General features: G+C 44.4%; 3 protein-coding genes across 3 annotated transcripts; all 3 read left to right on the top strand.

Moving 5' to 3' along the window:
• The first annotated feature begins 27415 nt into the window (after window positions 1–27415).
• Window positions 27416–28204, top strand: LOC116906533 (proline-rich protein 23A3-like). The gene has a single exon (XM_032909228.1). It carries the CDS (start codon window positions 27416–27418, stop codon window positions 28202–28204), a length of 789 nt encoding a protein of 262 aa, XP_032765119.1.
• Window positions 28205–41187: 12983 nt separating this feature from the next.
• Window positions 41188–41976, top strand: LOC116906568 (proline-rich protein 23A3-like). The gene has a single exon (XM_032909289.1). The coding sequence runs from the start codon at window positions 41188–41190 to the stop codon at window positions 41974–41976; it is 789 nt and encodes a 262-aa protein (XP_032765180.1).
• Window positions 41977–49382: 7406 nt separating this feature from the next.
• On the top strand, window positions 49383–50278 carry LOC116906576 (proline-rich protein 23A3-like). The gene has a single exon (XM_032909310.1). It carries the CDS (start codon window positions 49383–49385, stop codon window positions 50169–50171), a length of 789 nt encoding a protein of 262 aa, XP_032765201.1. The 3' UTR covers window positions 50172–50278.
• The last annotated feature ends 21811 nt before the right edge of the window (window positions 50279–72089 follow it).

Below are 72089 nucleotides of genomic sequence, written 5' to 3' on the forward strand. Positions count from 1 at the left end.
CTTGAAGAATGTAGAGGTCAGAGAAATTGAGCCAAGGACTCAGGCGGTGCAGCCAGATCCCACACTTAAGCAACAGAGACTTCCAAGGCCAGACAAGGGAGAACTCTAGGCCACAGCCACAGAGGGGCAGCTCTGGGTAAAATTGAGCTTAAAATAATACTCAGGCTACAGGCCTTAGCAGCCCACTGCATGCCTCCTCCACTCAGGAGTTGGTGATGTCCCCCTTCATGGACCAGAAGCTGAGCTTCCCTGAGTGCTGTGTCCACAGAGCCCCTTTCAGGCATGGAGAAGAAAAAAATGGAGGTCCACAGAAGAGGAAAGGTTCAGCTCTCTTCAGAGGAAAACCTGTGATCACATTCAGAGTCTCTGCCTACAGCACTGCACTTCAGACACCTCAGCTGAATCCTTCTCACCTGTCCATTGGGGCCCAGAAGGTGCCTGCCTCAAAAGACCCTGAAGCGGAATCCCCAGGCCACACACCAAGCACAGCATGTTCCCCTTCTGCCTCATCTTCTTCCTCCCCCTCTTTTTCCTCTCCCCTCCTCTCCATGAAGAATCTCTTCTTCACACCCACCCCCTGTGATTCCCCAGTACTCCAGCAAACATCTTCTCAGTTTCTTCTATGTGTTAGCACTGAGCTTCACCACATGGGATCGAGGCCCAGCAGCAAGCGTGTCTCTTCTGAGGGTCATCAGGTCATCAGAGCCCAGTACAGCAGAAAGGAGAACTGTGCTCTGCTCATAGCATGACATTCAGAGACCTGGCCAGAGGCTTGTACAGTCAACAACCTATTATTCCAAATCCCACTTACTTACAACCAGCTGTCATACCCAGAGAGGTTCCAACGGACTGGCTGAGATCATCACAGCATTGGTATCAGCAATAGGAAGAGGATATGGGCATATTAGCATATTGCAAACAATCTTGGAGAACTTATTAGCTTGGATTTCCATTTCAGGCCCTGGGTTTCCCAAGGCTATGGAGCCTTGGGCAGGACTCTTCATTCCATGAGTGTCGTTTTCTCTTGCAAAAATAAAGTAATAGTTCTGTCCTGGAGTAGACGTGAGGATGACAGGTGACCTCTATTCGTGAAGTGTCACCTGTGGTTTGATGCACATGAATGGGCTCAGCCATTGTCCCATCTAAAGAAGCCAAGTACAGCAACGCAGTGAAAAACCAAGCATCGATGAGCATGGCTTAGCTCTAGAGCAGCCTTAGAATGGCAAGAAGACAGGAAACCACACAGGAGCTTGTTTTTAAAGACAAAGGAAAAATATGATTAAGCAGCCTGAGAATGCTGTTATACAAGAATGAAAATATTTTCCTTACTAGGGCACTTGTACGTCAACAGCTGATAGGGAGGGGGAGCAGCCACTTCAAGGCCACCAGGCACCTCCAATAGCGTGGGATGGTGTGTGGATCCCTGGGGTGGACGGGTGAACTGGGATAGAGCAGGCCCAGAAGCCAGCTGGACAAGGTCCGAGAGAGGCAGCCTGTGAGGCGGGACTGAGCGACTGGCACTCAGTCCACCCATGGATTCTTCTTCTCTTTCCTCTTCCAGTGAACTGGACCATTTCAAACCTGGCAGGAGGCTGATCTAGTCAGGCCCAGAAAGGGAAGGGACTGCTCCTTAAGATTAACCAGTTAATATGGTACAGCCCTGAAAGACTTGTGGGTGACCCCATGCCAGACCACAACGCCACCCCACAGGGCTCTGCTCATCTCTCAGCCCTAGGGGCAGTATAGAGATAAGCCAGACTGCCTCCAGCCCACAAGCAAGGCCTCTCCGCAGCTGCCTCACTCACTCACTACCTGGTCTATCAGGGGCAGGCACGCACCCACGCACGCACGCCAGACCCAGCGTTTTCCTTCAGCTGACCACCGGCGCCCCATCTCTGCTCACACAGCCATGACAAGTTCTCTTGTCTCTTTGCACCCTCCCTTCCCACTGCTGCGGAGCTGCTCTGACTCCCTGCTCTCCGGTCTTGGGTCCTGGCAAGCACTCTTCTGACCTCGCACATTCCAGCTTTCTGTCCCTACAGAAGAGAAGCACCACCACAGTGCTGCAGCCCCCATCCACCCACAGGGTGCTCTCCCTGCCGTGACTCCTTCTGCACCACCGAACACCTGCCCCATTACCTACATACTCCGTAGCTTTTCCGTGCACTCCAGCTGTTTCTACAGTGCCATTCCCTCCCGGCTGTCCCACTGTGTACCTGCCGGTGGGCTTCAGCATTACTAAGGCTCCATTCTTTTTGTAGGAGTCATCGGGAACTCCTGGAGCAGGCGAGGCAGCAGAGGCCAGGCCCCCGAGCACCTGTTGATCAGCCCTCAGATCCACTACGCCTGCACCTCTAGGTCAGAACCCTCCAGTAGAATGCATGCCAAACAGAGGGAGGTCTCCATGTAGCTGAAGAGACCCAGTCCCATTCTCCTAAGAGGAGGGCTCTACTAATTTGCTGACCTCCAAACCCTGACTATACAGGGTTGTTCCGAGTTCACCTCTGGGACTCCTCTAAATAGACTCTTACAGGAAGAAAGCTAAACTCTGAGAGGAGTGTGCCGGGGCCTGCCTGAGCCTTCAAGAGCCCTGGTTCAAACCCTGGATGTTCTGATCCTTTTCACAATGCCATGCCATCCTTCTCCGTACAACGCCCTCAGAGGAGACTATAAAAAACCCTCAGCCCTTCACAGCAACCACCAACTTCAGATCTCGAAGACTCAAAGGAGCAGTAACGAAGGGCCGTCCGTGAGCCCCTCTCGCCAAGCGCTGTCCACGAGCATGTGCTCAGGAGAGATCTCCACGCCCTTCCATGTGCTGGCTCTGGGTTGTAAAGCAGGAGGACGGGATCAACGCTGGTGGGAGCAGCAGGTACACTTCCCTCCCTGTGTGTAGGTAGCCCCTGGGGAATGCTGCCAGGGCACAGGGACTGGGTCTCTGAGAAATGTGTCATCTGTGTGAGAGCCAGGGCTGGAGACCAGTGGTTTCTGTCCCCAATGCAGTCACAGGCAAGCAAAAGCTGAGAGACCTAGGAACGCTTTGCAATGTCCACTCAGAGAGATTTTCCTGAGCAACAGGCACCACCATATACTTGTAGAAACTTCTCAGGCCTGAGCTTTACACACCAGAAGTGAGCCTTGCACCACCAAAGTGGGACTCTTTGGTCTGAAGCAGCAACTGAGGAGCTGATTGGAGAGCCTGCCCCTTCCCCACAGGAATCCACACCCCAGTTCTCAGGCCACATGGGTCAGGCACTGAAGATCAAGACACAAATGATACATGGGCCCTACTTTAGTCATGTAGCCGAAGATAGCCCGAGACCATGTGCTAAGGGATGTCTGTGGCTAGAGACACAGGCCACTCCCTCCTCCTCCCCCTGAGAGCCTCTACCAATCAGACCATAGTGTGGGCTGTGTGACTCCAGCAGTCCCAGCTAACCAGACCAAGGCAGTCACTGGTTTAAGAGTGGCTAACAAAACAATTAAGAATCTGGCTTTTCAGAATTAGAATTTCTGAAGGGAATGAGTTACAGTGGCCAGACCATGAGACAGGGTTGGGGCCGGGGAGGCCTGACCACCACAACCAGAGAGCCTGAGTTTAAAGACACCCTTACAGATTGGATCTGAAATGTCCCCCAACGGGCTCATGTTCTCAGCCTCCGGGTTGTGACATTTGTTGATTGTTCTGTGTCCTCCAGGAAGGGGGGCCTCTTTGGCAGAAGTAGGTTAGTAGGGGAAAAGACTTTGAAGATGTGAGGCCAAGTCTGGGTTCTGGCCTGCTTTCTCTGCTTCCTAGTCAGTGCCATGTGAACCCTTGTCACCACAGACTCCCCCATAGAAGCATCCCTGTGAGCTGCGCCAGGCCTTCCCTGAGTAGTAGACTGAAGCTCTCTGGAGCTGTGAGTCAGCACAGTCCCTGAACTTGTTTCTGTAGGGTACTTTAATGCAGCAAAAGGAAAAGTAACTGACAAAGGTCAGATGATGTTGATCCGGCAATTGGGGCTCGGAGAGGATGGACCAGGTAGGATGTCCAGACAGCTGGTAAAGCCACACCATAGCAAGTGCAAGCCAGTGGGACATAACGAATCTTCACCATGCAGGAACAGGGCTCGAGCAGGACCCAATCCATAGACTTCGGCAGCTGCAGGCTCCGTGCAGGATGACCATACAGCTTGGCCTGTGCTTCTTTGGAGCTCACATCCTTAAGGAAGACACGAACGCTAGTCTGATAACGACAGCTCAGGCTCTGTGCTATGAACAAAGGAATCCCAGGAAGTTATGAAAGCTCACAGTAGGTATGCAGGAGTTCTAATCAGACTTGTCATCGCTGTGACAGGATCTTGACACAAATGACAGACAGGAGGACAGATCTATCTTGGCTACGCATCAGAGATTTTTGTCTATGGTCAGCTGGCTCTATTGCTAAAGCAGGTATCCTTAAGGTAGACAGAAAGAAGGGAGAAGAGGCTGGGAGCAAAGTATAGTTTTCTAGGGCATGTCCCCAACTGCTGGTGATTCACTTCTGAGGCACTGCCTCCCGATAATGCCATGCTATAACCAACTGAGGTTGTTGGTGCCACCAACTGAGGACCCAATCTTCAACATACAAGCCTTTTGGAAGGATGCTTCTTTCCAAACCACAAAAAAATAGGCCATCCTGCTTTTCACAGGGACCTCGAGTTTTTAATACCCAAGTTTAGCACATCAATTATCTTCCTTAATCCTACTCATGAGGGTGGGGAGTAGATGCTTTTTCCAATGCTTATTACTGTATTTAAGTGTTGGCTTCATTTGTTCAGTGGGATTCTTACTGCTTCTCTGAATGGCAGTAAGGACTGAGATCCTAAGAGAAGCCCCCACTTCTATATACAGGGAAATATATTGCTCCCAACACACAAATGAAAATCAAAACACAGCCTACCAGAATCTTTGGGAGGCAACAATGGGCATCCTAAGAAAGGATTTTATGGGTTTAAAAAGTCAGGGAGAGAATTCAAACAAATAACTTAATGATGCACCTCAAAATACTAGAAAAACAAAATGAACTCAAAATTATTATAAAGAAATAAGTAAAACAAAAACTTGAGGCTAGAAGATGGCTCAGTCCTTAAAGTGTTTACCACACAAACATGGAGACTTGAGTTTGGATTCCTAAAATCTATGGAAATGCAAGCACTGTAGCATATATTTTAATCTGAACACCGGGAAATTAGAGTCAAGAATATCCCTGGAGTTCACTGACCAGCCAACCTAGCAAAATCCACCAGCTCTAGGTTCAAGGAGAGACCCTGTCTAAAAAAGTATGGTGGAGAGCAAGTAGGAAGACACCAAAATTAACACTTTGTCTCTGGATGCATACACATCCAAGCATGTCCATTTGTATGCACAAACACATATATACAAAGAAAAATTAAAACAAATTAAAAATCAAAGCAGAAACTAATAAAAATAGAAACAAAAAGAATAATACAAAAGACTGAAGAAACAAGACCAAAAGACATAGTCTAATCATCAAAAGAAAAACAGAAAGCCTGAGTCAAAATCAGAGACAACAAGGAGTCATTACAATAGATATGACAAGAATCCAGAATAACATCGAAGGATATTTTGGAAATATATATTCTAATATATTAGAAAATCTATATGAAATGGACAAACTTCTATGCATATGATCTACCCAAACTGAGTAAAGTTGTTATTAAAAGCCAGAAAAGATCTCTAAGAGCAATAATATGTAAGTAGTAACAAGCAAACAGCAGGAATGGGGAGGTTTGCAGTGAATTCTACCAGAGTATTAAACAACTGCTACCAATGTCTCTGAAACTAAACTAAAATACAAAGGGAAGGAGCACTTCCAAACTCAACTCATAACCCTGATAGCAAAGGCAGGTAAGGACACAATAAAAACTACAGATGAACTTCCTTAAAGAATATAGAAGCAAAGTGCTCCATATATCACTTTTAGACCAAGGGATGGAAAAATGGCGAGCCAGAAACAGTGGATGAATAGAGAGCCATGGTGTTTTCTATACATAACAGGCAGCTGAACCTAGGAACTAATAGCATCTGTGACTGCACAGGATCAAGCCAGAAATAATTCCGGAACGCAAGGTGGGGATGGCCCGGAATTCACACACCTAGGTGAGGAGGCAGTGGGCTGCCAAGAGGAAGAGTCAGTTTTCCATGGGGATGTGGCCCCCAAGAGTCTATCTAACGCCCAGTAGTTGGTTCCACACCCTTGCACACACTGGACACTATGTGGGCTCTGTGGACATAAGAAAAAGAGACAGCACACAACACCGGAACAGAATAGTGGGGTAGGGGGATAAGTGTATTATTGGAGAGGTGAGACTTGGGGGTGGATATGATCAGAACACATTAAATGCACGTATGAAAGTCTCAGTCAAAAAGAGATCATACTAAGCAGTGACATCAGCTTCCTTACAGGAAAAAGGAAAATGAGTCAACACATGTATAATTTTGAGTTTGTTTTGTTTTTCTAGTATTTTGAAGTGCATCATTAAGTTATTTATTTGAGATGTCTCCCTGAGTTTTTAAACCCATAAAATCCTTTCTTAGGATTGCTGCATCCCAAAGATTCTGGAAGCTGTGTTTTGATTTTCATTTGTGTGTTGGAAGCAATATATTTTCTTGTATATAGAAATAGGGGCTTCTCTTAGGATCTCAATCCTTACTGCCATTCAGAGAAGCAGTAAAAATCCCACTGAACAAATGAAGCCAACACTTAAATACAATAATAAGCATTGGAAAAAGCATCTACTCCCCACCCTCATGAGCAGTGATTAAGGGAGATAATTGATGTGCTAAACTTGGGTATTATAACTCAAGGTCCCTGCGAAAAGCAGGATAGCCTAGTTTTTGTGGTTTGGATACAAGTATCCAAAGTGCTCCATAAAACACTTGTAGAATGGACGTGTATCCTAGAACACAAAGAGAACCAAGGACAAAAATTACATGACCATCTCAAAAGATAGAGAAAAGACCTTTAACAAAACTCAACATCCATTCATAATGAAAATCCCTGGGAATTGTGGAATTAAAAAGATCAGACTTTGGGCTGGAGAGATGGCTCAGCGGTTAAGAGCACCCGACTGCTCTTCCAGAGGTCCTGAGTTCAATTCCCAGCAACCACATGGTGGCTCACAACCATCTATAAAGAGATCCAATGCCCTCTTCTGGTGTATCTGAAGACAGCTACAGTGTACTTATATATATAATAAAATGAATAAATCTTAAAAAAAAAGTGTTTACTCTTTAAAAAAAAAGATCAGACTTCAATATAATAAAGGCTATATATAATATATCAAACATAAATGCTGTAGTATTTCCTTTAAAATGAGTAATGAAGCAAGTGTGTCTATTATCATTATTTTTATTCAATATAGTATTTGAAATCTTTGCTATAGTAATAACATAAGAAAAAATAAAACAGATACTGACAGGAAAAGGAAGAAGTCAAATCATCCATATTGACTGATAATATGACTATAGTTCTAAAATCCTAAAGACATCACAAGAAAACTCATTTGTGATAAATACTTTCAGTATAGTATCAGTATGTGAAAATCAATACATTAAAGAAATGCTAGCTTTTCTATATGGCCATGATGGAGTTGCTGAGAAAGAAATAAAAATATATAATGCAATTTACAAAGTCTTTTGTTTTCTCCATCTTTATTAAATTGGGTATTTCTTATTTACATTTCAATTGTTATTACCTTTCCCAGTTTCCAGGCAAACATCCCCCTAGCCCTTCCCCCTCCCCTTAGATATGGGTGTTCCCTCCCCATCCTCCTCCCGTTACCACCCTCCCCCCAACAATCATGTTCACTGGGGGTTCAGTCTTGACAGGACCAAGGGCTTCCCCTTCCACCGGTGCCCTTACTAGGATATTCATTGCTACCTACACAGTTGGAGCCCAGGGTCAGTCCATGTATAGTCTTTGGGTAGTAGCTTAGTCCCTGGAAGCTCTGGTTGCTTGGCATTGTTGTTCATATGAGATCTCAAGCCCCTTCAAGCTCTTTCAGTCCTTTCTCTGATTCCTTCAATGGGAGTCCCGTTCTCAGTTCAGTGGTTTGCTGCTGGCATTTGCCTATGTATTTGCCATATTCTGGCTGTGTCTCTCAGGAGAGATCTACATCTGGTTCCTGTCAGCCTGCACTTCTTTGCTTCATCCATCTTATCTAGTTTGGTGGCTGTATATGTATGAGCCACATGTGGGGCAGGCTCTGAATGGGCGTTCCTTCAGTCTCTGTTCTAAACTTTGCCTCCCTATTCCCTCCCAAGGGTATTCCTGTTCCCCATTTAAAGAAGGAGTGAAGCATTTGCGTTTTGGTCATCCTTCTTGAGTTTCCCGTGTTCTGTGCATCTGGGGTAATTCGAGCATTTGGGCTAATATCCACTTATCAATGAGTGCATACCATGTGTGTTTTTCTGTGATTGGGTTACCTCACTCAAGTATCTAGGCATAAACCTAAGCAAAGATACAGAAGTCCTCTAAAATGAAAAGTATAAAGAACTGGAGAAAGAAATTGAAGACTCTAGGGAATGGAAAGACTTCCCACGCTCCCAGGTGGTCAACATTTACATTAACAGATATAGCCATTATTACTAGAAGTGAACCACAGATTCAATGAAACTCCCCACTAGAATCCCAGTGACAGGAGGAGATGGGGGAAGGAATGTGGGAGGGGGTAATGAAGAGGTGTGCAGTGAGTGGGATGTAAGTGAATAAGTAAAAAAAAAAATAGTTAATTAAAAAAGAATCCCAGTGACATTCTTCAGAAAAACATTAAAAAGGGGAAGCAATAGAGTACAATAGACTGAGGAGTCAAAGCAATCCTAAATAAAATGAACAATGCTGGAGTTATCAAGAAAAGATTCCAGACTATACCTCTGAGCCATGGCAATAAAAGCTGTATTGTTCTAGCACAAAACAAATATGTGAATCAATGGAACAGAAGATACAAAAGTGAGAACTCACACAGCTACCACCATCTAACACCTTACAAAGATGCATAAGACATACCCTGTAAAATACAGTCCCTGGCAAACGGTACAGGTAAATACTTTAAAGATCCTAAAGACTGTCTTATGCAGAAGACTGAAACTGGATCCCTATATATCATCTTATACCAAAAGAAGGAGGAGGAGGAAGAGGAGGAGAAGGAAGAAGGAAGGAAGGAAGGAAGGAAGGAAGGAAGGAAGAAAAAATCAACACAAAATCAAAGTCCTTAATGTAAAACCGGAAACTTAGAAACTATTAGAAAAATAAATTAAACCCTTCAAGGCATAGGCATTGGCAGGAAGTTTATGAATAGGATTCAGATAACCAAGGACACACAAGAATAGACAATGATATTTCATCAAATTAAAAAGCCTTTGCCCAGCAAAACAAATGGTCAACAGAGTACAGAGAGAGCCTAAAAAGTCTTTACCAGTATTTGGGGGAAATGACCAAATACAAACCAAAACTACACCAAGATTCTGTTTCATACCACTCAGAATGGCTATCAAAGGGTCCTTATACACTGCTGGTGGGACTGTGACTAGTCCAGTCACTGTGGACACTATGGACACCCCTAAAAAACCCAAACAAACACAAGCTGTAGGACTGGGCTGTTGCCAAAATGCTTGTCACAAACACAAAGACCCCTGAGTTCCACCCTCAGAAACCACTGTACAAAAGCCTGGCATAGTGATAACTCTTGCAAACAGTCCCAGTTTGCAAAGACGAGGACACAGAGAGAAGTGACACCAAGATGGGCGGACACCTGGAGCTCATTGTCCACTCAGCTTTGCCAAGGTTCAGACCAGTGAAAAACTATCAAATACAAGATGACTAACAGCCGAGGTGGGCTTCCGGCCTCCAGATGTATGAAAACACATTTGCATGCACACTCCCCAACCCACAAATATATACACACACTCACTCACACACACACACACACACACACACACACACACACATGTACACTCACATATACACACACATAGACACACACATACACACACTCATATATACACACATATACACACATATATGGACACATACACACACACAGATATATACATACACATACACACACACACACACACACACACACACACACACAAAACCCGTAATACTATTTACATAATCCAGTTACACCACCCCTGAGACTATACTGCACGGAATGAAGCCAGCTTCCTGTGTAGACCTGCAGAGCTATGTTCCTTATGGAACTGTCCAATACCAACACAGCATGAGCCTAGGTGCCACCAACTGATGAGTGGATGAAGAAATTCGGTGTTACACAAACACACAATGAGATGTTAATGCAGCCCTAAAGCAGAACAAAATGTATCATTTATAGGAAAATGGGTGGAACTGGAGATTGTTGTAGTAACTGAAATAAACCAGATTCATCAAAAGAAACATCCTATATTCTCTCTCGTATGGAGAATTTACAGCAAATTAGAAAGACAGGAAGCTAAAGAGAGCGTTAGGGCTGGGAAAGGCGATGAGAGAAAAATGAAGAGAGGAGATAAGAAAGGCAATAAAAGTGGAAGATATAACCAAAGGAATATATGTGTGTGCAAATGCCACGGTAAAATTCCTTGTACAATTAGTAGAAAAATAAGTGTAACTGGTTAACAAAGCCACAAATATAGTTAACACTAACAACAAAAACAGATGAAAATTGAATATGCCAGACGTGGTAGCACTCACCTGTTACCTTAGCAGTTGGGAATTACGGCAAGGGATGGAGAATTCAAGGTCAACCTCCTGCAACTACAATAGTAAGTCCAAGGCCAGCCTGGCCTAGAAGAGACTTGGTCTATGAAAAGAAATAAAAACACACATATACTACATACATACATACATACATACATACATACATACATACATACATGCATACATACAATAAAAGCTAGATAAATGAAGAGAAGATACTCTTGCTCATGAATTAGAAACCTCAGTATTTTTTTTGCTTTTTATTTTTTGTTTTAGGTTTTGTTTCTTTGTATGTGGGTGTGGGGGCAGGGAGGGAAAGGGAGAGAGAGACAGAGACAGACAGAGATACATTGGGGGGTAGAGAGAAAGAGAGAGAGAGAGAGAGAGAGAGAGAGAGAGAGAGAACATGAAGTTGGGTGGAGAGAGAGATGAGTCTAGGAGGAGTTGAAGGAGAGGGGAAAACAAAATGCATTGTATGAAAAAAAATTTTAAGATTTATTTATTATATATAAGTACACTGTAGCTGTCTTCAGACACGCCAGAAGAGGGCATCAGATCTCAGTACAGATGGTTGTGAACCATCATGTGGTTGCTGGGATTTGAACTCAGGACCTCTGGAAGAGCAGTGAGTGCTCTTAACCGCTGAGCCATCTCTCCAGCCCATGAAAATTTTTTTAATTAAAAATAAAGGACTATCATTGGGATGTAACTGTGCGTGCCTTTAATACCAGCTCTCCAGAGGCAGTATTAGTTCAAAGCCAGCCTGGTATAGAGAGCAAGTTCCAAGAAGGCCAGGGCTACACAGAGAAACTGTCTAAAAACAAACAAACAAAAAACCAAAAGAGCAAGAATGCATCAATTTGGAAAAGAGACATATTTTGGGGTGGGGTGGGGTGGGACACTTGGTAGAGAAAGAGGGGTGGATATGATTAAATATATATATTTAACATACATATGTGTGTATTAAATTCTCAAGGAATAAATAACACAGAAAGATCTTTCAATAAATCATGCTGAGAGACCATAAAATCAGAAGAGATAGAGTTGGACTTAGAGTGTAACTCAGATCTAATACACAAGACACTGTCAAAAAGGAAAGGGAACTAGAGAAAACCATAGCGGCTGGGCCCTCCGAGTTCCCTCCCTGTCCCTTAGAATGCTGTCTAAGACAACCAAGCTGCCACCACAGAAAACCACCACGGTGCTCAACTGCATCTTGGCCTCGGAAAGAGCCTGGACTTCAAAGACCATGGAGAGGCGGTAAAGACAAAGGTGCGGTAGACACGGAAACAAACGACGGATAAGACAGGGAGAGAAGATGGGCTCTGGGGTCAACTCAATGAAAGGAAACACTGGTAAATGATCAATTCCACATCTGTGCCTTTATAATTTGGAAATAAAAACTGGGGTCCAAGGGAAGAAGGGACGTAGGGAAGGCTGCAGAGCTAACAGGATTCAAGTTTAATTGTTTCTCTAAAAATGCAGCTAACTGCAGTGTCTTCCCATTGGGTAGGTGCTGGAACAGACGACCAGAGGCTGGGTGATCACAAGGAAGGTCGCCTTGACTCATACTTCTGCAGCCTGGAAAGTTCAAGGGTTTGTGTCTGACGGAGGTCGTGACATCACAGCTTGGCAGAATGCATCATATATGGCTCAAGATAAAGCAATATGGTCAAACTAGGTTTTACAATAAACACCTTCTGTCTCCACTTTTCACTGGGCTCTAGGTGAATGAGTTCCCTGTCTCCCAACATGGTGACCCGTCTCATGAGGGAGCCTTCTCAGGAACCTGAAGAAATCTCTTGGTCCTATCTATACTTGTCCCAGGGCTCCGCATGCCTCTGGCTGAGGGTCCCAGTGAGAAAGCAGAGACAAACGTTGGCCTGACTCAGAAAAGGAAGGCCTCAGACTGCTCAGAGAGGCCTCCCACCAAATCTGGGGACTCCCAAGGGCGAGAACCTTTGGGATTCATCCACGAACCAAGTAACAGCCAGGAACGTGAAGTCAGTAGATGCTAATCAGGGTATAAATTTGTGGAGAAAAAAAAAAAAAACAACAATAACACATTCTGAAAACTCTTGTTGCAAAGTTTTAAGATTTCTTCTTTAGTTTTAATGAGATTGTTTATTATTAGTTCTGTGCTATAAATGGCCTTTAACGGAAAAATATAAACATTACCCCAGCCAAGCTAAATGGAACAGGAGATTGCCACATTTTGGCCAGGCTAAGTGTTGTCTGGAGAACCTAGGGTCCTCAAAGCTGGGGTTATAAAGACTGAAAGTTAAGAAGAGTGGTAAGGAAAGAATTCACTCAGCTACGAGACTGCACAGTGTCATAGGAAGGTGATGGAAACAAGGAAGCCAAGAGTGCTGTACCTCTGCCTACCTGACCGGTCTCCCTTCATCCTCCCCCGCCCCATTCATCCAAACCAAGCACACTGAACACTCGCTCTCCTGAACACCTTTCAACTCCTCTACCTCTGGCTGTTACTGAGGCCCCGCCATTGTATTTTCTCCTATGAACAACTACACCAGCTCCTTCCAGTGCTGCAGGGGACAGGACCAAACCAATATTTTCACAACAGCTCTTCTTTCTAGAAGTCATGCTGTGTGTTCTACAAATCCACAAACAAAATTTATATATGAGAAAGGGAAAATTGGGCTTTTATCAAATTTCCTACAGTGGACTTGCTTATGTGTGTATGTTTCATTCTCATTCTCTCTCTCTCTCTCTCTCTCTCTCTCTCTCTCTCTCTCTCTCTCTCTGTCTCTCTCTCTCTCTCTCTCTCTCTCTCTCTCTCTCTCTCTCTCTCTCAGAATTAGACCCATAGCTTCACTCATACTAAGTATGCCCCTTATCATTGATCATGATCCTAGACAATATATAATGAAATTTTTAATGAAATTCATTATTGTAACTAAACTCATACTCCACTAAGTCAAGAAGGTACAGTAACTTAAGTCTCCACATAGTTTATACGCCACAAAAGAGAAAGACTGACAGACAAGAAACACAGCTCTGACCACATACTCCCTTACCTGAAACTCTTACATAGCTTTGTCCATACCCAGAACAAAATCCAAACTCCTTTGAAACAGACTGGACATGACCTGGCACCTGCGTGTCACTGCAGATACTCACCTTGCATCTGCTTCACCATGTCTTACACAAGTCACCTCTCACCCCCCACTATGCAGCGATCCTCTCTGTCTTCAGGACCTTTGTGCCACTCCTGTGTGAGGAAACTTGGCAAATTCCTATTCATCTTCCTCATATTAGCGAAGATCTGCCCCAATCACTCAAAGTATTCTACCCGACCTACTTCATTCATAGTTCTTACCAAAACCTGCAAGGATGCTATTTCTGTCTATTCCTTCTTGACTATTGCCTGTTCCAAAATGGCCCCCAATCTGTAAGCAAACGTTGTACAGTAACTTATACCCAACAAGTACAGAGCCAAGGTGGGACACAGCTAGTGTTTCCTCTGCTAGAAGTTGATGAGTAATAAGAACCGAGTGTTGTAGCCAAGGGTATATATATATGGGTTAGTATTCTTTCACCCTAAATATGGGTGGAAGAATACTAACCCCAACAGAATGACATGACGACTAAATGTACCTCCCCCTACACACCGTAGATGCTCTTAATTCCCTTCTTAAATTCCCTTGCCTCCCAAGGAGAGTAACCAGGGATATGGCTGTCTGATTTGTCTCCCTGCCTCCTCCATGTCTACCCTGAACTGTGATGTCTGGGTGGGAAACAGCTTCAGGCTGCAGATGCTATGACAGCACCGCTTAAATTGAATTACTCTGAAATAGGAGACGCCTTCAGCTCTCCCAGGGAGTTCAGAAGTGTTCGCCCCGAGAGTAACTGCACACTGCACAGGAAGAGGCATTCAAGTTGATAAGAAGTTGTTCAGATCACCATCTAAGGCAGCTCAAGCCTTTGAAATAAACTCATTCCTTATTAGCACACACTTGGGATTCCTGGATTGAATATTATTTCGATTACACAAAACCCATTTTTAAGATTTTTTTTTCATGCTGTCAGGATCCTGTGTAATTCCATCTCCCCACAATGTTACTCTCTTTCACATACATGGAGTCAATAGAGCTGATGAGAAACGGGGAGAAAGAGAGGACATGAGCCATGAGCAGGACAATGGACTCGTTTGTGTGTATTCTTAAATTTCATGCTGGGCTTCGCTCATGCTAAGTGTGACACTCAGACATGATCATGACCCTAGACAATATGCAGTTTTTAATGAAGCTCATTATTGTAATTAAACTCCTATCCACTAAGTCATGATGCTACCAGTAAGTTAGGTCTCCACACAGTTTGTAAGTGGAGTGGAGCGGGGCACTAGTTCCAGCTAAGTCCTCCTCACTGAGGCTGTGACTGGAAAACAGCCACTGAGAAGTGAACTTTGGAACTGACTAATAAAATTCTCCTTTTGGCGTTCTAACTTTGGCAGTAATTTTAAAAGATAAGGGGGTGGGAAGTAGCCAAAAAAAAAAAGTTTATTCAATTTAAATATGATACCCAAAAACTCAAGTGATTTACCAAAAAAATGAGATGATTTGAGCTTCTGAGCTTCACCAAACTTGAAATCTTTTGTGAAACATGAATACTGAAAAAGTGAAAACACAAACCATAGAATGGAAGGAAATATTTACAGACCCTACATCTTCTGGGAGGCTTGTAGCACGGATAGAGAGAGCTCTTTCAGCCAAACAATAAAAAGGCAACTCAAAGCCTCTGCTGGTGGCACAGGCCTTCAACCCCAGCGCTCAGGAGACAGTGGCAGTCAGATCTCTGAGAGACAAATTTCTGAAGAAAATCCACAAATGATGAAAGCATATGAAAAGATACTCAGCACCATTCCCTAATAGGGAACTGCCTAACTGGGCCTGTAATCCCATCTATTCAGGAAACCAAAGCAAGAGGCCTGCAAGTTCAAAGCCTGCCTGGGCAAGTAAGTGAAACCCTTTTCTAAGACTGAAAAATAAAAGGAGGGGCTGAAGATACGTTCAGGGGTAGGGGACGTGCTAAGAATCCTGGGACAACAAAAGTGAAACTAAAAACGGAAGTAAAGTTTTAGAATACAAAGTATATCTCAATGAAGTTATTCCCCAAAATGAAAAGCATTCACTCAGTACATTGTCTATCTAAGCATCGCTCTAGGCAGGGAAGAAACAGCAAAACCAACATCAGCTCTACCGTCAGAGAACTGACTTCCTACTAAAAAAAAAGAGACCTAAGTAAGTTATTGCATGGAGAGAAGCAGATAGACTCAAAAGAGGCCCTCCAATTACCATCAACATGGCCAGCTGACCAATCTGGGGTAAGAATGATGTGTGAGGTCACTTCCGCTGGAAGCCCCGTAGGAACCCTTATTGACCCTGTTCCTCGCTTTTAAAACACTGGAAGTTTTACACTGAAATTCTGTAATGCAAAAAATTCAGAAATTCCTAAAAGATTAAAAAAGAGAGAAGAGAAAGAGAAAAATTACAGCCAAACTTTAAGGAAAGGGATCTGGTACTTGAAAGTACGCCAGATTGCAAGGCTCCTTGGAGCTCAGAGGTTGTGGGTTCCAGGAACAAGAAAATGTTGGGAAAGAATTTTCCACGGGTCTTTCTTATTTATTTCCTCAGGCCTTCTTTAGAAGAGGCACTGACAACTCTTGCTCGGATCACCCTTTGGGGATGTTTGAATAAGGAACAGCCGTAGCCTACCTAAAGAGGAGCGCAGCAAGAGAAAAGGCAAAACTAGCTCAGTCTGGTACAGCAAAGGCAACACCGCGCTCTGAGGTAAACGCTGGGCTCACAGACCCTCATGAGGAGGATCTTAAGCACAAGGTTCGTCAACTTAACAACTCACTACTTGAGCCCACTCTACATCACCTCCTGTGACTTGGTAAGTTGAATGCACACACCAGAAATTCACACACTGAGGTCGGAGCTCATCACAGTGGGGAAGGCATTAGCAGCAGGAGCAAAGGCAGCTGGTCTCAAGGCATTCCATTAGGAAACCAACCGCAATGCATGCTGGAGTTGAGCTTGTTTCTCCTTTATATTCAGTTCATGACCCTAGACTTCCCATGTAAGGGTGCTGCCTGCCACATTTAGGCTTTGTAGCCCCACCTTAGTGAGCCCAGTCTGAAAACTGCCATGCAGAAATGTCCCGAGGTCTGTCACCTAAATGATTCTGCACTCTGTCAAAACCGCACTCAATAAAGACCGTTGCAAGAATGGAAATCCACAAATCTACTGCCACAGAGAGACTTGAAAATGTGAGTAACAAGATAGACTAGAAGTGGCCAGTTATACAAAGGTGGCTGGCATTCCGTGGGATGTTCTATTTAAGATGGGGGGAATATGGGGTTAAATTTAAAATTATTATAATTAAGTAAAATTTGAGTTTTATTCCTAAATTATAACAAACAAGGTTTTAAATGCTTAATAAGTCATGTGTGACCAGTTACTACTAAGGAGAGATGAAGAACATTTCTGTCACTTGAAGTTCTGTTGGACACTACTGACATGATTTAAATGCCATAATTAATAAACTGAATCTAATTGAAAAACAAAGAAAACTACATCTATCAAACAAGAAAACACAACTGCATCAAACACGTATGAAACCACAAAGCACTGACTATTGGAACACATGAAAAAATGTGTTCTTAAGTGTCTGTCTACTAACACAATATTTAGAATTAAAAGAAAAATGTGTACATGTGTGTGACATACACACACACACACACACACTTATATATAAGGAAACTCTAGTTCCTACCTATTTCTTAAATAATTAGGGAAATACAAGAAAAAATTATCAACTAAGATGAGATTAGAATTCCATATTTATAGAATGCAACCAGCATGGAGCTCAAGCGATTTGTATCCTTAAGTCCTTGGCTTAAGGGGAGGGCATTAAATACCAGGTTGTAATAAAGTATCCCAGAGCAGAAAAATTAAATCACCGTAACTCTCCTCACTAAGTGTGAAGGAGCTGAGAATATACTCGACAACAAAAAAAAACAAGACGCCAAACACACATAGGAGCCCAAATGTAAGAATCCCAAGCAAACACATACTAAAAGCATATGGGCCATTTAAACATCCTCTCTTAACTTTTTCTCATCTCTTGAAAATCTACCAAGTGAATACAATTATCAAGTTGATAATTATCAAAAAGCTGCTACAAAACTCAAATAGGGGAGGAACTTGGGAGGATGTAAAGGTCAAACCGCACCCAGGGCTGCTCGCTGGCACCGCTGTAACACACAGCCAGCCATGGCTCCAGCAAAGCCAGTGCCCCCGGTGCGGGACGCTGGAGGAGGCACACCCTTGCTAGCAGCTGAAAATGATACCCTCGCAGGTGAATTCACGGGAGTCAACAAGCCCGATGATCCAAAGAGACGGCTCCGCGGTTAAGAGCACTGGCTGCTTCCAGAGGTCCTGAGTTCAAATCCCAGCAACCACATGGTGGCTCACAACCATCTGTAATGGGATTCATCGTGTGTCTGAGGACAGAGGACAGCAACCATGTACTCACATACATAAAATAAAACTTAAAAAAAAAAACCAAACATTAAATGCACAGAAGGAACAGTCAGAATAGGAGGCAAGGGTACAGAAAGAGCAAGAAAAGGGCTAAAAGTAAATGCAAGGATGAATCCAAAAAATTTCCAAGACCTATTTATAGAAAAATTTTAATAGTCTACATAAAAAATAAAAAGGAAAAGGTCAGCTGTAGAGTACCTGGATTTAAAAGAAAGAGAAGAGGGGAAGGGAAGGGGAAAGGGAGGGAGAGGGAGGGGGGGGAGGGGGGAGGGGGGGGGAGGGGGGGGGGGGGGGAGGGGGGGGGAGGAGGAGGGGGGGGGGGGGGGGGGGGGGGGGGGAGGGAGGGGGGGGGGGGAGAGGGAGGTGGGAGGGGGAGGAGGGGAGGGAGGGGGAGGAGGGGAGGAGGAGGGGGAACGGAGGGGAGGGGAGGAGGAGGGGAAGGAAAAAGAAGGAAGGGGAGGGAAGAGAAAGGAAGGGGAAGGGAGGGGAAGAGAAAGGAAGGGGAAGGGGAGGGAAGAAGAAAGAGGAAGGGGAAGGGGAGGGGGAAGAGAAGGGAAGGGGAGGGGGAGGGGAAGGAAAGGGAGGGGGAGGGGGAGGGGGGAGAGAAGGGAAGGGGAAGGGGAGGGGAAGAGAAAGGAAGGGGAAGGGAGGGGAAGGGGGAGGGAAGAGAAGAGAAAAAGACACAAAATTGTGAAGATACTAAGTACTGGGCCTGGAAAGATGGCTGAGGAGTTAAGAGCACTCACTGGCTGCTCTTCTACAGGACTCAGGTTTGGTTCCTGGCACCTACATGGTGGCTCACAACCCTCTGTAATTCCAATTCCAGAGGACCAAATTCCCTCTTCTGGCCTCTGCAGGCTGCAAGCATGTACCAATGTACAGGCAGATGATATTTTTTGGTATGATTACTTAAAAACAACAACAAAACAATACCAGGCTGCACGTGATGGTTCCCACCTTTAATCCCTGCACTCAGGAGGCAGAGGCAGGCAGATCCCTGTGAGCTTGAGGCCAGCTTGGCCTACATGATGACTTCCAAGCCAGCCAAGGCTACAGAGTGAGACCCTGTCTCAAAACAAACAAAAAGAGAAATCTAAAGACAACCCTGATGTGTGGTACACTCTCACTAATGGAGAGCTCAGCTAAGTTATTAAAATAAATATCTTTAATTTTCTCAAGAAAATCCTATTGAGGAAAGTGATAATTTCTTTTCTTGTACAACAAAAGAAACATAGTCTAAGGAGAAAGAGGCAAAGTATTGAAGAAAAGATTAGCAAGGACGACAGCCCATAATATGTAACTTGCCAGCAAACTCCACATGGCAGGAGATCACACAGAGATCAGAAGGAGCAGATCACATATGAAACATAAAGACAGGCCCCACAAAGTGGGCAAAAGCTGCCATCCTGACCTAGGAGCTATCTCTAGTGGAGAACCACTTGAAAGGGGAAAATTAGTTTTTTCCAAAGGGATTTCGCTGGGTATACAAACCGTACATGAGAGCAAGACCCATACCCAGCAGTAAATGGACAGCACAAAGTGAACTCAATGGTGATTGTAGAGGGAGGGTGTGTGTGTGTGTGTGTGTGTGTGTGTGTGTGTGTGTGTGTGTGCGCATGTGTCTGTGTGTCTGTGTGTTTGTGTGTGTGTGTATGTGTGTGTCTGTGTGTGTTTGTGTGTATGTGTCTGTGTTTGTGTATGTCTCTGTGTGTGTGTGTGTGTGTGTGTTGGTGTGTGTGTTTGTGTGTTTGTGTGTGTGTGTGTGTGTGTCTGTGTGTGTGTGTGTGTGTGTGTGTGTTGTGTGTGTCTGTGTGTGTGTGTGTGTCTGTGTATGTGTGTGTCTGTGTGTTTGTGTGTATGTGTCTGTGTTTGTGTGTGTATGTATGTGTTTGTGTGTGTGTCTGTGTGTGTGTGTGTGTGTGTGTGTGTGTTGTTCAGGCTTGTGGTGGTTGTTGCTTTGTAGGTCCTTTGCTTATAAAATATGGTCTTCTATCTTGTTTGTATGAGTTGTCTATGGATGAGACTGTGTATCTTGGTATCTGTATGTGGTTCTTGTGCTTTCTTTCTGTCTTCCCTACTTTCCTTTTTGTTTGTTTATTTCTTAGTTTTTTAGAGACACCGTTTCTCTGTGTAGCCCTCACTATCCTGTGCTTAAGAAGATGCAGTACTTTGACCTATAGATTCGACAGATACTAACAAGTAGATCTGAAGATGTATACGGGGAGGCAAAAGACCTAGAATAACCATCACAATGGGAAGGCAGAGCAACGCTGAAGGTCTAACAGGTTGGCTTTCAGCCTTATGGTACTACTGCATTAATGGAGCTGGGGGTATCAGAGAAACAGCAGGCAGATCAACAGAGCAGAAAGCAGGGCCCAGACACTGAGCCCTTAAACACACTGTCCTGGTTTGCTTTTTGCTGCTATGATAAAACACTGGCTAAAACCAGCTTGGGAAAGAACGAGTTTATTTCACCTTATACTTTGCATTTCACCATCATGGGGAGCTCTCAGAATTATGGGTATGGGAAGTGCCCATAAGAGCTCTTTAAGCCCCAAGCATTCAATAGATGTTGCAGCCCAAAGTTCCAAATGATTTCACCATCCTTCCCAAAAGAAACATGGTCAGACTCATCGCAGCAACGCCCCACACTGCGCACAAATGTCTGTATTACTTTTCTCCCTTCGTTGCTGTGATAAACACTGATCAAAACAAACTGGCAGAGGAAACAGTTTATTAACTTATTCTTTAGAGTCCTCCACCAGGGGAAGCCAGGGCAGGAGTTCAGGCAGGAACCTGGAGGCAGGAACTGATGCACAGGCCATGGAGAAGCTCTGCTTATGGGCGTGGCTTCCTATGGCTGGCTCAGCTGCCTTTTTTATACAACCCAGTACCAGCTGTCCAGGTGAAGTACCAGCCACAAGGAGCTGGGCTCTCCCACAACAATATCAATCAAGAAAATGCCCACAGACATGCCCACAGAACAATCTGACGGAGGCAGTCTCTCAACTGCGGTTCCCTTTTCTCATAGGGACAAGAGGGAAGGGTGGCCGGGGACAAAGGGGGGCGTACGTTGGAGGCAGCACAGGGACATGGGCTAGGGATACGGCCAGTAAGTGGCACAGCTGTGATTTAAGCCCAAGCAGTTTGACTCTGGGTTAATACAATGAATGGAGAAAACACAGAAAGGCAAGTGGGTCTCTGTGAATTCAATCCCAGCCTGGTCTACCGAGCTAGTTCCAGGACAGCCCAGGTTATACAAAGAAATTCTGTCTTGAAAAGCCAAAAACAGAAAAGATGACACGCAGATAACAGACGTTACGAGATGGCGGCAGATTGATAACCTCAGATACAGAAAAGATCACTAACACTATGAGAACACCTTTACTGAAATGTCTTCAGAGCCGCATGAAAAAAAAAATCATAGTGCTTAAAAACGCAACTCAAAAGACTAGAAACAACGAAACAGAATCTAAAATCTATGATTAGCCAAGAAGTATATCTGTCCAGGCGGACAGTACCAGGCCCACAGTTTTACACGACACCGTTTAAACTGTTCCAGTGTGCAGATTTCCATGTTCCCAGGTTATTCTTACATAGCAAATCTAACATCAATACCAAACTTGAAAGTAAATTTTAAATTATTACAGACCAGGGACCAGCACTTGGGAGGCAGAGGGAGGAGGATCTCCGTGTTTGAGGACATCCGGGTCTATAGAGTGAGTTCAAAGAACCCAGGGCTCCATAATGAGACCCTGTCTTAAAATGAGAGAAACGCAGTCCTTCAGATCATGTCAAGGTGAGGTTAAATTGTGAATACATTAGCAAACAGAACCTAATGGCACATTTTACAGCTGTACAACTAGGGCCATGGAGATGGTGAGGGGGCCGAATTCACACACCTATCATCTTTCACTTTTCTTCGACCCTAATTTTAATAACAGTCCTCAAACACTGTAACCTCCCTTCTAGCCCACCACCCACCAGAGAAAGTGGAGAAGAAAGATTATTAGGATACAGGGGAAGTGGACCTGTTTAGACATTGTTCTTTAGAGCGAATCCCATCTATCTTGTCTGGAAATCAGCAGTTTGGTTCACAGGTCAGCAGCAGCAGCTCCATCTACTCACAAACACTTCACGGACACAGCAGCAGTCCAGCTCGGTGGGGTTGGGATAGCAAACGCAAATCAGCATTGGTGGCGCAACCTAGCAGAGACAGCCAGGCCTCAGACGAGCATCAGGGGGGACCAGGACCACCGGGGACCCCAGGAAAAGTTCTGCTCAATGAAGCAGAGATCAGGGAAGACTCAAGACCAAGAAACATCATGTGTCCTCCACAGGCCTTGCCTCAGCATATGAGGCTGTCTTAGCAAAACTTTACATAGGTCTGTATCAGCTGACATCACTCTGCCAATCGTCCTGAGTCTGCAGAAGCAGCAAGAGGCCGCAGGAACCTCAGGAGAGCTCTTTGGTGACTTTTCTCTTCATGGCGTCAGAAACATCCTCTCACCTGTGTCTTCTCTGACTGCCACATGTGTTCCAAGTACACACTCACACAACTCACGAACTTACACACACACAGAGAGGGGGGGAGGGGGGAGGGAAAGGGAGAGGGAGAGGGAGAGAAAGCGGGGAGGAGAATCAGAAGAAAGATAAAACTGAATATAAACGTGAATGAATCAAGCAATATTTCTGTGCAGTGAAATGACCTCACCAAAGAGAAGCATGAGTCCAAGTACATTTTGAACACAGCAATTGAACTGTGGTCCTTCAGTCAGAAGCAGGAAAAATGCAGATAAATCTTGAAACTTTTTACCAAGTTGGTCACGATAATAAAAATCTATTGAAACTTTTTACTAAGTTGGTTGTGATGATAAAAAAAAAAAATCTATCAAGTCTGAACTAATCTGTATGAGTTATATGAATGGATCAACTGGTAAACAAACTGGCAGAGTATGGGGTTCTCGTCCTGAAAGAAATGAGAAGGAAATAAGGGAAGATTTGCAAAGAAGCCAAGACTTCGGAGAACTGCAGGAACATTGAGTTTCTTCACTGCAATAGCAGGCAGACAGACAAACGGACAATCTTCCTAAGAGGCAGAATGGCAAAGCCAATGAACAAGATGACAATGATGATGATAAAAGACGCGAGGTGAGTCTTGGCAATGATTGTATAAGTTTGAAAATGCTTTCCTAAAAAGGCAGAAGAACACATTTCTTTTACCTGTTTATTTCTGGGCGATGGGGCCAGCAGGCTTAGCTGACAAAGGTGAACAGCACTCTCACAAAGCCTAGAACAGAAAGAAGCCACCATTTCTGGTCAGTATTCATCTTGCCGTGATGGTGCCTGTGGAGAGAATCAGACAAGGGAAAGCGACCTCGGGTGTAGAACTTGATGAGGAGGGGAACGGTCACCACTGCAAACGACACAGTTGCACAACCCGGAAGAGAACTAGAAACCAGTGATTCTTCACAGGATGGCTGAAGACAAAAGCAGAAATCATTCGGTTTCGATGATAACAACAAAGCTCTGGGTTTGACTCCCCGCCGAGGACTTGTAACAATCTGCTCTTTGCCTTCATCCCCAGGTTTAAGGCCAAATCAGTTTGGCAGCCTTAAAATAACACAGGATTAATGTTCAGTGGTCACCTTGGCCATCATCACAGCTCATCCTCAAACAACATCAACAAGACTAGAGCATTCAGTGATGTCAAGCCATAAAGGTGGCCTACCGTAATATGCCACAATTTCCAGGATTACCACAAGGCCAGCAGACAGCTCAGCTTTCAGTGTCCCATCAGAGGCCAAGAAATGAATATACAAGTGACTTTTAAAGTTGCCTTTTCTTACACCAAACAATCGAAATCTAGATGTCAACGGTGCATGTTAAAATGGCCTCTGGAATAAGACAGGGGAGATCGTGTGTTTGAAGGTAGCAATACAAAATGGTGGCAAGCGCTGACGTGGCAGAAAAATGCTCACAATTATATCACCATTCCAGTGAGAGAACCATTGTAAACACTTGGTAAAATGGGCTCACTGCCCCAACTCTTAGCTCACTAGTAGCTGACCAGAGGCTCTGATCTCACAATTTGGATTGTTTTTGAAATGCAGTTATTACTCAAGTGGCTAAAAATAAATAGCAATTTAAGCCATTTAATTCTGTATTAAAGTGGATGAGCGAATGGTCAAATCATCTGGACATAGTAGCATAGATCCATAATCCCAGCACTTGGGAGGTGGAAGGGAAAACTGGAGTTGGAGGTCAGCTTCTGCTACACGAGAGTTCAAGGACAGCCTGAGTATATGAGATGGTGTCAAAGTAAGGAAACTAAAATGAGGGATAAAGAAATGGCCAGTGTTAAGAGCACCAAGGGGGTCCCAAGTCGTTGGTGGCATCAGTCTCCACACCCAAGGCTCAAGAAACTCGAATTGCATTTATTCGTGTCTTCCTTGTAACCAGTCTCCTGTACCCAAATCCCATCCTGGGCTTCCTTCCCTCAGTGAGGCCCAGCTGTGTACACCTAATTACCTGTCATTTTTGCCAATTTGGTCCACACAGAACTTTAGGTATCTTGTACTGATTAGCTTGATACCAGTGAGCATTCCTAACCATCCCCCCTACAACCTTTGGGCACTTTTCTTTTTTCCTTTTCTGTTTTGAAACCGGGGTCTCACTCTGTAGCTCAGAGATTCACCTGTCTCTTAAACCCCCAAGTGAGGGAGGCGATTAAAGACCTTACCACGAAGTCCAACTTCTTTGGACCATTTAAGGAGGAGGGTAAGATCAGATAAGATGTAGAACATCAAATTAGAAGCCAAGCCCAGCCAATCCTGGACCGTGTGGATACGGCACCATGAAAACACTTAGAAGCTGCTTCCTCGCGGCTCAGACATCCCTTTAGGATGCAGTGACTTTCTTACTGTTCTCTAAGCATTTGCTGTACCATGCGGAGGAATGAGGAGGGCAAGCCTGGCAGTACAAGTAAGAGACCTCTATTATAAATCTTGCAGCAAATAGCTAATATACAATACACGTTCACTACATTCCGTAAACATTGCACACAGCACCCTACACCACCCTGGACCGCAGGGTAGCATTTCCGCCATATACATGTGAGAAAACGGAAGCCTAGGAAAGGTGAAACAACTTGCCCAGGATTGCCCAATTAGAAACTGGTAGAGGACTGGAAACCAAGATCCCTGCTAATTTGCTTCTGTCCCCGTCTTCGGATCACATTCTGATTTTGTGCCAGATAAGCTCCTGAGACCAAGCAAACAACAGATATTGGTGCCACCCACTCAACCCTGAGACCCTCCCCGCGTGCTGCCCCGCTCTGTGATAATCCGTCTGCCCTTACTCCACGACTCGTCTCCACCTTCAGTAGCACCTATTCAGGAATCTTCGTTTCTTAGATCCTTGGACTGATCAAGGTCACAGACAGACCTCTCCAGGACCCAAAAGCAAGCTTTGTCCCACCGACACTCTCAGCCTAGAGCTCAGAGGTTGCTTCGGTTACTTGGGAGCCAGAGTGCAGTGAGCAACACTCCTTGCCCCAGGGAAGAAGTTTCTGGAATTTCAGGTTCTGACCAGGACCTTTGAAACCCTCCATGAGCCCGAAGTGGCCTCCCAGAATAGTCCGTAGGCCCCAGTTCCTTGGAAAAACTTTCCACCTAACAGGCAGAAATTACCGGAAATTCAGCAGGAGCATATCTAGACTGAAGGCCAGCATGTCCTGAATAGTTCAGGACAAAGGCTACTAGAGTTTTTAATTCCCTTCATAGCATTAATATCAAAGAGCCTGCACAAGAGGGTTCCAGTATGACCACGGGCAGTCCACAGACTTAAATGACTTACATGAAGCATGGCGTCACAAAGTTTATCATCTCGGAGGAGCAGCAGGAGGAGCTTTCGTTCAAGTTAATCTGGACTACATAGACAGACTCCACCATTTTAAAAAAAGGAGAGAGACGGGATTTAAATAGGATGAAATTTTATATGGCCCTTAAAAATCTAAGGGAGTATGAATAATATGCACATGATTTTCTTTTAAATAAACAAGTTATTCTGTTATAATAATTACCTCCAGGCTGAAAAAGCACATGGCTAAACGGCGAGCATAAGAGGAACTACTTTGTTGTCGTCACTTGGCATTTAAACACTTAGCTATTCTAAAAATCAGCGATGGGCTCTTTTACCCAGTTAACATTCCGAGCCACCTTGATGTGCCAAATAGGACTGGAAGCTGCAGCTTAGATGAATGCGTGGGGCAGGATCAGCTTCATCAACGTTTAAATGCCGTACCTAGTCTAGCTAGAGACTGAATCCTAGAGAATTTGGTAACATTTTGACATGACTTTTCAACTACATAAACGACTAAAAACAGATAAGACGATAAACTTCCGAGTTGTGATTAACATCTAATTCAATTGCTCATATTTCAGCTGACAGTATAATGCTTACAATGCCGGCTCACAATAATAATAATAATAATAACAACAACAACAACAACAACAATAATAATAATAACAATAACAACCACAGAACATGTTAACTTTACATTCTGTTTCACCATTCCTGGAAGATGACTGAATGATCATTTAAAGATCGGAAGTCTTAGGGTTACATGCAAAACTTCCGGCACTATCCCTCAATCCGGAATTACGCCTCAGTGTCCTGATATGGCATTCCACTCGCGAGACTTGAGCTGTTATCCATTACAGATACAGTCTGAGGAACGCATACAAGGCCCACAATCCAAAGCGGAAGTAAAGGCCTACAAACCAAATGGCTGCCCATGCTGTGAAAGGAACCCATTTCCTCGCACTGACCTACAAACTACAGCCATGGCCATTGGTCAACTCGACGCTCCTGGGCGGAGCCTGGAGGGGGCGGGACTTAGTGTGACATTTCCCGATTCGACGTGGTTTCCCGCGCATCTCCGAAATTATAAATGACATCCAGGGTATATCCGGCGTGAGGAAAGCGCAGGGCTCCAGAGCACGAGATTGCAGCCACTCCGCCCGCGCCATCGCACCTGCCCGCGCTATCGCACCTGCCCGCGCTGCACCCCGCATCCGCACCTCTCCAGCCCCGCAGCACCGTCCTCATGCTGCGCCTGAGGCCCCGCAGCCCCAGCGCTGACCCCGCGTCCTGCTGGTCACCACAGGCATCAGCACCCAGCCCTGCCAAGCGCCGCCGCCTCCACCAGGAGCCCGCGCGCCCCGAGCCCCTGGCTCAGCCCGAGCTGGAAGAGCCCGCCGGGACGGCCAGCAGCGCGCTCACCTCCGTGGTGTTCCTGGCTGCCGGCTGCGCCCTGCAGCTGCCCCTGGACGGCGTCGACCTGCTGCTGGAGCCTGAGCCCACCTCGGCCCTGCAAGTGTCGCTCCAAGGACACACCATCCTCCTGGTTCCCGAGGGACTCCTGACAGAACCCCAGCCAGAACAGCCTGGATTCGTGGCCACCAGCCCGCAAGGAGCCGCTCCCCAGGACATGCCCCAGGATCACCTCCTCGGCTTCCAGCAAGAAGCCTTCTGTGAGTACTTCTACCAAGAGGGTGTCTGTGATGAGGATGCAGACTTGGACATCTTGGGGTCCTGGGCTAGCCCTCCAGCTGGTCAGGCTGCTGGGAGCCTTTCCTGCATCACTGGGGTGCTCAGTCCTTGGTCTCAGGGCGGCGTCCCAGAGCCATGTCTTCTGGTGCCTTCCACTGGAGCAGAGCAATATTACCAGAGCTCCATCGAGGAACTGGACAGCTACCTGCTGGGGCCCTGCCCTGGCTCACCATTGCAGCCTCTGCCTGCATCTCCTCTGAGTTCCCAAGAGCAGCGTTCACCATGCCCTCCAAGATCTCCAAGGCCCCCTTGCAAGGCCCGGAAGCGACTGATCTATGACTGAACTGCCCTGAGCCAGTCCTTGCTGCCCTGGAAGAGAACTGTTTCCCAAAGCCATTGTGTGCCTTTACAGAGCCTACAAGGTTAGGATGGCACTCTTGGTTTTGAAGTGGGCAGAATGTAGAATATTGGATCTGCGATTGGCTGGAAGAAAGATCATAAAAAGATCCTGAACGTTTTCTATTGGATATTTAAGTCCAATTAGGTACTGGGACATTCTTATAAGTAACGCAATAATGCACTTACTTAAATTTTACTATAAAGTATTGTCTTTCTGTAAAAAGCTATTTGATAGTCTTTGTCCTGCTGAGAATGTTACTTTATAAAGTTTCTGATTGTAAAAAAAAAAAAAAAAAAAAAAAAAATGTTGGAGGGGCTGGAGAGATTGCTCAGCGGTCCTGAGTAAAAATCCCAGCAACCCCATGGTGGCTCACAACCATCTGTAATGAGATCTGATGCCCTCTTCTGGTGTGTCTGAAGACAGCTACAGTGTACTTATATGTAGTAAATAAATCTTTTAAAAAAAATGTTGGCTTCTGTTTTGGTTTTGGTTAAGTACAAAGACTTTGCCAAAATGTTGGATAAAAATAATCTGAGTTAAATTACAGCTTAACAGCTTGAGTATTAGAGTATCTTCATATAAGAGCTATGTTAAGCCCTGTGAATCGTTGGTATACACGTAGCTACACGGTAAGAGAAGAAATAAGACCAGGGTTGGGGCTAAAAGACTTTAAAAATTAAACGCTCTCTGAGAGACTTGAGAAGAGATGGTTGGAAGCAGAAATAACTGAAGACTTGCCTTAGGGTGTCCATTATTAAATTGGTAGAATTTTTTACCTTCTACATGGTGTTCCACAGTGTCTTTCTCATCAGTTCCTGTGGTGGCTTGGTGGTGACAGCTCTTACCACACCTAAGGACCTTTGCATCTCTCCCATCCCATAGACTTTCCTTTACACTGTAGTTACTCTGGGATGGGTTGGCTTGGGGAAATGGTTGAGCTAGGGAGTGGTTGGTTGGTTGGTTTTGGTTTTGGTTTTGGTTTTTGAGACAGGGTCTCTCCTGACCATGGAGGTAGATCAGGTCAGTCTCAAACTCACAGAGATCTGCCTCTCTCTGTCTCTCAAGTGCTGGGATTAAAGGCAGGTGCTACCATGCCTGGCAAGTTCATGCGTTTGGGGCTGGGGGTTGTTTGTTTGTTTCTATTCACATCACTTCTGATATTAAAATCGCTACTCTCTCTCTCTCTCTCTCTCTCTCTCTCTCTCTCTCGTGTGTGTATGTGTGTGTGTGTGTGTGTGTGTGTGTGTGTGTGTGGTTTGCCTGTGTATATCTGTGCACCATGTGAATATCCGGGGACCTGTGTAGGCCAGAAGAGGACATTGGATACCCCGGAACCCTGGAATCAGAGTTAGAACTATAGAGAGCTTGATGCTGGGAATAAATAGTTCTCTATGAGAGCAGCCAGTTCCTGACCACTGAACCATCTCCTGAACCGTCCCATATCTTATAAGGAGTTAAAGCAACACCAATAAAGCCAGTCTCAGCATAGAGCAATTTTTAGAAACATCGATAATTATATTTTAGATTCTTCAAGTTCATTGCCGGTTTCTTTCATTTCCTATTCTTGGTCTCCATCCTTTCATTCTATCCTCGGGTGTCTTTGCTTTAAATTTAAAAAAAAACTACATTTATGCATTTGATTTATTTCTGGGTGCATGCTAGTGCCCTGGCACACATATGAAGGTCAGAGGACAATTAGCATGAGTCTGTTCTCTCTTCCCATCCTGTGGGTTCCATGAATTGAACTCAGGCTGTCAAGTCTGGCCACAAGCCCCTTCACCCTCTGAGCCATCCCACTGGCCCCTCTTTTGTCTTCTTACTCTTCTACGATTTTTTGTTTTTATATGAATAGAGTTTCCTTGTGTGGCCCAGGCTTGTCTTCCACTTCATCTTCAGGAGTGCTGAGACTACAGGCATTTAACACTACATGTGACCACCCTACCAAAAAAGTCTTGGGACTTCTTTTGTTCATGACCTATGTGGTAGGTCTTAGTTTCTGTCTGGAAATGTTTCAGTTGCACCTACGAACTGGTGTTATTTTAGCCGGGTTTATCTATATTCTTCCATTACTTCGAGTTAGTATTCGTTCCTGCTGTTCGCTGATGAAGATGAGAAGTCTCTCTGTGTGTACTGCCATGTCTTGGTGAATAATCTGCTCACTTTAGTGATATGTTTAGTCACGGAAATCTGCCATCTGGGACTCAGTGAACTACATCTTCAGGTTAATTCTTTCATAAACTCTCAATTCCTAAAATTCGGGCTAAGGAATAGGCTGCGAATGGGAATAAGAATGTTCAGGTTTCTGTCCAAAATAAAACCAAAAAAGCAAAAACAAACAAGGAATCACTCTTTCAGGCCTTGAACCTCTCTACAATAGGAAAATGGCAGTCCTGTTTAATGAAGCTCTCCCCTATGTCTCCTGCTGTTTGCCTTTCCGTTGCCTTGATTGTAATATATTTTCTCTCTTGCAGTTAAGCTCCTCCTTCATCCTCTTCAAAAGTCTGCTTGTTTTTCTTACACATTCACTTCACTGATGCTCATTCACCAATGTCCATTTCAAAACTTCTAATTAAATGTTCTCTAAAAGCAACCTGCTTTGGAGGCTGCAGGGATGGCTTAGGGGTTAAGAGCTTCTCTTCCAAGTGCAGGCCGACAGGAACCAGATGTAGAGCTCTCCTGAGAGACACACCCAGAATATAGCAAATACGTAGGTGAATGCCAGCAGCAATCCACTGAACTGAGATCGGTACCCCCATTGAAGGAATCAGAGAAAGGTCTGGAAGAGCTTGAAGGGGCTCGGACTGACCAATGGGCTCAGGGACTAAGCCAAAGACTATACATGGTAGCAATGTAAGGTAGCCTAGTAAGAGCACCAGTGGAAGGGGAAGCCCTTGGTCCTGCCAAGACTGAACCCCCAATGAACGTGATTGTTGGGGGGAGGGTGGTAATGGGGGGAGGATGGGGAGGGGAAGCCCATATAGAAGGGGAGGGGAGGGGTTAGGGGGATGTTGGCCTGGAAACCGGGAAGGGGAATAATAATCGAAATGTAAATAAGAAATACTCAAGGTAATAAAGATTAAAAAAAGAAGAAGAAGAAGAAGTGCTTGTTGGCCAGATATGGGTGTCTACTGAGAGGCTCTGCCAGAACCCTACTGGGTTGGGTTGAAGCCAACCATTGGACTGAACAAGGAACTCCAATGGAGGAGTTAGAGAAAGGACTGAAGGAGCTGAAGGGGTATGCAACACCATAGGAAGAACAACAATATCAACCAACCAAACCCCACCAGAGCTCCCAGGACTGAACCACCAACCAATGAGTACACATGGAGGGACCAAAAAAAAAAAAAAAAAAAAAAAGAGCTTCTCTTCCAGGTCCACTCTTAGCACCTATGTAGCATCTCACTCTCTGTAACTCCAGTTCCAAAGGATCCAATGCTCTTTTTGAACACTGGACCTACTGGTGGTGCAGTGACATGCCGACAGTCCAAACAACAACGACGGTCACTCACATGCATGCACTCACACATATATACACACAATGTCAAGCACTGCAAAAGGTCAATTTCCAAAGATCACACAATAGTGAGGCTGGGATAGAATATGTATATTCCTATCCCACATTAATCAATAATCAAGAAAATGTCCCCACACATATGCCCAAAGATCAATCTGTTGGAGGCAGAACCCCCCCATTGAGGTCCCCCCCTTGTGTCAGGCTGGCAAAAACTAGCCAGTTACCACAGCTAAGTTGACTCAGCTGATCTCCAGGAATCATTTCTCGGTCTCCAGAGGCAGTCTGTTCCCATTAGTAATCAAGATATACAGAACCTGCCATATGTTCTAAACCAAGATGGGGATGTCCAGTTCTAGAGCTCCCAATGTGTTGGCTGAAGGCCTTTGTTTCAGTTGCCTCCCAGGTCAACGCTTCCACCTCCCACTCATATTTCTGCATGTAAGTCTCCATATGAAAGTCTTTAAATCATGGCGCTTGGGCAGTCTGTGGCATGCTACAGCAACACAGTAGATTTTTGTGATACACTTACTGGGAACCAAACGGAGGGAACACATTTGGCAGTGCCTTCACCATTTGAAAACATGGAGCACAGGGGAGTTCTATGAGGTATAACTTTCCCAGCATAGCGGCTTTCACTCATAAATCCAGCACTTAGAATGTCGAGGCAGAGTGGCCAGTAGTACAAGGACACTCAAGATGACATGGTAAGTTCAAGGACACACTCAGGCTACATGGGGGAAACATAGTTACAAACTGTGGAATGGAATGCCTGGTTCTGGGACTGTAGATCTGAGGAAGAGAAGGGGACTGGTTACTTACTGATGAAAATCTAATATGGTATCCGGGCAATCGGCCTAATAGTATCCAAATAGCTGTTGACTCCTAGAGCTAAAAGGTGGAGGGAAAATGAATACCTGGCTAAAATTTACTGTAGGGGTGGAAGAGCAGGGTGAATGTTTCCATGGGAACTAGGTGCTTCTACAACAACGATTTCACGACAATGATCGGACCCTTCAATAGTGGGTGAAGATACCGGGCACATCTTAAAATCCCAGGCCCCTCTTGATTCTCTTTGCCTGCAAAAATAGCCTATTCCTCCCTGCTTACTGGTGCAGATGCCTCAGCTTGCCAAGGAAGCACATGCTATACAACTTCATCAAGATCGAGTCTTGCCTCCTTTCCATCACAAGTAACCACATCTAACACATTGTAACCCAATCAGAAGATGCCCAGAGTATACCTATTGAAGGAAACTATGTACACTGTGAGAGTGGTAGGACTCACTCAATAGTAAACACTAAGAGGTAGGTGTAGGACAGAGGTAATGGAGGACAACGAGGAAGGGTCTATCTATTAGAAGTACAGGACTTAGTGCATGGACCCTCTAAAACGGTGCTAACATTCTTACATGCTGCTCTGGGAAGACCTGGATACCCTACCCTGGGTTAAGTAAAAATGTTGTGAATGTATAGACAGATAGCAGAAGAGGAGATCCAAAAGTTAAAGGAAAATAGTCAGGATACGATGTATCTACCTAGGGCTGGAATACATTAGACTATATCATACAGATGAGACTCCATGGAGACCACAGAACAAAACAGTAAGGGGTGTACGGAAGTCATCATTTCATCAAGAAGCTCAGAAGAGAGCTGGGCTGAACTGGATGCTGGTGGTATATAAATCCAGCACCTGGGAGGCAGAGGCAGACAGATCTCTGTGGGTTGGAGGCCAGTCTGGTCTATGGAGTTAAGTTCCAGGATGGTCAGGGGTACACAGAGAAAACAAACAAAGAAAAAGCTCTGAAAGGGCCCAAGGTGATTGAAGTACATGAGGTTATCAAGGCAGATCTTCTGTTAGCCCCACAGGACGAAAGCATGTGAAAGACTAAAGTTACAAACACGTAATTGTAGACCATCGTCGGCAATAAAACTCAGCCACAGTTCCAGACGTTGAACCATTGCCTCTGCTATAACTGATGTCAAACTGATCACAATTTGGTCAGTAGCTGCAGATTTCCTAATCTTGTCTCCCAATTATTGCACATGATCAACTGGAAAGGACCATTCCCAAGAGGAGCACAAGCTATACCAATCATATAGGATATGCCACTGTCAACTCAACCCACTCCCAATGACCTCACGCTACCAGATTCCCAGAACACTTGCTTGTCTTCTCGGTTTTCACAACCAACGTTTCTCATTTTCTTTATCATCAAATGCAATCAAAGGGCTAGCGTCTCCAAGTCAGAGCACTCTGTGGCCTCTGTCCTTTCTCACTGGGGAGATCATCTGCTTTAGTTTTTCTGATGGTTCTCATAGCCCAGTGTGGACCCCTGAGCAGGTGGACTGAACTCTTTGAGTTCTTTGCAGATTTATTCTGTTTTTATCATCAGATTGATCTGATTGCCTTCCGTGATGGAATCTTTTCTTTCATCTTTTCTCCCTCTCATGTTTCATTTTGTTGTACGGCCTAAAAGTATGTCCAAAGAAAGAAAAGCACAAGGTTTTGAACATGCAGACCCTCCCTTGTATATCCACTCTCTGAGGCAGTCTCACAGTCTGGAAATTTGGCAGTTTGCACCAGGTACACTATCCATGTGGGTCACCAATAAAAACAGAATTTATTTCCTGCTTCCATTTCCATTCTGTTTGGCTTCTACTCCATTTAGTGCCCTTTCTGGTATTCTAGGAAAACTATATCAGAGGCCACCACTGCTAATATACTTGACTGCCACTGCTAGCCATTACAGAGACCCTTGTTCCAATAAGCCCACCTCTTTCAGGAACAGTGCTTCCTAACATCCATATTCTAAATGCAGTCATGATTTTGGGTCCCTTTCTGAATGACACAGTTTCGCCAAGAATAACTCTTGGGGGTTGCAGTCCAGAGCACTGAACTTTGAAAATCGTTGTAAAGTACCTTAGAGAAGGATGGGAATGAGACTTCACAGGGTCAAAGGTGGCCATTTTAGATGGAGTACTCACAGGCCTCCAGAAACTTCTCAATCAAAAACATCTTTGAAGACACACGCCTTTAATCCCAGAATCCCAGCACTCATGAGGCAGAGGCAGCTGGACCTGAGTTCAAAGCCAACCTGGTTTACATAGCGAGTTCCAGGATACCCAGGACTACACAGAGAAACCCTAGGGGGAGGGGAGAGAGAGAGAGAGAGAGAGGGAGAGAGAGAGAGAGAGAGAGAGAGAGAGAGAGAGAGAGAGAGAACAGAACAAAAAACCTTCATTAAAAAGTATTGGGGCAAAGACAATAACAAAATTGTCTAGATTCTCTAATAAAGTTCCCATCCTTGTCCTGTCCTCCCTACACCAGAACTCCCTCACCCATTCCACTTCCAGTCTCTCCTTCCACACCTTATCAACTCTCCTTTCTCTTTCTTTTCTTTATCTGGTCCCTGTACCATTTATCACTAACTCTCCCAGGAACCTTAAATGTCTGCTGCCTCTGAAGACTTCCTGACCCCATGAGTCAGGAAATTGTGGAGTTTATTCTTTGGACTTAAACTAAATTAAAGACTAAGCTCTCCAAAGCACAGAGAGATGGCCAATGTTCATAGAAGGGTTTTCTTAATCGAGGGTGGTCTAGACTTGACATGCATAAGTAATTGTTAATATATTTCCTGCCTCCAGTTCCAATGTGCTACATACTGCAAACATGTGCTGCCCCATTGCAGTAAGAGTTTACCTTTTGGGGGCACAAATGAACCAGCATTTCCTGACTTATACTGACTCACCCAGTTTGCTGAAACTAATACATTCTAGGTACCAAAAGCTGGTTGAATGGTCCCATAAAGGGACTTACAGATTTCTCTCCCATAATAAAACAAGGTAAGAACAGATTTAAAAAGCCAAAGACTCTTCAAAGCTATTATTAAACATTTCCAGTAAAATTAATGCGTGTTGGAGCCAGAGACATGCTCAGTAGTTAAGAGCACTTGCTGCTCTCCCAAAGGACACGGGTTTAGTGCCCAGCACCCACATCAGGTGCTTCACAATTGCCTGTAACTCCAGTTCCAGGGGATCCGGAACCCACTTCTGGCCTCTACTGGCACTACGCTCCCACGGTGCACAAACATACATTCAGACACACATACATACCCATTAAATAACTATATAAATAATTAAATGATACAGGTGGACTGAGTAGAATAACTCACACATTTAATCCCAGCACTTAGGAGGCAGAGGCAGGCAGTTTTCTGTGAGTCCAAGAACAGCCTGGTCTATATAGCAAATTCCACAGCAGCCAGGGCTACACAGTGAGACCTTGTCTAAAAATGATATGTGTGCTATTATTTCTACACTAAACACTGCTATCTTTGTCTAGTCTCTTTTTAGGCTTAAGTTTTTTTTTCAAAACCTACTCTAATAAGGTTTCTCAAATGCTTTGACCACCACCTTTGTACCCCAAAGTGAGGGGAGAAAAGATGGTAAGTAGGAAAAGGGCATGTAGTTTTGGGGGTGATTTTAATCTCCATTGTCAGAATGCCACCAGTCCAGTTCAGTAGTACCAGGATACCAAACAAGTATCAGCAGCGGTGGCATGATACAGCAGAAACAGCCAGACCTCTGCAAAAGCCCGAAGGAGCAACCAGGACCAGCCAGAATGCCAGTGGAAGGTCTCTGCCTCGCCTCTCTCAACGAAGGGAAGATCAGCTTAGACAGGAGATCAAGGAAGAGTTGCACAGATCGCTATGCAAGCCCCTGTCACTGTCCATTGAGTCCCACTTACTCACTCTCCAAACATCACGTGTCCTCTCACAGGTCTTGACACAACAAAACACTTCATGAGTCGGCATCATAGGACACGACCAGAAATTCCACTTCACTTCTTGGCTGGAGGAAAGGAACTGCACAGGTGTCAGACAGGTAAATAATTCACACATTTTCCCAGTGTCTCAGTTTTTTATTCTTTACCTTGCTCCTGACAGAAAATATTCCTCTAGCTCTGTGATGTGGGGGGTCCTAAGAATTAAATGTGGGGGAGAAGCCAAGTTGCATATAGACTTGGACGCTTAAGTGTACCTTAGGCTGGGTGGAGTAGTTCGCACCTGTAATCCGAGTAAGTAGGCAGCTGAGAGGAGGGGATTGGAGGTCAGCCTCGGCTATAGAGGCAGACGCTATCTCAAAAACTTGCCTTTCTCAGTGTATTTCTAGACCAGAATAGGCACTGTCCTTTTGTTTTTACCCAAAGAGGGAAGTTATGACTCTAAGGAGTTCACTGGTACCCTCTCAAATTTTTTCAGTTCCCTGAACAATGCTTAAAAGAGCCAAAATTCCCCTTGTGATTAAATCCTCATGAGCAATCTAAATGATCTCCTACCAAGTTCACAGAATGAGAAGCTGGTGGTGAGAATCTAATTTACTTATTCCCAGCCCCTAAAAGAGACAGTAGAGTTTCAAAAGATGCTACAGTTCCTTCCAATCACAGTTCCATCATCATGATTATTATTTACAATGGAACAGGTTTCTTTGTGGTATTTTCAAGCATAGTAACTTGTGGTTGACCCACTCCCAAGGCCTCCTCTCCATCATCTCCCTGCTCCCCATCCTGATGTAAAAGCTTCTAAAACACCCAAAGATTTCCCTCTCCCATTTTCATATCACATGTGCTCTGTTACCCTCCAGGCCCTTATTTTATTTTCTTATTTCCCCTCCCCGGGTCCTTTTCTTGTTCTGTGACCTCCATACAGCTTACTTCTGCTAAATATGCATGTAAAACTTAGAACTAAGATCTCCAAAGGAGAAAGAACAAGGGTTACTTGTTTAAAAACCTAGGTTATCTCACTTAACATGGGATATTTTGTTAGTCTTGTAAATTTTCTTCAAATTTCATAACTTCATTTCTTCTTACGGAGTAAAATTCCACTGTGTATATGTGCCACATCTGCACGTCATCAATTAACAAACATTGCAATGGTTTGTCTCAAGTATCAACTTGATGAGATCCAGAGTCACCTGGAAAAGGCCCTTCTGAACATGCCTGTGGGAGATCACCTTGATTATGCTAATTAAGTGGGAAGATGTGCCCACTGTAGGTGGTGCCATTTCTTAGGCTGAAATTCCTAAACTAGGTTTTAAAAAAAAAAAAAGAAAAGAGAAAAAGAAAGTAAGCTGGGTGCTAGCACACGGCTCTTTTTTCTGATTGGTTGTGGTGTGATTGGTAGCTTTGAGCACCAGTGGCCTCACCACCCCTACCATGCTATAATGCACCCTTGAACTGTGAACCAGAATAAACTTTATCGCCCTTAAACTGCTTTAGTCTGGGTATTTGACCACAGCAACAGGAAAGTACAGACCACTGTATTTTTGTTGATCCCATTTTGTCTTCCAACATTTTCTTATTCTATCCCCTTGCTAGTATTAGGAGTAGATCAGCAGTGAGCATGGCTGTGCATCTTAAACCGTAGCCTACTATTTAGAGTATGGCAATGAAAATTGTAGTGTAAAGATCACCCAAGAATAGTCTAGACTCTTTGCCAACGAGAGTTGAAAGTAACTGATTATTACCAACAAGTGCCATTTTTTTTATCCAAGACTGAAATGTCTTTTTTGAATTAAATCCTCACTCTGTTAAGGGATTCTGTCCTCGAGAAATCAAATGGCCCTATGGACAGGGCAGCAATTGCAACAACTGCTCATTGGGTTGAATTCCCAGGTAAGGAGGGAGTGAAGAGCCGATGGTATCATTTTTAATGTAAAGAAATGGGAAAACCACAAGTTAGTCATGCTCAATCTGTCACAGAGTGTGAAACACTGGTGCTAGACCTTTCATGTTTAAGAGACTGAGTTGGGAACTTACGAGAGCGTGCTCTGAGAATAAGATGTGAGAAACTGTAATTAGGGAAGAATTTCAAGTTGGGATAATACCAGAGTCAACAGCCAATGAAGAAGGAGTGGGGATAACATTGATGAGAGTCAAGGAGGCCTGAGGGTTAGGCCCCATAATAGCAGCTACCCAGGAGACCGAGGTCAAAGAATCACAAGGGCAAACTTTTCTATAGAGCGATTTCAAGGCCGGCCTGATAATTTATCTGGACCTTGTCTGAAAATGAAACGCTTTTTAAAGGGGAACGGAGTTGAAGGTACAGCAGTAAAATAGAAACATACACGGCTGGCAAGGATGTTAACGGAAAAAAACTATTTGAAAAGGGGGGCAAAGGGGCTGGAGATGTGGCTCAGTGGTAGACCAGTTGCCTGGAATGTGAAAGGCTGTAGGTTTGATCCCTAGTAATGAATAAAAGAGGCAGAGGGGAAAGAAGAGGACAAGAGAGGGAAGAGAAAGAAGGAAAGAAAAGGTGGGGGAAATGCACACCTTTGGAAGGCACACAAAGTGCCAGTGAGCATCTCACAAGAGTTTATCAGACATACATAATGTGTCTTTAGGTTAAATTAATACTGCATGTTCTAATTACATGCCCACAGTCACGAAAACTAGATGTTTAACTTTGAATTTCTTTCGCCATTCAGAGCTTCACGTATTTAGAGGATTGAAATGTATATTTTTTTAGAAAAGGCACCAGTTAGGAAGGGAGATTTATTTAGCTGTAGAACACTTCCTTAGCCTACAATAAACTCTGGGTTCAATCTCCAGTCCAAAGGAAACTGGATAGGTTGGGACACCCCTGTGATCCCAACGTGATAGGGGTGGAGGCAGGAGGATTAGAAGTTCAAGGCCATTCTCCTCCACATACCGAGTCTGGTGAAATTCTGCTTCCAAAGCAAACAAAACAAATAAATAATAAATAGAAATAAAAATAGAACGTAGACCATATACATAGAATATTAAATTTTTATTAATATTGTTTCAATTTTCAATGCTTTCGATGATACTCTCTTTTTTCTTTTTGTAGCTTTCTTGTGGGTCTTTCTATGTAGTCCTGGAACTTACAGTGTCAGCCAGGCTTACCTCAGACTCACAGAAATCTCTTGCTTCTGCGTCTCAAGTGTTGGAATTAAAGGTGTTTGAGGCGTTCAACACTGCCACCTGGCTCTGTGTGTGTGTGTGTCTGTGTGACCTCCCTGAGGTGGACTGTTGGTTTGCCCGCATATATGACTATGTGAGAGTGTTGGAGCCCCTGGAACTGGAGTTTCAGACCCTTGGGAGCTGCCTTGTGGGTCCTGGAATGTGAACTCACATCCTCTAGAAGAGCAGCCAGGGCTCTTAACCACAGAGCCATGGCTCCTTTTTTGTTTGTTTTCCCTCAAAACAAGACCTCATTCAACTCAAACTGACCTCTAGCTCTGTCTGGAGACAAGGCAGGACGAGATGCCTGCCTGCACCTCCCCAGTGCTGGCTGGGATTACAGGTGATCATCTCCACACTGAGCCTAAGTTTTAAAACAGCGCTAAAACGTCAGAAAATGTCTACCTGAATATTTCAATTGGGCATCTTAAATGCAGGATTCTTAGAACTGGAGAAAGACTTGTGCATTTTACTATCCTTGGGGCAAGAAATGTGTTCCAGGTGATACTTAGAACCCATGTAGGAAGTAATGGGTTCCATCCACACCAAGCTGTAAGTCGAGTCTAGGGTTGTACTCATGAAATTCGAGTGCTCAGAAAATGACTTCGTCATCATTTATTCATTTTGGTTGAGATTTTTAAAGGCCTTTTTTAAATTTTTATGTTGTATGTATCGATTTTTACCTGCATGCTTGTTTGTTATTTAAAATGGCGTCCCGGGGTTGGGGATTTAGCTCAGCGGTAGAGCGCTTGCCTAGCAAGCGCAAGGCCCTGGGTTCGGTCCCCAGCTCCGGAAAAAAAAAAAATAAATAAAAAAAAAATAAAATGGCGTCCCACTATGTGACCTAGGCTAGACTGAAACTTGAGCTTCACCTCCATTATCTCTCACAATGCTGGGATCGCACGCTTTTGTCCTGTCGATTCAAGGATACATGTACAGTGACATTTTCTCCAACACATGAAGGGAAAGACTCTATGTAATCTCGGCCTGTGCTGGAGCTATGTAGACGAGGCTGTGCCTGCTTTGGTGATCTTTCGAATCCCTAAAACCACTCGAAACAAATTCTACGATTCAAACATCGGCCATCTTCAAATTCTAGTCTGTCATTAAAAATCAAAACATGGAAGTTATTCTGCCCCCTACAGGCCAAAGAAGTATTTCTGGAGCATAGCCTGGGCTATTGGAAAACTTAGCACGCCATTCCTGGGCGGGGCCTCCGAAATGGAGGCAAGAGGGGCGGAGCTTAGTGTGACATTTCACGACCTCACTTTCCGGTGCATCTCTTGAGGTGTAATTGACGGCTAGGGTGTATCCGGCGTGAGGAAAGCGCAGGGCTCCAGAGCTCGCGATTGCAGTCACTCCGCCCGCGCCGTCGCACCTGCCCGCGCTGCACCCCGCATCCGCACCTCTCCAGCCCCGCAGCACCGTCCTCATGCTGCGCCTGAGGCCCCGCAGCCCCAGCGCTGACCCCGCGTCCTGCTGGTCACCACAGGCATCAGCACCCAGCCCTGCCAAGCGCCGCCGCCTCCACCAGGAGCCCGCGCGCCCCGAGCCCCTGGCTCAGCCCGAGCTGGAAGAGCCCGCCGGGACGGCCAGCAGCGCGCTCACCTCCGTGGTGTTCCTGGCTGCCGGCTGCGCCCTGCAGCTGCCCCTGGACGGCGTCGACCTGCTGCTGGAGCCTGAGCCCACCTCGGCCCTGCAAGTGTCGCTCCAAGGACACACCATCCTCCTGGTTCCCGAGGGACTCCTGACAGAACCCCAGCCAGAACAGCCTGGATTCGTGGCCACCAGCCCGCAAGGAGCCGCTCCCCAGGACATGCCCCAGGATCACCTCGTCAGCCTGCAACAAGAAGCCTTCTGTGAGTACTTCTACCAAGAGGGTGTCTGTGATGAGGATGCAGACTTGGACATCTTGGTGTCCTGGGCTAGCCCTCCAGCTGGTCAGGCTACTGGGAGCCTTTCCTCCATCACTGGGGTGCCCAGTCCTTGGTCTCAGGACTTAGTCCCAGAGCCATGTCTTCTGGTGCCTTCCACTGGAGCAGAGCAATATTACCAGAACTCCATCGAGGAACTGGACAGCTACCTGCTGGGACCCTGCCCTGGCTCACCACTGCAGCCTCTGCCTGCATCTCCTCTGAGTTCCCAAGAGCAGCGTTCGCCACGCCCTCCAAGCTCTCCTAGGCCCCCTTGCAAGGCCCGGAAGCGACTGATCTATGACTGAACTGCCCTGAGCCAGTCCTTGCTGCCCTGGAAGAGAACTGTTTCCCAAAGCCATTGTGTGCCTTACAGAGCCTACAAGATTAGGATGGCACTCTTGGTTTTGAAGTGGGCAGAATGTAGAATATTGGATCCGCGGTTGGCTGGAAAAAAGTCTGAACGAAAAATCGTAGCCACCTAAACAGACTGTTTGAAAATCACCAACTTTCAGACGTTGAATTGACTGTGTATGACCTTTTCTACGCAGAAGTCACTCTCAAGTAGTTTTGCACATCCCAAATAGTGCCTCAAATTTCAGCTCTAATGTGTTTCCTTAAAAGTCCACCCTACCCCGCACCCCTCTGCGATTCATTAGCTATATTAGTTTGCAGTGTTTGGCCCTAATCTCTCCTACTTTGTGCCTGTCCTTTACTATGGACCGTTTCCTTATCAAGGCTCCAAACTCGCTTGAGCTGACTGTAGTAGCTAGTTTTACCACTCGAATTTTGGGTTTGGTTTGGGTTTGGATTTTGTTTGTTTGTTTGTTTTTAATTTGTTTTTATAAAGTGCTCTCTCTTTTTCTATTAACTGTTAAGTGAGGAAATAACTTATATTTTCGACATTTAATTTTTGGTTTGGGAGCTTACTTTTGTTTTGATGGGGGTGATCGTAGTTGGTTAGCTGGTTTTGTTTTGGTATGAGCAGGGGTGTTCCAGAATAAACAAGTATTTTCTTGGTTTATTTCATTTTTTTTTAGTATATTTTTATGTTTTGTTCATTTTTATTTCTTGTGTGAGAGTTTTTGCCTGCATGTGTGTATGTTGCTCTCATCTGTGTTGGGGGCCTCTAGAGGGAGCAAAAGAATGTCAGAATGTCTGCATAGACTTAGAGATCTGTGATCCTCCATGTTGGTGCTGGGAACCAAACTTCCGGGGAAAACGGAAACTGCTTTTAACTGCTGAGTCACCTCTCTAGCCTTCCTGAATATTTTTAATTTATGATATTCTGAAGAATTTTATACTTCTCGGGCTATGGTAATTATAAGATTATATTTGTATAGGAGTAGTTATGAGATCTTGAATTTATTTTTTTGTTTACTAATGTATAAAATAGTTCATATTTTATCTGACGTCCGACAAAATATTGATTTCTTTGATAATCTATGCCTGGGTTCTTCCATAATCAATGATCCGTCTTAATGAGAAAATTGGCACAGGCCAATCCCGGGAACCTTAATTTTTCCTTAATGATCTGCATTAGATATGTCTAGGCAGAACAGCATGCTTGGGAAGGACAGCCCTGTCTTAAGAGATCTGTTTAGTCGTGGTTGGCCAGTACTCCTTTTCCTGTTTAAGAAGTTACTTCTTGGGGTTGGGGATTTAGCTCAGTGGTAGAGCGCTTGCCTAGCAAGCGCAAGGCCCTGGGTTCCGCGTCCCCAGCTCCGAAAAAAAAAAAAAAAAAAAAAAGTTACTTCTTAATGATTCTTATCATAAAAGAGGGTTTCTGTGTTGGTCTAGTTGTATAACTAAAAAGACTAATTAAAATAGTAACCAAACTAATTAAAATATTTGGCTTGGGCTGCAGAGATGGCTCAGTGGTTAAGAGCACTAGCTGCTCTTCCAGAGGTCCCGAGTTAAATTCCCAGTACTCTCATGGTGGCTCACAGCCATCTGTAATGGGATCTGATGCCCTCTTCTGGCCTGCAGGTGTACATGCAGATAGAGCATCATATACATAAAATAAATCAACAAATATTTTTTAAAAGTTTGACTTAAGGGTTGGGGATTTAGTTCAGCAGTAGAGCGCTTGCCTAGCGAGCGCAAGGCCCTGGGTTCGGTCCCCAGCTCGGAAAAAAAGAAAAGGGAAAAAAAAAAGTTTGACTTAATAAACGAACTAACATTTTAAGCTTGGCTATTTAGATGTCTTCACATGAGAACTGTGTGGAATCCTGAGCCATTGAGGTTATGACAAAACTAGGACGAGATAAGAAATGAGAGCAGGGTCGGGCTGCAGGCCTTTGTAGATTTTACATGGTCTTTTGGAGAGTTGGAAGCAGATGAGTGGGAAGAGGAAATGAGTGAGGAGACAGTTTGAGACTTTAAATGTTAAATTGTACACCCATTTTCTATGTGTGTGGCTTTCTGTGATGTCCTTTTTTCTGTTTTTTGTTTTGTTTTAGTTTTTTTAAGATTTATTTATTTAGTATATGAATACAGTGTTGCTGTCTTCAGACACACCGGAAGAGGGCATCAGATCCCATTACAGATGGTTGTGAGCCACCATGTGGTTGCTGGGAATTGAAACTCAGGACCTCTGGAAGAGCAGCTAGTGCTCTTAACTGCTGAGCCATCTCAGAACCTGTGTTCTTTTCCCCGTGGTGACTCTCGGCAGCAGGACTAAGGTTCTTCACATTCCTGCTATTCCGAAGGATTTTTCTGTAATTCCATACCAGTCTGTCCCGCCCTGTGGTGCTTTTGTAGGGAGGGGCCATGTATTGTTTGGGGTTGGTTTTTCTTTATTTGTTTGCTGTTTGGCTTTTGGGCATATCATTCCTGTTTAAATGTCTATTTTTGGCAAGTTTGCCTGTTTTTATAATGAAATAAATCGTTACTGCTGAAGCTAAAAATCAACAAGATGTTAGCCTTTTTGTTTTCTCTATCCGACATTCATATTTATTACTTGAATCTGGAAACCCTTTGCCAGTTTCTCTCCTGGTTTTCATCCTCTCGCTCCATTCAGTCACCCTGTCCATCCTTGTTTTTTTTGTTTTTTTCCGGAGCTGGGGACTGAACCCAGGGCTCTACCACTGAGCTAAATCCCCAACCCCCGTGGGTATCTTCTTAATAGTACAATTTTCTTTTTCTTTTCTGTTTTTTTTTTTAGGGGGCGGGGGGCAGTGTTTCCCTATCCTAGGCTTGCTTTAAACTTGCAATCCTCCTGTGTTAGCTTCACGAGTATTTCTATTATAAGCAAGCATTACCTATCACCCGGAGCCCACAGAACTTCCAAGGATTTTTTTTCCTCCATGGCCTCTGTGGTGCCATCAGTCTTCCATTCCTGTCTGGAAATGGCTCAGTTACATCTACACCTGTGTGTGCTTTAGCTAGGGACCTCTGTGCATTGTGACAGAACCTCTGCACCTCTCGCTTCATCGTTCAAAGTGTCACTTTCCATACTGTTCACTGCGCCCAGGATGTACAGCCATTTATTTGTAGCGAGTGAGGCTGCTCACTGGGCTGCTTTTGTTGCCTTTGACAACCTACACCTTCAAGCTGGTCTGTTTAATCATAGGAAATGTGTCTGTTACATCCCACTGAATTAAGGTATAACTAATTAAATTCACATTTTCTGAACGTTTCTGTTTTTAAAATGAACTCACTGGGCTTGGTAGACAGCTCAGTAGTAAGTTAAAAAAAAAAAAAGTGTCCTCGTAGCACGTATGAGGTCGGTTCAACCCACAGAAAATATTTTTTTAAAAGAGTTATTTTTCTCTTGGGATCTTTGAATTCCTCCTCAGTCTCTGTAACACCTGACAGGAAAATGATGAGCCTACGTCATCAGTGCTTTCTTTGTGTCGTCTGATTTCTTTCTGAAACAAAAAAGGGGAAAGGGGGCTTAAAGGGAGATTAGATTTCTGCTCCACATGGGAATTTTGCATTTGCCCTTTCCTAGTTTCCAAAGATCCAAACACACGTAAGAGCCAAACTGTAGGGAATGCATACTATCTGACACTCAGGACATACTCCTAGTATTCAAACCTCACAAGTGGTCCAATTCCAGGGTTGATACAACAGGGATGCTGGGATGCACTGTCCACATCCCTGTCCTCTTTGATGGGTGGAAGAATTAACAACTAAACCATCTTAGCAGGAATTGTCCTCAGGTTCTATGGTTACTCTGTTCCAATTATCATTCAAGTAAGGTATGTGTAAATTTATTTTTATACTTTTTCCATACAATATATTTTGGTCATACCCTTTCCCCTCCACAAGCTCCATGTACATGTGACTAAATATATAAACACAATGTACAGGTCTGACTTCAGGGTTGATCACTTGGTATTGGATAACCAGTTAGCGGGCTCATCCACAGAGAAGACTTTCTCCCACTCCCAGCATTCCTTAGTTACTATAACTTTTGCCTGAGGATGGGAGACCGCAAGGCATTTCCCATTCCATGTTAGCGTACCCATCGGCAGCGCGCTTCTTCCGGTTTTGGCAGCCATGATGTGGCGGGATCACAGCTGCGGCTTCTCTGAGATTGCTAGGAAACTCATTCTCACAGCACGTTTCCTGCTCCTCCGACTGTTACAATCTTTCCATCCTCTGCTGGGTTCCCCAAGCTGTAGGTGCCAGAGCTGGATGGGTTGTAGGTGTATCAGTTGTGTGGGCACGGCAGGCTCACTCCTTCTCTGCTTTTTGTGTGGTTTTGTGTTTCTGTAACAATCTCTATCTGTTGCCAAGAGAAGTTTCTTTGATGAGTGTCTGCGCTTCTTATCTGTGAGCATAAGGGTAAATATTTAGAATGCTGTTAGGAGTTACACTAGTTTAGTGCAGTGGAGGCAGTCGGTTCTCTAAGAGCCATGACCTTGCTACCCAACCCCCATGCCTCCTCCTTTCAGTCCTTTGTCCTGCCTTTCCCTAACATTTCTGCCAGGGATCTAACTACCCTGTCAATTGTCTCTAAAGATGTCTTGACCTCATAGGGTTCAGGCATTCAGGGAACCGGAATGTAAACTTATGATCTAAACTACATTAAAAACTAAATTTCTTCAAACCACACACAAGACCAACCAATAGTCATCATAGACTTTTCTTAACTTATAGAGTTGACAGTCTAATAAAGGTCTAATAAATGTTCTGCCAACAGCTTCCACCTTGGGATTATAGGCATGAGTTACTATAGTTGGCTAAGAATTTACACTTCTCTGGGTATGAATGATCAGTCTCATTCCTGTAGTGGTCAGAATATCCTAAATCCTGAATAGCAGATGTTGATTGAATCAGCCCAGAAGAGTACCTACAGACAGCCACAGACCAACCCTAGCATAGGAAACCTTCCTTATTGTTGATGAGAGGAATGGAGGAAACTCTCAAAATAACATTGGCTGTTTCTACTGCCCTGGGTTACTTCCCAGAACTTGAAGGGGAGACACGATTGCTAAAAAAAAATGTCCACATACTTTAGACACAGGAATCGAGCTGGAACTATCCTGGAAGCCTCCTTCTTCGTGGCTGGCTTTCATAGCATGCAAAAGTGCTGTGCAAGATGCCAATGGAAAAAAGCAATCAGTAGTTCTAGCTAGCTGAACCGTAACAAAGACCAGCATGGCAAGGTAGCCCCAGTGAGTATAATAATGGTATTTGTATCTTGGGAACAATGAACAGCCATCTAATTGCACTTAAAGCCTGTTCGATGTGAGGAAATTCATGTCTAGAACTATAAACCTTGCCAGCTAACTATGGCTAATGGTGCCGAGAAGATAACCTAGCGGACAGCCACTCTTCCCTAGCAGTATAACTTCTGACTGCATTCTAAATACGTACCCTTCATCCACAGATAAATGGAGCTCTTGCCCCTTATCAAAGATGCACCTTTCAGGAGAGATACATAGTACAACTCCACAACAAAAGCCAGGGAACACCATGGAAGAAGGGACAGAAAGATCCTAAGAGTCAGGTGTGTTTGGTGGTTCATACCATTAAGGCCAGCACTTAGGATTCAGAGGTAAATAGATCTCTGTGACTGCTGTGGCTCTGTATGGGCTGAGGCCAGCCAGAATGGTCTATATAATGAATTCCAGGCCAGCCAGTAATACATGGTGAAACACTGCCTAGCCGTAGATAGATAGATAGATAGATAGATAGATAGATAGATAGATAGATAGATAGATAGATAAAGAGTCAGAGAACCAGGCCATCTGCTATGAGATAGTGTCTTCTATATATGACAAGAACCATACACCCAGGAAATCTCAAAAACTGTGGTCACCTAAACAAGGCCTGAACAGTGAGAACAGGCCATGTCAATGTGGATGAGGGGTGAAAGGGAGGAAGTAACTAGCTGCTGAGAGAGAATCAGTCTTCAGGTATGAACCCCATAGGTAGTTTGTCTAAACCCAAGGGATCAGTCCTAAACAAATGAGCAGAGAGAGAGAGAGAGAGAGAGAGAGAGAGAGAGAGAGAGAGATGTAACAACTAAAGAAGAGGTCATAAATTTGAGAAAGACATGAGGGAGAAAAGGGGGTAGAAATGATGCAAAAAACCACTCACATATACATTCATACACACACAAATAATAATAATAATAATAATAATAATAATAATAATAATACAGTTTTTACAGGTGGGAGGAGGGGCGGAATAGATGGCTGAGCCATGAAGAGTACTTGCTGATATTCCACAAGGCTCAAGTTTGATTCCCAACTCCCTCACCTTGGCTCACAACTATCTGTAGCTCCAATTACAGGGGATCCCGTGCCCTCTTCTGGCCTCCGTGAACAGAGCATGCGAGTGGTACAAGAAGGCCCTGGCTGCATGGCATAAACCCACTTGTGGTGCACGGCTATGACCTCAGTACTTGGGAGTCCGAGGCAGAGGGTTTAAAGTTCAAAGTCACAGTCTTCTTCTAGATAAGAAGTACAGGAAGCATAGCATGCAAAATACCCTTTTCCCACCCCCCAAGAAGTGTACTTTTAGTTTTGATTTTTCTTTTTAAATTTTTATTACGTTTATTTACTATGTGAATGCGTGTGCCACAGCGTGTCACCATGTAAGACTGAGACCAAACTCAGTTCATCGGGTTAGGCCATGGAAAGTTCTGTTGAGTCTTCTCTGTACCAGACTTACTTTGTTTTGAGTCCATGTGTCACTCTGCAGGTCATTGGGGGGGGGGGTGTTCAGGTGTGAGTATGTCACATCTCAGGTCCGCCCCGGCTACCTAGGAACCCATTCTCTAAACGGCGCTAAAGCAATTCACGTGACATTTAACTGAGTGTGGTTTGGTGGGATGGGAGCAAGTTTCTCGGTGATTTTTAGAATGCCCGAAACCATAGAGGTTCTAGTCTTGAGCCCCCTTAAAATTCTATTCCGGGTGAGACAAACTGCGCAACCAGTTCTGCCTCCTATAGGTCAAAAAATGTATTTCCCAACTACAGCCAAGTCTATTGGCTAGCCCGACACTCCTGGGCGGAGCCTCCTGGACTCAGGCTTCCAAAGGTGCAGCCTAGCCTGACCTTTTCCGTCTTGTGTTCCGGTTCATCATTTGAAAGTTGATTGGCATCTAGTAAGTAACCCACCTTGCGTGCGCCATATCCACTAGGCTAAGCGCAGGGCTCCAGAGCAGGCGATTGAAGCCGCTTCGCCCGCGCCGTCGCACCTGCCCGCGCTGCACCCCGCGTCCGCACCTCTCCAGCCCCGCAGCGTCGTCCTCATGCTGCGCCTGAGACCCCGCAGCCCCAGCGCCGACCCGGAGTCCTGCTGGTCACCGCAACCTTCAGCACCCAGCCCTGCCAAGCGCCGCCGTCTCTACCAGGAGCCCGCGCGCCCCGAGCCCCTGGCTCAGCCCGAGCTGGAAGAGCCCGCCGGGACGGCCAGCAGCGCGCTCACCTCCGTGGTGTTCCTGGCTGCCGGCTGCGCCCTGCAGCTGCCCCTGGACGGCGTCGACCTGCTGCTGGAGCCTGAGCCCACCTCGGTCCTGCAAGTGTCTCTCCAAGGACACACCATCCTGCTGGTTCCCGAGGAACTCCAAGCCTCCACCCATTTTGGACAGCCTGGATTCGTGGCCACCAGCCCGCAGGGAGCCGCACCCCAGGACATGTCCCAGGATCACCTCGCTGGCCTGCAACAAGAAAGTCTCTGTGAGTACTTCTACCAAGAGGGTGTCTGTGATGAGGATGCAGACTTGGACTTCCTGGAGCCCTGGGCTAAGCTTCCAGCTGGTCAGGCTGCTGGGAGCCTTTCCTCCATCACAGGGGTGTCCAGTTCTTGGTCTCAGGACCGCGTCCCAGAGCCATGTCCTCTGGTGCCTTCCACTGGAGCAGAGCAATATTTGCAGAGCTCCATCGAGGAACTGGACAGCTACCTGCTGGGGCCCTGCCCTGGCTCACCACTTCAGCCTCTGCCTGCATCTCTTCGGAGTCCCCAAGAGCAGCCTTCGCCACGCCCTTCATGCTCTCCAAGGCCCCCTTGCAAGGCCCGGAAGCGACTGATCTATGACTGAACTGCCCTGCACCAGTCCTTGAGTCCTAGAAGTGAGGGGCTTCTCTACCCCCTAGATGCAAGGCACTTAGTCGCCTGTTGTCAGAATAAAAGTGTTTCTGACCCAAAGGACTCTTCCCAAAGGCTCTAAATATTCCTAGAAATCTAACTGGTAAATCCCCCAACATGCTCTGTTTCTTCTCTAACCAAGAAATTAGTAGTCTTATGTTCTCGGTGTCCTTTAGTGTTTTGTTTTGTTTTTTTCATGAGTTTTTAAGGATTTGCACACGACTTATCTACCTCCTTGTTTCGGCTGCTCTCCTGGAAAACTACCCAGTACCATGATGAACAATAACGGTTACTTCACTTGAATGTACAGGGTTCAAAAGCCATCTCCAAAGCTACTGGAGTACTCTTCCATTTCAGTTCCTTCATTACAGATGAGGCTTATGGCGAGTTTTACCGGCTGGTTTCAGCATGCACTGGGATACGCATTTGTTTTGTCTTCTTTGTTTTTTTTATCTTTGTTTTGCTTGTTTTTATTCAGGATCTCATTATAAATCTATGGTTTTCTTAGAACTAACTATGTAGCCGAGGCTGGCCTTGAACTCACAGAGATCTGCCTGCCTCTGCATCCAAAATGCTGGCATCAAAGGTTTATGCCACTCTGTCAGGCTTGGGTTTCTTTTTGTAGAATGTTCATCAAGATTTCACCTAAACTGGCAGAAAATGTTTACATTATTATCCCACTTTTTTTTTTTTTGCTTTAAATTTTGAGCTGATTTTTTTTCTCCTATAAACCTAATTTGTAATGTTTTGTATACAGTTTCCATAGTTATCTTGTTTTATAAAATAATCAAATAAAATGTCACTGGTAAAAGTGAGTCAAAAGTCATAGCTGTTCAGATTTAGGCCGTTCTGATTTACCAGCCTACATTTACCAAACTCCCTCATTGTTCTTGGGCTAACCTCATTTTTTTATCTTGCTGAGGCTACTTATCTGCTTTTAATTTCTTTTTGCATTGATGCAGATTTAACCTAGGGTCTCACACATACTGGGTAAGCCCTTTATTACAAGTCCATCCCTAGCTCTCTCCTTACTTTTTATTTTGAGACAGGGTCTCTCTCCCTAAGTTGCCTGCCTAGCTTTAAACTCATTCTGTAGCCCAGACACACCTTGAAAATGGAGCCCTCAGGTTATCGTAGCTCTTACATACAGCTTTTTAAAATTGTTCATCACTGATGTACAGTTAAGTGAGTGTGTGTGATTCCTGTGTGAGCACAGGATCATGCATGCCATCGAGTGTCTGCCACAGCACGCCTGTGAAAATCACAGGACAACTTAGGAGTCAGTTTTCCCTCTATTACAGACCCAGGGGATTGCTGCTGGCTGTCAAGCTTTGTGGAGTGAATACTTCTACCCCCACGACCCCATCCCAGCTGCCCCAGAAATAGGCTTTAAAAGTTACATCTCCATTATGTCTCTCCTGCCTTGGTTCTGTAAGCCCGAACATGAGTTCGTGTGATAAATTCTGAGTTCTCTATGTTTGAAAATGTTTCATTCCATATTCATTTTAACCTGAAATAGGAATGGCTGAGTGGAAATCGACAGACAAATAAACCACTGTATAATTCTTAAGTGTACAGTGGACTCCAGCACAATGTTGCATTCCAGATACTGGTGGAAGAAGAAACAGAAAACTGGCTGGGAATCCAGAAATGTAAATAAAAATGGACTGAATGGAGGCTCATCAGTGTCCAGACCAAAAATAAGTACATAAAAGTCCGTTTTTTAAACCACTCTTCTCAGTTCCACCTATGGCCGGGCCCTTTCCCAGCAGGCTTCCCTTTTAGTTTCTGGAACTTTCTTCTCCCTTCTCATGTTCTGTCTGAAACTTCATCCATCTTCTTAGCATGTCCCTTGGACTGACTTGAGGTTTCTAGCCACCGTTGTAGAGCATGTGGTGTCCGCCGTCTTTCCCCCAGCCCTTGATCCTACATGTAGTTACTCTAACATAATATTCGATTACTTTAAATTTATTGATCCAATGTTTCACCATTTTTTGTCTGGTTGTCTAACCAATAAAAAAAATTCACTATTTTATATGTGGGGCTGTTGCACGTTTTAGTGTTGAGGGTTCGAAATGCTTTATTCTTGGCCTATTTTTTGTTTAGCCCAGGCTAGTCCCAAAGACCTCATCCTCCTACTTTGGCCTCCCAAGTCCCAGGGTTACGGGTGTGTAAAATCTGAAAAAGCCACATCCGGCTTCAGTTTACTTCAAGTATTTGTTGGGTTTTCGTGTCGCATAGTTTGATTGTCATATGTCTGCGAGGACATTATTTTTGACTTGGCTGAATATAGTTGACTGTGGCTATTAAAAAATATCTCTCACCTGAAGTCCTAAAAAAGACTCAGCCTCAGAGTACCTCATCCATCCTCATGTTGAAATCCAACCAGGTTTATGACTGCAGTGCTCGGTTTACCTCTTACGACTCATTGTATCAGTTACCTTTCCGTCACTGTGATGAAACACCATGACCCAAAGCCACCTAAGGGATTTACTTTAACTTAACATCCACGCACAGGAAGCAGAGAGAGGACAGAAGGCTAAAGATCCTCAAAGCCACCCCCAGTGACTTCCCTGCAGGGAGGTTCTACTTCCTAAAGGTTCCAAACCTCCTCAAGTAGTGCCACCCACAGGGAAGCAAATGTGTGAATGCATGGCCCTATAAGGGGACACTTTTCATCCAAGTGGCCATATCTATAATATCGTAACGCTATAAGATGTAGTTGTGACATAATTAATTCCTTCCGGAGCTCTATTATTAATGTTTCTGTGAGAAAAATTCTCACTTCAAAACTGTATTCAACTACTAGGATGTTGGCTTCCTTATTTTAAAACTTCTGCTTAGGGGCTGGGGATTTAGCTCAGTGGTAGAGCGCTTACCTAGGAAGCGCAAGGCCCTGGGTTCGGTCCCCAGCTCCAGGAAAAAAAAGAACCAAAAAAAAAAAAACTTCTGCTTAGCCAGGTGGTGGTGCTAAACGCCCTTCATCCCAGCACTCAGAGGAGGCAGAGGCAGGAGGGTCTCTGTGAGTTCAAGGCCAGCTGGATCTACAGAATGAATTCCAGGACAGCCAGGGCTAGAAAGCACTTTCCCTTAAAGTCACAGGCTTGGGCTTGGTTATGGATGTAACTTTAATACATTTTACCTCTTTGCGAATGTTTTCATCCTTCATTGTGTTGGATTACCTCACTGCTTATAAGAATGTTTGTTTGTTTTTGTTTGTGGGTTTTGTTTCTTTGGTTGGTTTTGTTTGTTTTTTGGTTTTGTGATCTTTTTGTTTTGGATTTTTTGTTGTTGTTGTTTTTGTTTGATTTGGTTTGGTTTGGGGTTTTTTTGTTTTGGTTTGGTTTGGTTTTGGTTTTGGGGGTTTTTTGGGTTTTTTTGGTTTGGGTTGGTTTGGTTTGGTGGACACAGTGTGAGTAAGAATTCATCTTTCTCCTCCTACATTTGTAATTCTTACACATGTACAGCTCCCTGCACATATACAGCACTCTCCCTTTAGAAGGTTTGCAGCTTGTCTCTCTAAAAGAACGCAGATCTAACCCTGAAGCAGTTCCACAGCTGCTCACCCACACTTTAACAGTTGGTGAATGTTCAGCTCCCCATAGCAATGGACCCAATCACCACATCTTTTATTCTCAGTACAAAAATGCCTGAGACCGTCAGCCAGTTAGCCGACAACTGGATTCACTCTCCATTTCTGGCCCCTGATTGGGGTAGATGTTGGGTATAAAAGCTGACCGTGATATTAGTCTGTTGGAAACTTTTCATGCCATAGCACATGCCAGGCAAGCTATGCCCTCTGGTGCAATAGTACTCAGAAGGCTATGGGGGTAAACATCTGATTTCTTATTGCCTTTGAGACTTTCCACAGGAGGGAATCCGTGCATTGAGTACACATAAATTTGATCAAAATCAATGGCTTGGAAGTCATAGGTCCTAGAGTAGAACATAATCCTGCAGTATTGGTAAATGGGAAGTTGTTGTATGTATTGTGCATATGTATTTAAGCATGTAGACTAGTGCTACCCTCGACCTTAGCCAGGGAAGCTTCTGTCTGCTATTAGCAGTTAACACAAAAGCCCACAACTGTGCTAAGAAAAGTAGCTGCCAAGTGTTCAGCCCCAATGGCACATCTGTATCAGCTGCTCTCTCAACACCCACCATGGTAAAAGCATAGAGAACATCACAGAACGGTAAAAACTGTAGGAGGAGGGGAGGAAGAGGAGTGTTATAAAATGCTGAGTTCATCCATCTGATGTGGCCACTGCACTCATGAACTCATTGTAGCTATGACTGTCTGCACAAGACATGCACAAGATAGAGCCACTGAGATCAGTCTCCATTACAACAGGCAGCATCAAATCGACTCCATGGGTTAGAGAAGGGGATGGGGAGGATGAGAGGACATTAAAGTAGGAAAGGGGATGTGTCACATCTATTACCCATGTTTATAGTGGGTACTAGATGTGATTTGGTGGAGGCCATAAAAGAGAAAGAGAGAAACCGTGGAAATACCAAAGCTCTATGAGGCTTCTAAACATTTAATGTATCAACACTGAAATGCAGCAGCACTGAAGGCGTTTAACAACAGATTAGGGGAAAGTTAAAATGGAAATACTGCGGAACTGGGGAAATCACTCGTAAACCTACAACCTATGTGAGATAAGTCAGAAATATGAAATTGAGCTAGGACCCGTGGTGATATGGGCAGTGAGTGGGCATGGAGAGGGTGGAAGGGCAGGATTATCCTAGAGAGGAGGAAGGAGAGTTCTCAGATGATAAAACTGAATCATAGAGGCTGAGGAAGTAGCAGGGTTGGCAGAGTGCTCCTCTGGTGTGCACAAAGCCCTGGATCCAATCACCAGTACAAGAGAAACCACACGAAGCGCCTCATGCCCTTTAATCCCAGCACTTGGGAGGTTGGAAAAGGAGATTCAGAAGCTCACGGGCATCCTCTGATACATATTGAGATCAAGATCAGCCTTGGATATGGGAGACTCTCTCTCTCTCTCTCTCTCTCTCTCTCTCTCTCTCTCTCTCTCTCTTTCTCACACACACACACACACAAATTATGATAATAAATAACTTATTTATTGGCCCCATATTTATTAAGCTCCATCTGTACACAATTCCAAACTGGAATTCAGTTGAGAACAGGTAAATTAAAAATCATTGCACTCACGAATGCCAACAGCCTTCTGAGAAGTGACCCTGGCTTGGAGGAAGTAGTGGAACTCGGAGTGATGTGAGGTGACATTTTCCTAGATATATTTTGAAGATGGGGAAACAGGATTTCTTGGTGTGAAAGATGACAGGGGGCCCATAATGACAGAAGCAATAGACGCTAACCTTTAAGGTTTGGGAGCTGAGCGCCCACACAAAACGATAGAATTGTTATGTGAGTAGATTGGAAAGACATTGGGGGGGGGCATTTTTTATTTTTTATTTTTTATTTTTAAAAAAGTAATGAGATCAATTGGGAACGCGTGTAATCTGAGGTGCCTGTTCCATACCCAACTGTGGGTAATGACCAAAATGTGATCAACAAAAATGAGATGTAGGTTGAATGGAATTGTTTGAAAATGGATATAAGTACCTATTTTTGGAAGAATAATCTTATTTTGAAATCATCGGTAGTACTGACTACATAGAAGAACAAAGGCCACAAGTAACCAAGGAACTGCCTGGAGGTTAGGGGAACTGAAAAGAGAGCAGAGGCTGCACCAGGAAAAAAACACCTAAAAGTAACGGGGCACGGAAGGCAACACAAGCCCCAGCGTGAACACCTGAAGGGAAAGACTCAGAGGAAGCCGCTTCAACAATAGGGAAAGATAAAGGTGCAAAGGTTGACGAAGCATGGGGCTCTCTGGCTAGGACTCCAGGATGCCAAATGAAAGTGTCCGAGATGGAGAGGGGGCTGATGGGGGGAAGGGTGGGTATATAAAGTCTGACGTTTTTAATCTCGGAAAAGAGGAATGATCAGATTCCAACCGGGAACAAGGATAAAAGGCACGAGATTAGTAGTGCGTAGGACCCTTCAGAAGACAGAGGGCAGTAAGCCGCCCTCGGGGCTGCACAGAGGTTGTATACCGTTGTTCTGGTTAGACTGCCCTGAATGAGGAAACACGGGGCTGAAGAGGATAAATGGCTACACTAGGGAGACAGTAATGTAAGTCAACATCACACCAAAGGCTAAGGGGAATAAATATGTATGTTTGATCTCAATTAGAAAAACAAGAGAAAATAAAGTTTACAGAAAAAGAAGATAACTACAAAGGAGAAAGAATCCACTAGGAAATTAGTTTTTCAGGGCTGCAGAGATGGCTTTGCGGCTAAGAGCATTGACGGCTCTTCCAAAGAACCCTAGTTCAAATCCTAGCACCTATATGGTGGCTCACAACTATTTGTAAATCTGGGGAATCCGAGACCTTCTTAGGGCTTTCCTAGGCACTGCACACGGTTTATAAATAGACACTGATACATATAAAACAAAAATAAATAAAATTTCAATAACAAACAGAAAACAGAAGGCAGAACATAGCGGGTGTTACGGTTTGTATATTCTCGGCCCAAGAAGTGGCACTATTTGGAGCTGTGGCCTTGTTGGAGTAGGTGTGTCACTATGGGTGGGCTATCAGGCCCTCATCCTAGCTGCCTGGAAGTCAGTCTTCCACTAGCAGCCTTCAGATGAAGATGTGGAACTCTCAGCTCCTCCTGCACCATGCCTGCCTGGATGCTGCCATGCTCCCACCTTGATGATAATGGACTGAACCTCTGAACCTGGAAGCCAGCCCCAATTAAATGCTGTCCTTATAAAAGTTGCCTTGGTCATGGTGTCTGTTCAGAGCAGTAAAACCCTAAGACATTGGGTTAGGAGGGAAATGATGGCTCAAAGAACTGATTCCGTCAGAATACAGCTGGGTGAGCCAATGAGTAGACTGGAGTCACTTAAAAGAGCATGGCTGACTCTGGCAGCTGTACCACCAAATCCCCTGCATGAGCCTTCCAGCAGTGACAACAGCATCCCTGTCCTGGGCACCTGTCTAGGAGCAGCCTTGTAAGGACACTAGTGACTCTTCTGCAGCTCTTAAGCCTTGTCAGTTTCCTCCGCACCTTGGGGGAGTTTTTAATCTTCCAGAAATGGCTACACATTTATAATTGTGCTGTGAATACTTCAGAATTACCAAAGGAGATTGTCTCTTCGAGTATTGTGTTCCATTATGTTTTGTTGAGAATAGGGTCTCTCAGCGTAGACCAGGCTGGCCCCAAGTTCACCAAGATCCTCCTGCTTTGGCCTCCCAACACTGAGTTTAATGACGTGCTCCACCACAACTGGTGTGAAAGGATATTTTAAATGTTTTCACGACAAAAAGATTTAAGTGAGGCGGTAAGTGTGCCAATGAGCTTGATTTAATCATTTCATATTGTCTATATCTACCCAAGCACCACTCGGTACCAATAAATGTACACAATTACTAGTTTACGATTGAGAGAGACTTGAAGGGGATATAAAGCAAAGGTTTGGAGAGAAAATTTCACAAAAATATGGTAAATGAATTACTACTGTTTGCATCAGTTTCATGTGTCAAATGCTTTAGTAGATGTAGCATATTAAAAATATAAATTGTTGAGGGAGGAAAGAACAGAGGAACCATGGGGTCAGGGGCAACATGAGACATGGCCCACAGAATCAACTGACTGAGACTCATAGGAGCTGAGATCAGAGAGACCGTAGGGATGTGACCTGAGGCTTGGGTTCCTTGTGGGAATCCTAAGGGTGGGAATTGGAGCTGGGCCTGACTCTTTTTGCCTACTTGCAGGACCCTTTTCCTCTTCCTGGTTTGCCTTGCTATGCTTGGGATGACATGTGCCAGGTGTTACTATATACCTCCTCATGCCACGTTCCGGTGACATCCCTGAGAGACTTGCTCTTTTCTGTAGGGAGGTGAGGGAGGGGAGCGGAGGAGGTGGGGGAGAGAGACTGTGGGATGAGGACGAAAGGGCAACTGCAGTTGAGCTATGGTCTCTAAAAGAAGAATAAAAATGAACAAACTAAAATGAAATATACATTGTGTGAAATTGCCCCTGACTCCACAAATCTGTGCAACAGACGAGAGAGACCAAAGAAATTCTCTCGCAGCAGAAAATATCAGCTTACATAATGCTGGAAATAATGGCACTTAGCAGGAAAGGTTAAAGTGTTCAATACAGTGTGATAGGACAACTGATTGGCTCTGCGTAGGAAAAAGGCTGAAATGGGTCACTGTCAGTGTTTTCAAACTGATCCTTTCCATGCAGTACACTTGAGATGATTTAAGTGTGCTGGTTGTGGTGGTGTTTACCTGTAATTTCAGGGTAAGGCCAAAGGAGCAGAACGTAAACCACAGACTCAATTACAGAGCAAGTTCAAGGCCAGCCTGGGCTCCATGGAACCTGTTGAAAATGGGGGGAGAAAAAAACAAACACAGGAGCCACCATTTATACCACTAGACAGATACTTGCTCAGAAGTTCAACTTACTAAGTGCAGTAAGAAAGAAGGTTCACATCATTTAGGACCTACTCTCATAGTACTAGGACAGATACTTAAGAAGCATTGCAGGGGGACTAGAGAGATGGCTCAGAGGTTAAGAGAATGGAGTGATCTTCCAGAGGTCCTGAGTTCAAATCCTAATAACCACATGGTGGCTCACAACTGTCTGTAATGAGATCCAATACCTTCTTCTGGTGTGTCTGAAGACAGCAGCAGTGTACTCATATACATAAAATAAATAAATATCTTTTTTAAGAAAAAGGAGAAGAAGCCTTCGGTACACTGGGGAAGCAGAGGCAGACAGATCTCTGTAACATACAGCTTGGTCTACCAGTGGAATTCCAGGACAGGCAGGGATACACAGAGAAGCCCTGTCTTTAAAAAAAACAAAACAAAACCAAAGAAACAAACAGAAAATCTACTTAAGAAAGAAATATCCAGGCAGGCTGCCAGGAACTATTTGTTCCCAGCACTTGAGAGGCAGAAGGGAGCAATTTCTGTGTGTTCAAGCTTGCTCTCCAACAGAAAACTCAACAGTTCCAAGTCTCGAATTTAAAATGACTATACCAAAGCAAAGTTTGCACATCCAACTTCACTCATAAATCAATAAAATTTATAGACCGAAATGGATAAGGGTGGAAAGGGGAATTTAAGAGAAAGAGAGAGAGAGACGAAAACAGCTACACATTAGTAATCCTGTAGTGTGGGGAAATTGGTAGTGCGGGTTTTAATCCCAGCAGTCACTGAGGCAGATGCTAACCAGCAGACTATGAGTTCAAGGCCATTGGGTCCACTTAGTTCCAGGCTGGCCAGAATAACATAGAGCGACCCCTGTTTTAAAAGAACAAAACAAACAAGACAAAACTGTGGTTTATACTTCAGAATTACTAAAAAGAAATTTGAAATGTTTTCATCACAAAATGATTTGACTGTGAGGTGATAAGCAGGCTAATTAGCACTGTAGCAGGTCCCCAGGCCTAAGCACAACTGACTCCATGATGGAATCACCACCATTCAGGTGTTAAAAGTCAACACGGAGATAGCAACACTAACCAAAACCTAACCCCTCAAAGTCTATTGTTCTGGAACAGTCTCTGAATGTGTCTTTGACAGACCAGATTGTTTGGGTTCACACTCCATTTTAGAGAAGCTGACCTAACAGACCACTACATAGCATCATTTTACAGGCTAACCCCCAAGACCTGTGTCTAGCACCAGTTTCCAGGTTATCCCCCAACAAACCTGCACCTGCAGGTTACAAGCCTGCCCCCTGACACTTCACTTCCTAACAACCACCAATCAGAAGGAAAGCAGAAGTTAAGTTTATGGTTTGGCTCACAGCACCAGCCAATTATGTTGAAGGCCATAATGGCCCCCAATCAGATGTGTACCAGGCTAAATACCCTCTTCTTCCTCTATAAATGCCTGAAACTGGGCTCGCAGAGGCCTGCTCCCGTCCTGCTGCATCAGAGATGGGAGTATGGACCAAACTTCAACTTTAATAGATTTCATGGGAATCAGTTCCTTGGTGGTCTTTTGAGGGCTCACAACATTTCCTGGCACATTTTTTTGCTTCTGTAATTCAGCTTCTAGCTAAATGTTCTTGTTCACTGAAGTATGTCAAGGGAAGATGCAGTTTTTGTGATGTGATTAAAATCTCATCCTGAGAAAGGCTTGGGGCTATACAGGGATCCTGAGAGTGCAGGGTAGTCTCAGGCCAAGTAATAAAGAACTATTGACTTAAACCCATGTATGAGCAGGCGTCTCTTAAATACCACACAACAGCTTCATTTAATCATCCATGATCTATACATCACAGCACCACCTCGTACTCTCTGTGTAAATGAATAGATACAATCACTTCTTACAATGGAGAAATAAATTCATTAAGGACAATTAGGAAGAGAGCGAACAGAGCTTTTAAGGGCACTGAATGCTCTTCAAGAAGTGCCTGCTACCCCATTCCCAAGGGATCCAGAGCCCTCCTCCAGCCTCCAAGTGCATGCATTCTCATGTACCAATTCCCAAACACAAACACACCACTGTAGCCTGAACTCCTGCTTCTCTTCTCTCAAAACATTAAAATACAAAGAAGTCAATTTTAATTTAAGGTAAAATAAAATGTCAAAGGCAAGAACTAGTAAAAATACATCAACTTAGATTTTATCATGTGGCATCAATTCCAATATCAAATATATGATGATAAGTATTAACCATATTAAAAAAATGTCACGTGAGAAATTGCCTATGCTTACCCATGTAGCTGCAAACAATTTCTTTAAAAACAAAGGAATGTACTTACGCATACAAGGGAGAAGTCACACACACACACACACACACACACACACACACACACATCCACTGAAGATGACTGAGTTCAGTGGAAAAGGCAAACTTTTTAATAACATATAACATGGTTTTGTACATGAAAACTGAGATTCAATCACTATCTCTTGGCTTTACATAATCCATTACATTCGGATCAAGAGGTTAGCTTGTGCTGGGTGTGTGGTGCATGCTCTTAACTGGGGCACTGAAGGCACAAGATCCAAGGCTACACAGGCTACACTGACCCTTCCTAAGTGGGAACAAATTGTTGAATTGTAAAAGGTAGCACATAAGAACATGAGAAAAAGCCCAGTGTGGCGGTGCCTGCCTGAGAGCCCCCTTGAAGGCCAATGTTTGCACACACACACTCACCTACACGGAACATTCAGAGGAAAGCCTGGGCTATGTGAGACAATGTGCCAAAGAAAAACAAAGACTGAGGGACTGAGAGAAGGGTCAGCACTCAGAAGAACGGTTCTCCACCTGTGGCTCTCTGCCCATCTGAGGGCTTGAATGAATCCTGCCTGGTGATCACCTACCAGATATCCTGCATATCAGATATTAATATTACTGTGCTAGCAGTCAGAAAATTACAGTTATGGAGTAAAATGAAAATATTTTTATGTCTGGGGGTGCGGTCACTACAACATGAGGAACTGTATTAAAGGGTCACAGCATCAGGGATCCACTGCCTTAAAAGGACGTACTAAGTCTGCAGCAGTCACATGACCCTTGACACCTGTGATTCTAAGTCCAGACCATCTGACACCCTCTTCTCTCCAAGCTCTTGAATGCTAACAGAGGCATGCTAACACACACAGGAACAAATAAACACAGGTTTTGGGTTTGTTTTTTTTTTTTTAAAGAATGAGAAAATTGGAAGGTAAAAATTTTTGACACAAGAAGTGCCTGGAGGGTGTTGTTGGCTATCTGCTTCTCTCCATCTGAGATAGACAGAAAACCAAGGGGTCAAGTACACCTGTGAGGGGTTTTTCTTGATTGAATCATTTGAAGTGGGAAGGTCCACTCTGAATCCAGATCGCCGGAGGTGAAAATATCTTGGCACAAGTAATCCAGCCCTTGGGAGGTGGAGAGAAGTCACTCGGTTCAAGGTTACCCTCAGCTATACTGTGTGTTTTGGGCCAATTGAGTTGGTTACCAGGCAGACTGTGTGAAAAAGAAATACTAAAACTATTTTCAAAGTCCTAAAAGTGCGGTGGCACATAATTAAGAAAATGAACAGAGCCAGAAAATAGGACAGGGCAATGGGGCATGAGATATACCAGAGTCTATCTTACACGTGTACTAGAATGTCATCAGGAAAACCAAGGAGAAGAGAGCAAATGTAGGGGGAGGCCCCTGGGAGAAATTTTCAAAAATGCTTACTCAAGCAGGGCAGACAGAATCATGACACCACTCTCTTCCTGTCACTAAACTGAATAAGACAGTGGTTATCAATATATTCTTGTAATCGTTGCATTGATCTAACGTATAAATGGTTAGAAAACTCAATGAAGGCGCAAATGAAAAGGTGTGGTACTTTCAGACATCAGAGCGCAGGGCTACAGAGCAAGGACACCAGACACTCGCCTGACTTAGTCTGTGCCTCTTAAATACAGTAAGTAATTAAGTAAATAAATAAATAAATAAATAAATGGGAAATATGACAGAAGAAGGAGCTACACTATGTCCCTGAGCTGTTTGTCCAGTAGGTGTGAGGATGAGTTATAAAATGGGAATGAAGAGAGGGGGACTAAAAAATGGCTTTAATGTCAGATGCATATAAATATAGCAAAATGCTCAAAAATACCACTTGGAAATCAACCAGATCTGAGGTCAGTTGTCATTTTCCAAACAAAGAATTTAATTTTGAAACTGTCTTTTTCCTAACTGTGTGGACTTGTGAGGATGAACTTTTTTCTACCACATGACTTCAGTAGTTCAAGCTAGCCTTGACTTCACTATGTACCCAGACTGGCCTAGTTGTCCTCAGGTAGCAGGCTGCATTTGAACTCCTAATCTTGCTGTGATTGTCTCCCACAGTCTCAGGTTGTGGATGTTCTAAAGAACTCACACAAATACTTTTTTGATATATTTCTGAGGATCCGATCCAGTGGCATCCAGCATGCTAGGCGAATATTCAATCACTAATGTATTTTCATAGATCAATTATGTACTCCATTTGTACGACATTATGTACGACCAAATTTGAGGTCAGTTTTCTAATAGAAAAATAGGCACATAAAAACATCTTACTTACTGGCATTAAGTACCAAGCTGGACCTCCAAGGCACAACTAAAGTTTCACTTTGATAATTTCCATTTTTACTTTGTGAATGAAGAGAATTACTCAGTGGGAATGGGACAAAGAGTTCACAACAATGTGGCTAGGATGGGAAAATAATTGTCTTGTGTGTGATTCCACAAATAAAGAAAATGAAAACCGGGGTTGGGGATTTAGCTCAGTGGTAGAGTAATTGCCTAGCAAGCGCAAGGCCCTGGGTTCGGTCCCCAGCTCCGGAAAAAAAAAAAAAAAAAAAGAAAATGAAAACCATAAGGATATCCAAAGGCTGAATCCTCCTCTAAACACCCAAAACACACAACATTCCCCTGCAATCATCCACCCTGCACGCCTCCAGAACACACACACACACACACACACACACAACAAACACACACACACACAACACACACACACACACAAACACATATACACACACCCCACAAACACATACACACACACAAGTACACACACACACATACAAACACACAGAGAGAGAGACAGAGAGACAGAGAGACAGAGAGACAGAGAGACAGAGACACACACACAAACAATAGAGAGAGACTCACAGAAACACACACACACACACACACACACACACACACGTACATGCACATACACATACACACATACAAACACACACACATACACATACACACACACACACACACACACACACAAACACACACACATACACACATACACACACACATACAAACACACATACACATACAAACACACACACATACACACACATACAAACACACACACACACACACACACACACACCCCATTTTAGGTAGGATTGTGACAAACAGTTCACGACAACATGGCAGAGGGTGGGAAAATAATTTTCCTGTGTGTAGTCTCCAAATAAAGGCAACGCAAACTATAGGACTATAGGACTATAAGGACATCCAGGAGCTGATTTCCTTCTCTTGACCCTGGAAATTCCCAACACTCCTTTCCCCAGACATCCTCTCTCCCTCCTACCTTACCCCTGCCCTGCAGACCTGCTCATTAGCTCCTGCCTTGCCTGGGCGGGGCTTCCTTGGGAGCCAGGCATATATAAAAACTCAAATCCACTCCCAGCCAACACTCCTGATAGGTAGTCCTACGAATCATATCTGCTCTCTCCCAGAGAGGCCGCAGAGACGCTTGCAAAAGCCTGCCAGACAACAGTTCTACCTGAAAGAAGTCCAGTTCACCGGCCCAGCACATGCATTGCGCCTCATTGAGCACGAGCCACCAAGTGCCCACATCTGCACAACAGGGCAGGAGTGAGGCCCCAGAGAACTAGATCTGACTCTGGACCCAGTCCTTCCAATCTCAGTCAACTCCAACAAGACCAGGCGCTACGCATAGAAAGGCCCATGCAGCCTTCCAGTGACTGTTTGACCTCCGTGGTATTCTTGGCCTCTGGCTCTGCCCTGCAGCTGCTCCTGGATGGCATCGACCTGCTGCTCCAGCCCCAGCCCACCTCGATCCTACAGGTGATGCTCCCAGGACACACCCTCTTATTGTCCCTGAGGGATGCCTCCATTTGGCCAGGACATCCTGAGTTCTTGCCCACCAGGCCGCTTGGGTCTGCTCTCCTGGACTTGCCCCAGGAACTCATAGTCATCAAGCCAGGATCCATCAGTGATTCTTTGGTAAGCGACAGTGAGGGTTCAGACTATGCCTCTCCCTCAAGAATGAATGCTCCAGCTGGCCTGACCCCAGGGCTTCATCTCTCTTCTTCTTCATTTCAGGGTCCAGTCCCAGATTGCTGGAGTCCCTCAGACTCTCCGAGTGCAGAGACTATGATCCCTGGTCTACCTGGAGCCTTAAAGGCAGCATGCTGGAGCCCCTTCCAGGCTCACCACTGCAGCCTCCCCCTCCATCTCCTCCTTCAAGTGCACAAGAAGAGCGCTCACTGAGTCCTGTGAGCCCTACTGGTCCCCCGTGCAAGGCCAGGAGGCGCCTCTTCTAGGAAAACTAGACTGCTACAGCAACACTCAACAACCTGGACACTTTACATGGATTCCCAGGTCTCCTGTGGATACCCAACCACCTAACGTTGAGCCCGTGTGCACACAGTGCTCTCTGCTGCACACTAGAGAAAGAAGATAAAGACTTCAACAAGAGGGGAGACGCTACATCACACCGTGGAAACTTAAAAAAAATCTGCCATTGAAAATCAGAAGATGGATAGTCAAACTTCAGGCTTCATCTCAAAACCTTCCATTTTCCCCTCATGTGCATTGGCAGTTCCCGGTAAGAAACCTGTCAGCCTCTCCTGATTCTCTGAAACAAAAAACCACTGGGTTTGTTGCCCTTGTCCACTGAATGAAGATTTGTTGAGGGTGACTCAAGATGCTGTCCACAGAAACTGACAAATACCATGGTAGGAGAAGGTGGTTCAAGCCCCGAATGGATGATGCTCCCTTAGCTCTTCCGAGCCATTGTTTACCTGCTGGAATAGTCTTCACTTGTCAGTTTCCTGTGAATGAGACTTGATTCACGTTGTCACCAGCTCTTTCAGCATGCACTGGATGGACCTTTCTTTATGACTGAAGTTCTCACAGTGACTTTAGCATTAGACTCATGGAAAACTTTGGGTTACTGTTCCACATTCTTTTTTTACTTTTAGCTTTAAATTAATGTTTTCTCCTGTAAACCACACTTGTATGAAATATGCAGTCATTATAAAATTTTCCTCATCATGTATGTAATTAAAATACTACTTTTAAACTTTGAGCCTATGAGATAATTTTGTTTTCATAAATAATCTACCATTAAGACTCCATGTTGAACACCATACACATGCACATAATCACAAAATGAAAATAACACAGAAGCACCAAGCTCTGTCAGCCGATGTTGTAGCTGACATGATAGAGGAAATGACAGAATGGATTGGGCCAGGCAGAGGTGACGCAGGCCCTTGATCCCAAAACTTGGGATGCAGAGGCAGCTGGATCTCTAAGTTTAAAGCCAGTCTGGACTTAATGTTTAGTTCCAGAACAACTGAGACTCCACACAAAGAAATGCTGTCATGAAATAAAAATAATAAAACTAAACCAAAAAGAAGAATGAAAAGTGTACTTTGGAAAGTAATTGATTGGACGGGGTTTAGCTAAGTCACACTCGTGAAGGAACAGAGGAGAAAGTATGTTCTGCCAAACCAAGTAGGTGAAAGGACAGGTGATGAAGGATTCCTCACTAACTACATGCATGTATTGGTCTGTTTTACCTTGCATAGTTGATCTCAGTTAGTCAGGACGCCATAGAGACAAACACACCAAAGACATCCGGTGGAGGTCTGCAGTTAGTTACCACTCCACAGACTCAGGCTGATTGGCAGAGTGATGTCAGCTGAGACAGACTCCCCTGCTGAGGCAAGACATGTGCTTAAATCAAGGCCATGGGAGAACACGTGATGTTTGGAGGGAGTGTAGAAAGGACTGGGCAGATGGCAAAAGAGATTAAGATCCCGTGCTTTCACGGGAAAGCACTTGTTAGTCTCTCCTCTTCCCTGATCTTTGCTGTGTCAAGAGAGGCACAGAGTGGTTCAGGCATCATCTTTAACCAGGAGGTTGTTGCTGCACTGATGTGTAAACAGGGTGGGAGCTAGTTTCTGCTAATTAGTGACACATTGACCATTGGTTGATGCCAGGGCCCTGAGTCTGAATTATGCATCCCCAGGTCTGGGGTGGGGGGTGTCATCTGTATTTGGCAGAGTTAGGCCTTTTTAGTGCAGCCTCAATATTATAAATTTTCCAGGGCCTGGAAGAAGTCATGCATTTTAGTTTTCTCATGCATTTTCCCTTTCCCCTAAGGAAGAGACTCTATCTTTAAGTTTTAGCAAGACAGAATGTTGAACATTATTATCAGCAAAAAAGTTGGTAGGATTACCTTTCAATTGTAGGCTTACCTTGGGCTTGGGGAGGGGACACATTTGATCTTGAGGGCACCCCTTGTCTCCTTCTTCTCTGTTTAAGCATGTCTTATGGTCCTCTGGTTTGGTCTTAACTACCAACAGGATCTTTGCCGGGTCTCCAGTCTCTCATTTCTGTTCTCTTATCTACTTCTCTTCTGAATTCTCTCTTCTATTAAATACTCTCTGTGCTGCTACCAATAAGTCCCTCAGACTCCTTTCTCTTAACCCCTCAACCCTCTGGAGGTTTTGCTTAATATCTGGTGCTGCTTAATTAATAAAACCTAGAGTGGCCACTGACTTTGCCTCTGGTGATTCTGGGTCCATGGGAGGGGTATTGTTGAAAGGCCTTCCAAATCCTCTATTAAACTGCTGCAGGTCTTTCATTTTTCTCTCTGTCTAATGTCAGATAATCTAGGCAAACTTTTGGACTATCTTGCAGCTGCCTTGAGTCCTACAGGCAGAGTCTGACAATAGACCAAGAGCCTCCTTTTAGTTTCAAGGGTCTGAAAATTCCAATCTGATTAAATTAGGGGAAGCAAGCATCAATACTTGCTTGATTGGGAGTGAGCTCTCCGGGGTGGCCAGGAACCAGCCTCCTAGTTTCTGTCTGGATCCTTTCCCTCTCCTCTGTAGTGAAGAGGGTCTTCAAGAGTTGTTGACAATGATGCCAAGTGTGCTGGTGAGTGAAGAAAACTGTCTCTAAGAGATTAGATTTCTATGATGGTCTGAAAAGGGAGAATTAGTTCTGAGATCTCCAGGTACAAAGATCACTGGTGACAAAGGGCCAGTAGTGATCAGTTTGATTCCCTTGGTCATTGACTGTTCCTGCTTTATGGAAGGCCAGGACAACAGACTGTGGAGCAGGGAGCAACCAATCGGCTCCATGTCCCTGAAGCAGCCCCCCTCGCACTGCCTGTGATGGGACCACCTCATGCCCAGTTGCCTGAGGCAGCTGTTCCTCCACCTGAGGGGTTAAGTAAGGTGGGAGTAGAAAAACAACATCTTCTTCTGCCCCTCCTTGGAGAACCAGATAGAATAGTGGTGCAGAAGGGGATGGATGATATAGTATGTCTTCCTTCATAGCCTTGGACATCTTGATAGCCAAGGCAAGAACTTGTGCTTTTTGTCTGGGGGAAAAAGTTTAAGCCAAGGGGGCATGTCCTCTAAAAGATCTCTCCAAAGAATCACATAAGGTATTTGGGCTAGGTGGCCAAGGTTGGATTTAAAAATGGCCTTTTCTATCCCCTGGAACAATCTCAAAACAAAGGTCCCTCTGGGGGCCCAGTTACTGTGGAAAGTGGGCCATTCTGACATGCAGAATGTAGTCAATTTATCTTTCTTAATAATGGCCAAGAGATTCTCCCCTTTCCTTTAACATTTTTAAAATGAATATAAAGTAATTCCAAAGGGGTTAAAGGTGTCTGTCCCATGATAATGCATCTGTCAAAATCACTTTGTAACAACAACAAAAAAACCTCAAATATAATGCAGAGAAATGCAAATGTAACCTTACCTCTCTACTGAACAGAGACTAGAAATCACCAGAAAGTAACACTCTTGAAAAAGAACTCTCTAACACTCAAATACAAATTCAACCTTCCCTCTCTATCAGGCAAATTTAGAAATAACCAGAAAGAGGTGCATACCCAAAAGATAAGAACCAGATTGTTGGGCATCTTTCTACTTATCTGAGCCCACACTCAGTCCAGAACAAGACTCAGGCCTTCTCCTTGCCCTGCTACCTTAACCACAGCTCCCAGATAGCCATGGATAAAAAATCAAGGCCTTGTACCCAGACAAATGGATACCTCTGCCCCCTGAGCCCAAGGCCACCCAAAACGAGGCTTAGGTCATCTCCTGGCCCCACCTTAGCCATGGCTCCCAGACATGTCTGTCCTAAATGAAAACCCGGGCAGAAACAATTTCAAGGCGTTGTTCCCAGAAAGTTGTGGCATCATTTAGAATCAGTGAACAGAAAAAGGCACAACCAGAAACAAAAACCAAACAAAACCAGGAAAATCTAGTGCCTTTAGAAACAAGAAGAAATGAGAAGGTGGTGCTCACACACACACACACCCCAACTCTCAGTATTGCACAAATGTTTACTCAGGCCTGGAAAAGATCACCATAGCACCATAAGTCATTTATCTTTAAATAAGGTTTTGTTTCACTTTCTAGATCTCACAAAAAGTTTCGAACATTCAGACAAATTAGCCACCACACAAAACACAAGCTTTAGGGCCACTGGGCATATACTCACCTACTCAGACCACATAGAAAACGTCTGACACTCAGACAGGTTCTTCAGTAGGGCTCAATCCTAGAAGAATTACCATGGCAACAGAAGCCACCAGGTTCCACACAAATAAGTCACTGCCGGAAGAGTTACCACACTGACCTTTACACAGCTTGCTTCCACCTTTCTGCACTGCAGACCTCACCCAGACTAATTTTGCTGGCTTCAGGAGCCTTCAGATCAGGTGTCCTGTGTGTCAGGGGGAACTTCCCACACAATGCAACAAAATATAGTACAAGTGAAATTTTGGTGATCAAACATTCCCCCCTCAAAAAACAAAAACAAACAAACAAACAAACAAAAAAACAAACCAGGAGTCAGTCTGATGCAATTCAACCAGGGTCTTTATTCTATTTGAACTTGTTTACCCACACCCACTGCTGCCCCATACACCACAGTCACTCAGGACAGTTTCCTTGGTGGGGGAGCCTGGAATATCTACTGGGCCCATGCCTTGTGGTAAGCAAGCAGAGGATACATGTAAAAGCATTTAATTGGAAAGCTACTGTGTCCTTTAACAAAACTGCCTGGTCTTGGGAGTCATATCATACCTCTCTTTTCCTCTGCATTGGTGGTCCAGAGGCAGTGGGTGGGCATTTAACCTGGGGTTACAGGTTCATTGGGGGGATAACCATGAGACACTGATCTTGTTAAGGGTGAATCCTGGAAACTCTGGTCTTCTTGGGGATTATCCTAGAGACTGGAGCTAGGCACAGGTGTTGGTGGGGGCAACTTGGAAACTAATACTAGGTACCAGTACATTAGTTCGCTTGAGTTCAAACACAGGTCAAGTTCTCTAAACTAGAGTCTTAACTGAAAAGATGTGGCCTCTCATCAGAAGAATGGTTCTCCACATATGGCTCTCAGCCCTTCTGAGGGTTTGAATGACTCTTGTAGGTGATTTCCTATTGGATGTCCAGCATATCAGATATTTATATTACTATAATGACAGGAAAATTACAGTATGAAGTAGCAATGAAAATACCTCTATATCTGGGGAGAATAGGGGTCCCCACAGCATGAGGAAATGTACTAAGGGGTCACAGCATCAGGAAAGTTGATAACCACTAACTTAAAAGGACTTACTAAGTGGGAAGCAATCACATGACCATTAGCCACCTGTGACTCTGAGTTCAGACCATCTGATACACTCTTCTCTCCAAGCTCTTGCAGGCCTGCAGGGCACATGAACTAACAGAGGCATAATAACAGTCACATAAACAAAGTGATTCATTTTTTAAAAAAGAATGAGACAATGAGAAGGTAAAAACTTTTGACACAAGGAGTGAGTGGTAGTTGTTGTTTGTTATTGGCTTATCTCCATCTGGGAAGGACAAAAACCCAAGCAGTACAGTAACCCATGAGGGATTTTTTGTGATTGAATCATTTAAAGTGGGAAAACCCACCCTAAATCTGCTTCTTTTGAGGTGGAAATATCTTGACACAAGTAATCTAGCCCTTGGGAGGTGGGGAGAAGTCACCCAGATGTTCAAGGTTACTCTCAGCTATACAGTGTGTTTTAGGCCAATTGGGTGGGTTACATGACACACTTTCTGAAAGAGAAAAACTAAAAGTATTTTTTAAATTTATAAAATAGTACAGTGGCACATAATTAGGAAAATGAACAGAGTCAGTAAAGGGAACAGGACAATGAGGCATGATTCATGCCAGAGTCTATCTTACACACCTAAAAATGTCATCATGGGAACCTAAGGAGAAGAGAACAAATGTAGAGAAGTCCTTTGGGAGAAATTTTCCAAAATGCTTACTCAGCAGGGCAGACAAAACCATCACACGACTGTCTTTCTGTCCTTGAACAAAATTCACCAATGGATGTCAATATTTTCTCATAGTAAATTCATTGATCTAACATTTAAATAGTTAGAAAAACTCAATGAAGGTGCAAATGAAAAAGTGTGGTGCATTCACACATCAGAGCTTAGGGCTACTTAACAAGTAAACCAGACACCACAATGCCTTACTGATACTTCTTCAATATGGTCAATAAGTAAATAATACATATATACAAATAAATAAGAAACATAGCATTTAGGGGTAAGGATGTGTCACAGAGCTCTAGTGTTTGTCTAGTATGTGTGAAGAGGAGCTCTACCAGAGAATCAGAGAGAGGAGAGAGAAAGATAGAGCCTAAAAATGGTTTCAAGTCTCAGACACATATAAATGTAACAAAATGCTCAAAGAAGTCTGTTAGGAATCAAGCAGAAACGTGCCTAATTATCACTTTCAATATAAAACATTTTTAATTTGAAACATTTTTCCCCGAATGCTATGATTTGTGAAAACAAACTCATTTCCTAACACATGATTCCAGAAGTCCAGGCTTGTCTGGAGTTGCTATGTATCCAGACTGGCTAAGTTATCAGGTAGCAGGCTGGCCTTGAACTCATAATCATGCTATTATTGTCTCCCAACCTCTGAGGTTGTGGATGTTCTAAAGTACTCACGGAATACTTTTTGATTTATGTCTAGAGATCAAACACATAGACTTCCAG

Source organism: Rattus rattus, chromosome 8 (genome assembly GCF_011064425.1).
Source record: "Rattus rattus isolate New Zealand chromosome 8, Rrattus_CSIRO_v1, whole genome shotgun sequence".
NCBI classification, from domain to species: Eukaryota; Metazoa; Chordata; class Mammalia; order Rodentia; family Muridae; genus Rattus; species Rattus rattus.

What these genes read in the sequence shown, in the direction of transcription:
- LOC116906533 (XM_032909228.1), top strand. Translation starts at nt 27,416, where the DNA reads ATGCTGCGCCTGAGGCCCCGCAGCCCCAGCGCTGACCCCGCGTCCTGC.
- LOC116906568 (XM_032909289.1), top strand. Translation starts at nt 41,188, where the DNA reads ATGCTGCGCCTGAGGCCCCGCAGCCCCAGCGCTGACCCCGCGTCCTGC.
- LOC116906576 (XM_032909310.1), top strand. Translation starts at nt 49,383, where the DNA reads ATGCTGCGCCTGAGACCCCGCAGCCCCAGCGCCGACCCGGAGTCCTGC.